The following is a 72,089-nucleotide window of genomic DNA, read 5'->3' on the forward strand; positions in this document are numbered from 1 at the left end:
AGTTTGGTGTGAAGGAACACAAGTGGCCTGCACATAGCCCTGATATCAACCCCGCTAAACACCTTAGGGATGAATTGGAATGCTGATTGCGAGCAATATCTTCTCATCAAACTTTAGTGCCTAACTTCAAACATGCTCTTTTGGCTGAATGGGTGGGCACAAGTTCCCACAGATACACCCCAAAATCTTGTGGAAAACCTTCCTAGAAATTTGACAGCTCCTATAGTTGTAAAGGAGTGGGGGGGGGTTCCATAATAATGTCCATTGTTTTGGAATTAAATGTCCATCAAGTTCATATAGGTGTGATGGTTAGGTTTCCACATACTTTGTAATGGAAAGCTTTGTGCTTTAGAAGAGAAGGTGGTGCATTCTTCTGGGACTCCTCAGCTGAAAGAGGTAACTTTCTACTTACCAGTTGGGGGCTCATGTTCGTCTAAGAGTAATGGGCTTTTACTGGTTACTACCTGGATCAAACTCGAGTCATTTGCCTAAGTTGGAGGAGGGCATTGACTTCCTTTTGGCTTACTATGGATGCACTAAACACCTCCTGGAAGAAATTCAGGACTATCCCTCCTGAGATAATATTTACTTATGGTGATTGAGAAACTGATTAAACTCCTGTTCTAATGTAATAATATACTTACATTCATAACCCATAATGGGCTAGATTACAAGTGGAGCGCTAATTTCATCATTAAATCACATACACACACAAACGGGCACATTTGCCTGTTAAATAACCAGCCTTGGAGCATGTAACTTTAAGATCTGTGAACCTGCAATGGGGTTAAACACATAGTAGAAGTACCGCTGGGGACCTGCAGAACAAATTTCAGCATGTTTTTTTTTTTAACTATAATGACCCTTTAAATGAAAAAGAAAAACTTTGAATAAAAAAAAAAGTGTTCAAAAAAAATAATGAAAGTATAATGCAAAGATGTTTTACTATGCATAATTAAAGGGACACTGTACCCAAATTTTTTCTTTTGTAATTCAGATAGAGCATGCAATTTTAAGCCACTGTCTAATTTATTCCTATTATCAATTATTCTTCGTTCTCTTGCTATAATTATTTGAAAAAGAAGGCATCTAAGCTTTTTTTGGGTTTCAGTACTCTGGACAGCACTTTTTTATTGGTGGATGGATTTATCCACCAATCAGCAAGGACAACCCAGGTTGTTCACCAAAAATGGGCCGGCATCTAAACTTACATCCTTGCATTTCAAATAAAGATACCAAGAGAATGAAGAAAATTTGATAATAGGAGTAAATTAGAAAGTTGCTTAAAATGTCATGCTCAATCTGAATCACGAAAGAAAAATTTTGGGTACAGTGTCCCTTTAAAGGGACACTGTAGCCAAAAAAAATCTTTTGTGATTCAGATAGAGCATGCAATTTTAAGCAACTTTCTAATTTACTCCTATTATCAAATTGTCTTCATTTTCTTGGTATGTTTATTTGAAAAGCAAGAATGTAAGTTTAGATGCCGGCCCATTTTAGGTGAACAACGTGGGTTGTCCTTGCTGATTGGACAGCACCTTTAAACAAGTGCTGTCCATGGTTCTGAACCCACAATTTGCTGGCTCCTTAGCTGAGATGCCTTCTTTTCAAATAAAGATTGCAAGAGAATGAAGAAAAATTGATAATAGGAGTAAATTAGAAAGTTGCTTGAAATGTTATGCTCTATCTGAATCATGAAAGAAAAAATTTGGGTTCAGTGTCCCTTTAAGCATTTTATATTACAATCTAAAAGTGTTAACTGTCTCTTAAAGGGACACTGAACCCAAATTTTTTCTTTCGTGATTCAGATAGAGCATAACATTTCAAGCAACTTTCTAATTTACTCCTATTATCACATTGTCTTCATTCTCTTGATATCTTTATTTGAAATGCAAGAATGTAAGTTTAGATGCCGGCCCATTTTTGGTGAACAACCTGGGTTGTCCTTGCTGATTGGTGGATAAATTCATCCACCAATAAAAAAGTGCTGTCCAGAGTACTGTATATAAAAAAAAAAAAAGCTTAGATGCCTTCTTTTTTAAATAAAGATAGCAAGAGAACGAAGAAAAATTCATAATAGGAGTAAATTAGAAAGTTGCTTAAAATTGCATGCTCTATCTGAATCACAAAATAAAAAATTTGTGTTCAGTGTCCCTTTAAACTCCCATCACTCACAGAACAGTTGTTAAACCCTTCCTGTCATACTGAGCTTATAAACCTGTAGCATGAGCCAATTAACCCTCACGTCACACAAAGAGAAATGCTATAAACTCCTTCCCATCAATAAGAGTAAACCCTTATGTGATATATACTGGGCTTACCACCTCCATGTAACACACAAAAAACAGTAACACATTTTTAAAAATATTCAGTTTAAAAATACTTATGAAGTTTCCAGCTAAAAGTTATTAATTACAAACTCACAGATTATGGCATTGGATGTGTCATTTCCCTACCCAATTAAAAACACATATATCCAAACACAACAAATATTTGCATAAATTAAATATTTTTGTTAACTAAACAATGCAGTGTACTAATCAGGGGTGCAGCATTACCTTGTATAAGAAAATTGGTAATTAAAAAAAAAATGGCTAGAAATTCCCTGGCACCCTTTTCCCACATCCGGGTCGCTTTTGATTGTTACAGGAAGTGACATCACAAGAAGTCAAAATGAGTTCAACATAACAAGATTTATTGTGATAGTAAATAATAACTGAAGGTCTATGTAGCTTCTTCAAATTCTTATCTGAAATGAATACTTGAAAAATTGTGCACACAGGAAGGGAATAGCTAAACAAGAGCTTGCATTACAAATAAATAAAGAGATTGGAACAATAAAATACACTAAATTTAAAACATTAAACTGTTATGATTCAGATAGAGCAGGCAATTTTAAGCAACTTTCTAATTTACTCCTATTATCAATTTTTCTTCGTTCTATTAATATTTTTATTTGAAAAAGCAGGAAGGTAAGTAAGCATAGGAGCCGGCCCATTTTTGGTTCAGCACCTGGGTAGCGATTTTCTGATTGGTGTCTAAATGTAGCCACCAATCAGCAAGCGCTACCCAGGTCCTGAACCAAAAATGTGCCGGCCCTTAAGCGTGCATTCAAATAAAGAAAGCAAGAGAACGTAGAAAAGTTGATAATAGGAGCAAATTAGAAAGTTGCTTAAAATTGCAGGTTCTATCTGAATCATGAAAGTTTAATTTTGACTAGACTATCCCTTTAAATTTGTACTTTTACTTTAGAAACTCCATCTGTAGCATGTTTGTGAGGCGTTACCAGGATGCTCTTAGAGAAGGGAGGAGCCAATGCCTAGACAAACACGCCCTCCCAGCCATTTCAGTGAGAGATGCAAAATGCTGCATGACTTCTACAAACATACACAAGGCATGCGGTCCCTGTGAACAGTTTTTTCATAATGTAGGTTTTATATCTATCTTGGAAATTACTGTCAGCTAGCAGTCGGGAACATTAAAAGTGTGAACTGGACAGATATGTTTGTTTCTGCTGCGTTACCGTGAGCACAAACCGGTATATCTGACCAGTTCACACTTTTAATGTTCCCGGTTGTTGTCTGACAGTAATTTCCAAGACAGGTATAAAAAAAATACAACACAAATAATCTGATTGCAGAGAAGATAAAATAACTGCTTTGGCAACTCCGCGAATATGCCAGACGATGGCGCTAGCTATCAAAAAACTTCTTTACACTAACTCAAGGAAAAACCCCATTAAGAGAATAGGGAAAAGTGTGCTCTTTCTACACAAAGTATATCTTTTTCTACTTAAAATTGAACTTTTACTAGTTATAGTTAAAAAGGCAGCAAAAACAGAAGTTGTATCTAGCGTGCCAGAAAAATAGTTAAAAACAACTCTGTAACTGTGACTTGTATAAAGTACTTAAATGTTGCAGATTTTAGGTTATTTAACACATATGAGGAGGGGAAAAATCAATGATAGGTATATGTAAGAGCCTCTATTTAGGAACGGTGTCCTGTATTGCCCTATATTAGGGTAGATAAGCCACTTTTTTCACTAAATATGCTATAAATCCCTTCCCCATCCTTCCCACAATATGCCCCAAATGTTACAACAAATAAAATATCAATTAGTAGATAGTCTGAAGTTAACAGAGTGCAGTTAAAATAAACACAAAACCCCTAAATATCCATGCAAAAACCATTATGGATATAGTTAGCAGATTTGATACTTAGGAAGTGGAGTTTCACAAAGAGTGTGCTATGTGTAATGATAGTAAAATGAACGGATCCCACAAGGCACCACTAACAGTATGTGAACGACATAAACATCCACATAAAGGGTAAGACGAATTCAGTTTGGTGTACACTAGAAAATGCATGCGGATTGTACAATAACTATCTGCAAAGAATACTCTATCCAAAGGTTTTCTATGGGGTGGAGATCTGGAGACTGGCTAGGCCACTCCAGGACCTTGAAATGCTTCTTACGAAGCGACTCCTTCGTTGCCCGGGCGGTGTGTTTGGGATCATTGTCATGCTGAAAAACCCAGCCACGTTTCATCTTCAATGCCCTTGCTGATGGAAGGAAGTTTGCACTCAAAATCTCACGATACATGGCCCCATTCATTCTTTCATGTACACGGATCAGTCGTCCTGTTCCCTTTGCAGAGAAACAGCCCCAAAGCATGATGTTGCCACCCCCATGCTTCACAGTAGGTATGGTGTTCTTTGGTTGCAACTCAGCATTCTCTTTCCTCCAAACACGACGAGTTGCGTTTCTACCAAACAGTTCTACTTTGGGTTCATCTGACCATATGACATTCTCCCAATCCGCTTCTGCATCATCCAAATGCTCTCTAGCATACTTCAGACGGGCCCGGACATGTACTGGCTTAAGCAGGGGGACACGTATGGCACTGCAGGATCTGAGTCCCTGGCAGCGTAGTGTGTTACTGATGGTAGCCTTTGTTACGTTGGTCCCAGCTCTCTGCAGGTCATTCACTAGGTCCACCCGTGTGGTTCTGGGATGTTTGCTCACCGTTCTTATGATCATTTTGACCCCACGGGGTGAGATCTTGCGTGGAGCCCCAGATCGAGGGAGATTATCATTGGTCTTGTATGTCTTCCATTTTCTAATTATTGCTCCCACAGTGGATTTCTTCACACCAAGCTGCTTGCCTATTGCAGATTCAGTCTTCCCAGCCTGGTGCAGGTCTACAATTTTGTTTCTGGTGTCCTTCAACAGCTCTTTGGTCTTCACCATAGTGGAGTTTGGAGTGTGACTGTTAGAGGTTGTGGACAGGTGTCTTTTATACTGATAACAAATTCAAACAGGTGCCATTAATACAGGTAATGAGTGGAGGACAGAGGTGCCTCTTAAAGAAGAAGATACAGGTCTGTGAGAGCCAGAAATCTTGCTTGTTTGTAGGTGACCAAATACTTATTTTCCACCATAATATGCAAATAAATTCTTTCCAAATCAGACAATGTGATTGTCTGGATTTGTTTACACATTTTGTCTCTCATAGTTGAGGTATACCTATGGTGAAAACTACAGGCCTCTCTCATGTTCTTAAGTGGGAGAACTTGCACAATTGGTGGCTGACTAAATACTTTTTTGCCCCAATATATATATATATATATATATATATATATATATATATATATATATATATATATATATACAGGCAGTCCCCGGGTTACGTACAAGATAGGGACTTTAGGTTTGTTCTTAAGTTGAATTTGTATGTAAGTTGGAACAGGCACTTTTTTTAGGTGAAACTCTAGCCAAACATTTTTGTTTTGTTTTGAATAGCATAGGATAAAGTTTGTTTTGCTATCTGTGCCCCTGTTCAGAAAATTTCACATCACTTTCTGTCCTTGTGACAATTGGATTTTCAGTATTTTGGATTATCCTGGAAAGAAGGATTGTCGATAAAGCTCTATTTTCTCTGTATGTAAGTACGAGTTGTACTTAAGTCGGATGTCTGTAACCCGAGGACTGCCTATATATATATATATATATATATATATATATATATATATATGTTCTAAAGAAGGTGAGAAATGTCCCCGAAACGTTAAAATAAATGTGTTATTCCTTTGAAACCGTTTATTGTGCAATATATATATATATATATATATATATATATATATATATATATATATATATATATATATATATATATATATATATATATATATATATATATATATACACACACACACACACACACACACACACAGTTTCTTTGTTTTATTGCCATCTTAGTGATGTGTTGTAAGCTGTGTGATGTATAAAATTTATTGTGAGGGACTATCAGAAACAGGAACCTGTAATACATGTGTTAAGCCGGTGAGTCTTAAAGGGACATTAAACACTTTGAGATGGTAATATAAAATGGTAAATCATTTATAACAATAAAACTCTGCAATAGACTTTCATTATTATTTTTTCCCCTTTTCCAGTAATTCCTTTCTGATACTGTGAGATTTTTAGTTCCTGTTAGAAATGGAAGTGCAGAACACTGTTATATTCCACACAGCCATTGGCTGCTCACTCTAGTGACCTATTTATAACTGTCCCTAATTGGCCACAGCAGAGAAGGTAACCTAAGTTACAACATGGCAGCCCCCATCATTTTATAGACACTAAAACTTTACACTTATTTTGTTAATATTTAAACAACTAATGAAACTTTAAAAAATACATCTACATGTTATTGTCAGACTAATCTTTTCTTTGAATGCATCATTCTATCTACAATTTATTTAGTGTTCAATGTCCCTTTAAGAAGCCCCTTTTTCTTGGTACCAATTACAGTGATGACAAAGCATATTAATGTTTGGTTTGGTCTGTTCTGGAACAAAAGACGTGTGTGCTGTAGCCTAGTTAAATCATGCAAACAAATGATGTAAATGATAAAACCTATAATAAAAATAAAAAAGCACAAATACACATAAAACACTTTGAGCAATGAAGGCATGTGACCTGTACTTTGTGTGGGGAAAATTGTAAAGATTTGAAAAGCAAAAAATAAATAATTTACAACAATGTGCAGTTGTAAAGTCTTTATTACAAAACGTTTATTATTTACAGTTTCAAAACCAAACAACACAAATTACGTTTGGTTTTCTTAAACAAACCCCTTCAGAAATATGCACTGCACAAAACATATTGTATATTCCACAAGTTGTTATTTTCTTTTATTTCAACGGGCATCAAATACAACCACTGGAATATTAATGGTTAAGGAAACATACAAGAAAAAGAAACTGAATTAAACACTAAAAAGGCTAATTAATTAAAGGGACACTCAAGTCAAAATTAACCTTTCATGATTCAGATAGAGCAGCAATTTTAAACAACTTTCCAATTTACTTCTATTAACAAAATGTGCACAGTCTTTTTATATTTACACTTTTTGAGTTACCAGCTCCTACTGAGCATGGGCAAGAATTTACAGAATATACATATATGCATTTGTGATTGGCTGATGGCTGTCACATGATACAGGGGGAGTGGAAATAGACATAACTGAAATCTGTCAGAACAAAATCTACTACTTATTTTAAGTTCACACAGTGCTATTGCATTGAACACGAACAAGCGAAGAGTTAAAGACCCTTCTCAGAATACACTCATAGCACTCCTAGTAGGCATATGTGACGTAAATTAAACTAGATATAACATGGACAACGAATGGTTAGAGAGATCTCATTGGATTAAATAAAATATAACTTTTAATTGTTAACACATAAAAATAGAGTTAAAATCTAGGGATGTGCAGGTTAAAATTGAAAAACTCGTAGTAGAGTGTTGAGATACTGAAATTAATACCTGATTGTAAGATTGTACCAGAGTAATGCTTTAGGTAACGATACCTGAATGTACATATTTCACATAGTGAATGTAAATGAACACTCTTACAGTGGAGTATTATTAAATGTCACCACAGTTAAAGATAAGGTGTACTCCTCTGATGTGCAATCGTGTGGCCCAATATAAATAGTGGTGTTCTTAGATTCTTGTATATTTCAGAAGTGCTCATATATAGGATCAGAGCCCCTTCTGAATTATAAATGTATTCCTATGATAATATATGTTTATACAATCAGTGTGCTTGGTGCATACTTGGGTATCACGTTATCTGCTGGCAAGTATTAAATCAGATCACAAATGGTATTTATTTATTTGAGTAGATATCTAATACATCCTTTGAATTAGTATATAATCTCAACGTATTGTTTTTAGAGTTATCCTGGGTGAAAAACCTTTTATTAACCACTTTAAGTGTAATATTGTGGTTTGTTACTATTCGTTTATCACTTGAAGAAAACCACCTTTTAATAAGTATTGAAGATTGGTCACTAAATGAGGGTCCACATATGTGGCTATTGGTTTGAAACAAGGATTGGCTTAAATAATTAGATATCAAATATTATAATGAAACATTCTGACTGGTGTGAATATTAGTATTGCTGCTGACTTAAGTGTCTAAGATTAGCAGCTATAGCAACATTGCTTTCCCACACCTGTGATAAGTTCTGATAGTATGCAATGCAATCAGAGCAGTCTAATATAGAATGACATCCAAATCCTTGCTGATATATAATTCAGTTTCGGTTAGCTGAAATTCAGCGCAAACCGTTAGTATCTATATATAGGTAGGTGCAGGCAGAAAGGAGTTAGTGAGTATCAAGTGCATTACGTATCAGCGTTTCTATCTTTCAATATTGATTTCAATTCACTCCATATTTTGTCTGCCTACAGTTGGTGTTATAATTGCCGGCAGTCTTTCTAGATACTTGTGACTGAAAGTTTACCCCTAAATAGTCACCACCTGCGGATACCCTCCTAAGTAGTTGTGGCTCAAAGGCTATACACTGTTATGGCGACCAAACTAATATCGGTGGTTTATCAAGCACCCGGAGGCTCTAAACAGGGTCAAGGCTGAGTACATCATACACAGCTAAGTGTAAGTTAAACGGTTCTGAACCGCCAAAAATAATGAGTATCAGATTAATATTTCTACTACGAGTGAGCCCTAACAAACACAGGAGCTCCCTGACTCCTCACCAGTTCCCTAACATGTTTCGCCGTTCTCACGGCTTTCTCAAAGGGGGGTGTGTGCGCGCGTCGCGCTAACATTGGCTATTTATGTGTTCAGGAGGCTGATTCTCCTCCCACCTCGGTGACGTCACATATGACGTGAGGTTAGCGTGGATACCATATGACTGGTAATCATACTCTCGAGGGGTTCCATCACTGAACTTAGATATTGATAAGCTTGATACGTGATATTAACTTATATTAAAGAGGGAACTTATTGCTTCTTATAATAACTTATATAGTTGTACCTATTCCCAATAAATAAATGACATACCTCTGTGTGACTTTATTTTTATATTGTGCCACCAACCTAAATGTGATTGTTTGTGCATTATGTGTTTGTAGTATGTGATCGATCAACTGTTATTATAGCAATGCCTAATCAACAGACATCCGGGATTATTGTGTTAGTTCTATAAATTGTGGTAATCTTTTATTTTAGTGAATCATCTCTTTGGGGATTCGTGATTTATCGTGAAGAAGTGTATTAGCAGTCGATATTTATATACCATGTAAACATACTCTCCTTAGTATTTAAGTGATATATAAAATTATGATATGCGATTCTTGTATAATTTAGAGACATTAATAGTTTCACAGTATGTTTGAGTATTGTATTATATTCATTTCTTCTATGGAGTATATATTTCTATTACATTGTTGTAGAGACCTCCAGTAGTCTTACTTAATATGATTGCTGTTCTATAATGAATCATAAGTGAACTATCATAATTTAGTCTAAATTATCCACTGCTTGAAGTGATTTAATCTTTAAGTTTAAATGTGATTGCAACAACAAATTTTGCTGCAATTGGACCTTGTGGGGGGACTATTAAGTGATGGAAAAAGAATAAACTGTGAGTGCTAAAACATAACAACCTAAAGTGTTACATCACCTTTTTAACAATAAAAAACGTGAGAAGTGAGTGAATTGTCCTAAATTTATTATTTATATGGGTGTTTGTGTTTTTTCTCTTATTTAAGCTGATATTGCGAATAAGCCTCTTTGGGTATCTACTAATTACTTGTTATAGTGTTTATATCTGAATCTTAGCTTTATTTAACAATATTATATATTTAAGTAAAGATTCTTGATGACACGTATGTAATTAGTTTGTATCTTGTGTCATGATTAATATTCTTATCTGTTTGTGATGGGCTGATATTTCATCTCCCTCCACACATTGGAGATATTATAATTGCTCACTCATCCGAGGTAGTGGGCGAAGTTATTCTGTTCGTTTAACCATTGGGGATTTCACGATAAATCACGAATCCCCAAAGAGATGATTCACTAAAATAAAAGATTACCACAATTAATAGAACTAACACAATAATCCCGGATGTCTGTTGATTAGGCATTGCTATAATAACAGTTGATCGATCACATACTACAAACACATAATGCACAAACAATCACATTTAGGTTGGTGGCACAATATAAAAATAAAGTCACACAGAGGTATGTCATTTATTTATTGGGAATAGGTACAACTATATAAGTTATTATAAGAAGCAATAAGTTCCCTCTTTAATATAAGTTAATATCACGTATCAAGCTTATCAATATCTAAGTTCAGTGATGGAACCCCTCGAGAGTATGATTACCAGTCATATGGTATCCACGCTAACCTCACGTCATATGTGACGTCACCGAGGTGGGAGGAGAATCAGCCTCCTGAACACATAAATAGCCAATGTTAGCGCGACGCACGCACACACCCCCCTTTGAGAAAGCCGTGAGAACGGCGAAACATGTTAGGGAACTGGTGAGGAGTCAGGGAGCTCCTGTGTTTGTTAGGGCTCACTCGTAGTAGAAATATTAATATGATACTCATTATTTTTGGCGGTTCAGAACCGTTTAACTTACACTTAGCTGTGTATGATGTACTCAGCCTTGACCCTGTTTAGAGCCTCCGGGTGCTTGATAAACCACCGATATTAGTTTGGTCGCCATAACAGTGTATAGCCTTTGAGCCACAACTACTTAGGAGGGTATCCGCAGGTGGTGACTATTTAGGGGTAAACTTTCAGTCACAAGTATCTAGAAAGACTGCCGGCAATTATAACACCAACTGTAGGCAGACAAAATATGGAGTGAATTGAAATCAATATTGAAAGATAGAAACGCTGATACGTAATGCACTTGATACTCACTAACTCCTTTCTGCCTGCACCTACCTATATATAGATACTAACGGTTTGCGCTGAATTTCAGCTAACCGAAACTGAATTATATATCAGCAAGGATTTGGATGTCATTCTATATTAGACTGCTCTGATTGCATTGCATACTATCAGAACTTATCACAGGTGTGGGAAAGCAATGTTGCTATAGCTGCTAATCTTAGACACTTAAGTCAGCAGCAATACTAATATTCACACCAGTCAGAATGTTTCATTATAATATTTGATATCTAATTATTTAAGCCAATCCTTGTTTCAAACCAATAGCCACATATGTGGACCCTCATTTAGTGACCAATCTTCAATACTTATTAAAAGGTGGTTTTCTTCAAGTGATAAACGAATAGTAACAAACCACAATATTACACTTAAAGTGGTTAATAAAAGGTTTTTCACCCAGGATAACTCTAAAAACAATACGTTGAGATTATATACTAATTCAAAGGATGTATTAGATATCTACTCAAATAAATAAATACCATTTGTGATCTGATTTAATACTTGCCAGCAGATAACGTGATACCCAAGTATGCACCAAGCACACTGATTGTATAAACATATATTATCATAGGAATACATTTATAATTCAGAAGGGGCTCTGATCCTATATATGAGCACTTCTGAAATATACAAGAATCTAAGAACACCACTATTTATATTGGGCCACACGATTGCACATCAGAGGAGTACACCTTATCTTTAACTGTGGTGACATTTAATAATACTCCACTGTAAGAGTGTTCATTTACATTCACTATGTGAAATATGTACATTCAGGTATCGTTACCTAAAGCATTACTCTGGTACAATCTTACAATCAGGTATTAATTTCAGTATCTCAACACTCTACTATGAGTTTTTCAATTTTAACCTGCACATCCCTAGATTTTAACTCTATTTTTATGTGTTAACAATTAAAAGTTATATTTTATTTAATCCAATGAGATCTCTCTAACCATTCGTTGTCCATGTTATATCTAGTTTAATTTACGTCACATATGCCTACTAGGAGTGCTATGAGTGTATTCTGAGAAGGGTCTTTAACTCTTCGCTTGTTCGTGTTCAGAAAATTAATACACAGCACCACGTACCCCAATTAATAGCCTAGGAGCTACTGAATATAATGAGGGTGGAGGCAGTCTAACTTAATAGGTAGTGCCACTGAACTTTCTCTTTAGTGCTATTGCATTGTCTTTTTATCCTGCATTTATTTATTATGCAAACAAATAAAGTATGCATAGCACCTTGATAGCCATTTGCAATATTCAGTTTCGACATATTTGCTTTTTCTTCATGGAGTAAATACAGTGGATTTGCATAAACAACAAATGAATGATAAAAAGACAATGCAATAGCACTTAGTCTTCTGAACTTCAAATAAGTAGATTTTTTTCTGACAAATTTCAGTTATGTCTTTTTCCGCTCTTCCTGTATCATGTGACAGCCATCAGCCAATCACAAATGTATATACGTATATTCTGTGAATTCTTGCACATGCTCAGTAGGAGCTGGTGACTCAAAAAGTGTAAATATAAAAAGACTGTGCATATTTTGTTAACCCTTTGAGTGCTAATAGACGTCGCTAGCACTCTCCCACCTTGAGGGAGATCTGGGGGCTCCCACTCGCTCCTACCCCGGCAATCGTGTCTGTAGAGTGACAGGCATCGCTGGGGCTTCCCGTTTTGCGTGGTGATGTCACGCGCAATAACGTGATGACGTCACGGCGCAACTTTATTTATACTTAATGTTAATTATAGAAGCAGGGGGCATGCTGCTTATAAGCCTGTATCTCAGGCATCTAAGCAGATACAGATCCCCAAGACGTACCATTTGAAAGGTAATCATCTAACCTTTCCAACAGTTTAAGTCTTGGGGGTCTGGGGGGGAAAAAAGTTCAAAAAATGTTGTGTAAAAAAAAAAAAAAAAAATCTTAGCACCCAGGTGGGAAAGTACTTAGCACTCAAAGGGTTAATAGAAGTAAATTGGAAAGTTTTGCTGCTCTATCTGAATCACAAAAATATAATTTTGACTTGAGTGTCCCTTTAATTTTAACTGTGCTTTAAAAGTATACAGAAGAGCATCTTTGATACTACTCTAATATTAGTTTCCATGTGTGCATATTGCATATCTATTACCTAACTCCTTAAAGGGACACTCAGCAATTTTAAACAACTTTCCAATTTACTCCAATTAACAAAATGTGCACAGTCTTTTTATATTTACACTTTTTGAGTCTCCTGCTCCTACTGAGCATGTGCAAGAATTCACTGCATATACATACAGTATATGCATTTGTGATTGGCTGAGGAGTGGATAAAGAGATAACTTTGAAATTTGTTAGAAAAAAAAAATCTACAACTCATTTGAAATTCAGAGTAAGTGCTATTGCATTGTCTTGTTATCTTGCATTTGTTGTTTATGCAAATCTGCTGTGTTTACTGGTCCTTTGACAGAAACATAGCAGTGAATTAACCTCTTGACTGCTAAAAAGCCCTGGGGAATCAAGGGGTTAAATACACACAGAATAACACAGCAGCAATTATTTAACTCCTAAGATGCCGTACGGTAGCCACAGAGTTCATTGATCTGGGCTCATGTGGCCATTGATATCTCCCTTTCAAGTGTGTCACTATTCCTATCTTACCGCACATATCTGAAAGCACAACACCAGCTGCTGCATGGAGCAAAATATGAGAAGCATGGGCTGACACATTCAGGTGCAATGGATTTGCCTAAACCTGCCACATACTACATATTCATTAAAGGGATCAAACCCAAATGGTTTCTTTCATGATACAGATAGAGCATGCGATTTTAAGCAACTTTCAAAATTAATCCCATTATCAATTTTTCTTTGTTCTATTGATATCTTTATTTGAAAAAGCAGGAATGTAAAGCTTAGGAGCCGGCCCATTTTAGGTTCAGCACCCTGGATAGCGCTTGCTTAATGGTGACTACATTCAGCCAACCAATAAGCAAGCGTAACCCAGACACTGAACCAAAATGAGCCAGGTTTCTAAGCTTTCTGCTTTTTAAATAAAGATAGCTAGAGAATGAAGAAAACATTTTTGAATTTAGTATCCCTTTAAATATACCAGTTATGTTCTTTTAAAGGGACAGTCTAGTCAAAATTAAACTTTTATTATTCAGATAGGACATGTAATTTTAATCAATTTTCCAATTTACTTTTACTGTATCATCTTTTTTCTCTTGGTATTCTTAGTTGAAACTAAACCTAGGCAGACTCATATGCTAATTTCTAAACTCTTGATGGCTGCCTCTTATCACATGCTGTTTAAATTGCTTTTCAACACAAAGAGACTAAGGGCTAGATTTATTAAAGCTGAAGTATACGCGCCCCTGTACGCCTCAGCTCGCCTGTGGCGTGGCGAAATTACCCGCAGGTATTCGCCATTGCACACGAGCGCAATTTTGCGCTCGCGTGCAATCCCGCCCCCGGCCCGCGCACAGCCAATCACGCGCGGGCAGGAGCTGTCAATCTCCTCGGTCTGACTAGACCGAAGAGATTGAATTTCGCCACATTAGAGGTGGCAAAGAGGTTAGGGAAGCGGCGGGTCTGGTGACCACTGCTTGATAAATGACGGCGAGCAAGTTCATGTGAGAACTTGCAGCCTTCGGGCTTTAATAAATCTAGCTCTAAAAGTACACTTGGGTCATATAGATAACACTGTGTTCAGGCACAGGGAGTTATTTAAGATTTAGCCCAACACAATGCTAAATGCAAGACAATAGATAATAAACAGTCAGTCATGTGATCAGGGGGCTGGAATAAGGCTCTTAGACACAAGGTAATCACAGAGGTAAAAAGTATATTAATATAACTGTGTTGGCTGTGCAAAACTGGGGAATGGGTAATAAAGGGATTATCTATCTTTTAAAACAATAACAATTCTATGGTAGACTGTCCCTTTAAGATTGTTTTATCTTTTGATTAGAACCGAGGCTTACAAATGTAGTTTATTTAAGCAGACAACATTCATCAATAACTTTTGAATAAAAAAAGTTTCCCTGCTAATGTCAGGCAACCAGTTGGGTACAATAATGCAATACATAACTATTATGAAACAGAGACATGCAAAGTTAAAATCGGCAATCGGTTTTACAAAGGATACATCTTTTTGTCCTTTTCTTGTACATTATTCTGTAACCACATTCTCTGCATCTGATGGGGTCTCTGGATTTTATTTCATTTTCAGTGTGGCATTCTGTAATGCAAATGAATATCAGCGTTAAACCATTTACAGTCTGCACGTAGAAAGATATCTTATTCAGAAAGTGCAAAGAAATTCTCTCAAATGGTGTATGGGCTATATATTACTTTGGAAATCCTGTTGGCTTTAAATTCCATCCTGATGAGCATAGTCTGGTCAAGATACAGCTCAAGCCCAGCATGTGTATAGTAAGATGTAAACGTTTCATTTTTACATTTCAGACTGCAACTGAAGTTATATAAATATTTTCAAAAAAAGATAATAGTCTATATTTTCACCAAACATAGTATTTTTACTTTGTACTTTGGTTTATAAGATTTCATACTAATCTGGCATTCTGTGTCTATGAGCATAACTGTTTTTTATATAATTACTTGTTGATTTTGTTTATTTTAAATACCAGTGTAAAAACTTTGCAAAAAAACAGCTTCCATGTTGGAAATAAAGATGAGTCACGTGCTGTCAAATATACAATAGACAGGGGATACGCTGCTCTAAAGCAACAGAACAGTGTGATTCCTATAATTACATATATACAGCTAAGCTTAAACTATATTATAAAACACTCAAGTGTGCAAGCTATCATAGGAAATGAAGGCAACATACACATACAGCTGTATGCTAACAGTTCTGAGAGCAGAGGGGATAGGCGTGTTTTACAGTATACATTAAGGGCTAATATACACACACAGCTGTATACAAATAGTTCTGAGAGCAGAGGGGATAGGTATGTTTTACAGTATACATTTAGGGCTAATATACACATACAGCTGTATGCTAACAGTTCTGAGAGCAGAGGGGATAGGTGTGTTTTACAGTATACATTTAGGGCTAATATACACACACAGCTGTATACAAACAGATCTGAGAGCAGAGGAGGATAGGTGAGTTTTACAGTATACATTTAGGGCTAATATACACATACAGCTGTATGCAAACAGTTCTGAGAGCAGAGGGGATAGGTGTGTTTTACAGTATACATTTAGGGCTAACATACACATACAGCTGTATGCAAACAGTTCTGAGAGCAGAGGGGATAGGTATATTTTACAGTATACATTTAGGGCTAAAATACACATACAGCTGTATACAAACAGTTCTGAGAGCAGAGGGGATAGGTATGTTTTACAGTATACATTTAGGGCTAATATACACATACAGATCTGAGAGCAGAGGAGGATAGGTGAGTTTTACAGTATACATTTAGGGCTAATATACACATACAGCTGTAAGCAAACAGTTCTGAGAGCAGAGGGGATAGGTATGTTTTACAGTATACATTTAGGGCTAATATACACATACAGCTGTATACAAACAGATCTGAGAGCAGAGGGGATAGGTATGTTTTACAGTATACATTTAGGGCTAATATACACTTACAGCTGTAAGCAAACAGTTCTGAGAGCAGAGGGGATAGGTATGTTTTACAGTATACATTTAGGGCTAATATACACATACAGCCAGTTCTGAGAGCAGAGGGGATAGGTATGTTTTACAGTATACATTTAGGGCTAATATACACCTACAGCTGTATACAAACAGATCTGAGAGCAGAGGGGATAGGTATGTTTTACAGTATACATTTAGGGCTAATATACACTTACAGCTGTAAGCAAACAGTTCTGAGAGCAGAGGGGATAGGTATGTTTTACAGTATACATTTAGGGCTAATATACACATACAGCAAGTTCTGAGAGCAGAGGGGATAGGTATGTTTCACAGTATACATTTAGGGCTAATATACACATACAGCTGTATACAAACAGTTCTAAGAGCAGAGGGGATAGGCGTGTTTTACAGTATACATTTAGGGCCAATATACACACACAGCTGTATACAAACAGTTCTGAGAGAAGAGGGGATAGGTATGTTTTACAGTATACATTTAGGGCTAATATACACATACAGCTACATGCAAACAGTTCTGAGAGCAGAGGGGATAGGTATGTTTTACAGTATACATTTAGGGATAATATACACTTACAGCCAGTTCTGAGAGCAGAGGGGATAGGTATGTTTTACAGGATACATTTAGGGCTAATATACACATACAGCTGTATGCTAACAGTTCTGAGAGCAGAGCGGATAGGTATGTTTTACAGTATACATTTAGGGCTAATATACACTTACAGCTGTAAGCAAACAGTTCTGAGAGCAGAGGGGATAGGTATGTTTTACAGTATACATTTAGGGCTAATATACACATACAGCTGTAAGCAAACAGTTCTGAGAGCAGAGGGGATAGGTATGTTTTACAGTATACATTTAGGGCTAATATACACATACAGCAAGTTCTGAGAGCAGAGAGGATAGGTATGTTTCACAGTATACATTTAGGGCTAATATACACATACAGCTGTATACAAACAGTTCTAAGAGCAGAGGGGATAGGCGTGTTTTACAGTATACATTTAGGGCCAATATACACACACAGCTGTATACAAACAGTTCTGAGAGAAGAGGGGATAGGTATGTTTTACAGTATACATTTAGGGCTAATATACACATACAGCTACATGCAAACACTTCTGAGAGCAGAGGGGATAGGTATGTTTTACAGTATACATTTAGGGATAATATACACTTACAGCCAGTTCTGAGAGCAGAGGGGATAGGTATGTTTTACAGGATACATTTAGGGCTAATATACACATACAGCTGTATGCTAACAGTTCTGAGAGCAGAGCGGATAGGTATGTTTTACAGTATACATTTAGGGCTAATATACACATACAGCTGTATGCTAACAGTTCTGAGAGCAGAGGGGATAGGCGAGTTTTACAGTATACATTGATGGCTAATATACACATTCAGCATGCTAACAGTTCTGAGAGCAGAGGGGATAGGTGAGTTTTACAGTATACATTGATGGCTAATATACACATACAGCATGCAAACAGTTCTGAGAGCAGAGGGGATAGGTGTGTTTTACAGTATACATTTAGGGCTAATATACACATACAGCTGTATACAAACAGTTCTAAGAGCAGAGGGGATAGGTGAGTTTTACAGTATACATTGATGGCTAATATACACATTCAGCATGCTAACAGTTCTGAGAGCAGAGGGGATAGGTGTGTTTTACAGTATACATTTAGGGCTAATATACACATACAGCCAGTTCTGAGAGCAGAGGGGATAGGTATGTTTCACAGTATACATTTAGGGCTAATATACACATACAGCTGTATACAAACAGTTCTGAGAGCAGAGGGGATAGGTGTGTTTTACAGTATACATTTAGGGATAATATACACTTACAGCCAGTTCTGAGAGCAGAGGGGATAGGTATGTTTTACAGTATACATTTAGGGCTAATATACACATACAGCTGTATGCTAACAGTTCTGAGAGCAGAGGGGATAGGTATGTTTTACAGTATACATTTAGGGCTAATATACACATACAGCTGTATGCTAACAGTTCTGAGAGCAGAGGGGATAGGTGAGTTTTACAGTATACATTGATGGCTAATATACACATTCAGCATGCTAACAGTTCTGAGAGCAGAGGGGATAGGTGAGTTTTACAGTATACATTGATGGCTAATATACACATACAGCATGCAAACAGTTCTGAGAGCAGAGGGGATAGGTGTGTTTTACAGTATACATTTAGAGCTAATATACACATACAGCTGTATGCTAACAGTTCTGAGAGCAGAGGGGATAGGTGTGTTTTACAGTATACATTTAGGGCTAATATACACATACAGCTGTATACAAACAGTTCTGAGAGCAGAGGGGATAGGTATGTTTTACAGTATACATTTAGGGCTAATATACACACACAGCTGTATACAAACAGTTCTGAGAGAAGAGGGGATAGGTAGGTTTTACAGTATACATTTAGGGCTAATATACACATACAGCTGCATGCAAACAGTTCTGAGAGCAGAGGGGATAGGTATGTTTTACAGTATACATTTAGGGCTAATATACACATACAGCCAGTTCTGAGAGCAGAGGGGATAGGTATGTTTTACAGTATACATTTAGGGCTAATATACACATACAGCTGTATGCTAACAGTTCTGAGAGCAGAGGGGATAGGTATGTTTTACAGTATACATTTAGGGCTAATATACACATACAGCTGTATGCTAACAGTTCTGAGAGCAGAGGGGATAGGTGAGTTTTACAGTATACATTGATGGCTAATATACACATTCAGCATGCTAACAGTTCTGAGAGCAGAGGGGATAGGTGAGTTTTACAGTATACATTGATGGCTAATATACACATACAGCTGTATACAAACAGTTCTGAGAGCAGAGGGGATAGGTATGTTTTACAGTATACATCGATGGCTAATATACACATACAGCATGCAAACAGTTCTGAGAGCAGAGGGGATAGGTATGTTTTACAGTATACATCGATGGCTAATATACACATACAGCATGCAAACAGTTCTGAGAGCAGAGGGGATAGGTGTGTTTTACAGTATACATTTAGGGCTAATATACACATACAGCTGTATACAAACAGTTCTGAGAGCAGAGGGGATAGGTATGTTTTACAGTATACATTTAGGGCTAATATACACATACAGCTGTATGCTAACAGTTCTGAGAGCAGAGGGGATAGGTGTGTTTTACAGTATACATTTAGGGCTAATATACACATACAGCTGTATGCAAACAGTTCTGAGAGCAGAGGGGATAGGTGTGTTTTACAGTATACATTTAGGGCTAATATACACATACAGCTGTATACAAACAGTTCTGAGAGCAGAGGGGATAGGTATGTTTTACAGTATACATTTAGGGCTAATATACACACACAGCTGTATACAAACAGTTCTGAGAGCAGAGGGGATAGGTGTGTTTTACAGTATACATTTAGGGCTAATATACACATACAGCTGTATGCTAACAGTTCTGAGAGCAGAGGGGATAGGTGTGTTTTACAGTATACATTTAGGGCTAATATACACATACAGCTGTATGCTAACAGTTCTGAGAGCAGAGGGGATAGGTATGTTTTACAGTATACATTTAGGGCTAATATACACATACAGCCAGTTCTGAGAGCAGAGGGGATAGGTATGTTTTACAGTATACATTTAGGGCTAATATACACATACAGCTGTATGCTAACAGTTCTGAGAGCAGAGGGGATAGGTGAGTTTTACAGTATACATTGATGGCTAATATACACATTCAGCATGCTAACAGTTCTGAGAGCAGAGGGGATAGGTGTGTTTTACAGTATACATTTAGGGCTAATATACACATACAGCTGTATACAAACAGTTCTGAGAGCAGAGGGGATAGGTATATTTTACAGTATACATTTAGGGCTAATATACACACACAGCTGTATACAAACAGATCTGAGAGCAGAGGGGATAGGTATGTTTTACAGTATACATTTAGGGCTAATATACACACACAGCTGTATACAAACAGTTCTGAGAGCAGAGGGGATAGGTATGTTTTACAGTATACATTTAGGTCTAATATACACATACAGCAAGTTCTGAGAGCAGAGGAGGATAGGTGAGTTTTACAGTATACATTTAGGGCTAATATACACACACAGCTGTATACAAACAGTTCTGAGAGCAGAGGGGATAGGTGTGTTTTACAGTATACATTTAGGGCTAATATACACATACAGCTGTATACAAACAGTTCTGAGAGCAGAGGGGATAGGTATGTTTTACAGTATACATTTAGGGCTAATATACACATACAGCTGTATGCTAACAGTTCTGAGAGCAGAGGGGATAGGTATGTTTTACAGTATACATTTAGGGCTAATATACACATACAGCTGTATGCTAACAGTTCTGACAGCAGAGGGGATAGGTATGTTTTACAGTATACATTGATGGCTAATATACACATACAGCTGTATGCTAACAGTTCTGAGAGCAGAGGGGATAGGTATGTTTTACAGTATACATTTAGGGCTAATATACACATACAGCTGTATGCTAACAGTTCTGAGAGCAGAGCGGATAGGTATGTTTTACAGTATACATTTAGGGCTAATATACACATACAGCTGTATGCTAACAGTTCTGAGAGCAGAGGGGATAGGTGAGTTTTACAGTATACATTTAGGGCTAATATACACATACAGCTGTATGCTAACAGTTCTGAGAGCAGAGGGGATAGGTATGTTTTACAGTATACATTTAGGGCTAATATACACATACAGCCAGTTCTGAGAGCAGAGGGGATAGGTATGTTTTACAGTATACATTGCGGGCTAATATACACATACAGCTGTAAGCAAACAGTTCTGAGAGCAGAGGGGATAGGTATGTTTTACAGTATACATTTAGGGCTAATATACACATACAGCTGTATGCTAACAGTTCTGAGAGCAGAGGGGATAGGTATGTTTTACAGTATACATTTAGGGCTAATATACACATACAGCTGTATACAAACAGATCTGAGAGCAGAGGGGATAGGTGTGTTTTACAGTATACATTTAGGGCTAATATACACATACAGCCAGTTCTGAGAGCAGAGGGGATAGGTATGTTTTACAGTATACATTTAGGGCTAATATACACATACAGCTGTATGCTAACAGTTCTGAGAGCAGAGGGGATAGGTATGTTTTACAGTATACATTTAGGGCTAATATACACATACAGCTGTATGCTAACAGTTCTGAGAGCAGAGGGGATAGGTATGTTTTACAGTATACATTTAGGGCTAATATACACATACAGCTGTATGCTAACAGTTCTGAGAGCAGAGGGGATCATATGTGTGTTTTGCAAGCTACATGAGTTGCAGGAGTAAAATGACTCTCTATCAGATCATTTTATGCCTATCACATAATTAGATGTCCCCATACTTTATTAATTAGCTAGTAAACAATAAAGTATTATTTCTCACCTCCACAAATGTAGATCATAGGTTGCTGCTTGGGTGGAGGAGCGTCTTTAGCTGAATCCATATTGCTTTCAGTTTAAAAAAACAATAAATACAAGAAAAAGTTACAAAGGGCAGAATTATTTATAAATCACATAAAACACTTATAGCTTTAAAAAAAAACAGCAGCACAACAACGATCACAAACCTGCGTGTTACATTCGCTGTAATCTGCGCCTGATGATGACGACACCACTATGTTCGACTTTTCTGACAAGTACTTACTGTGCGCATGCGCAATGGCAGCTGCTGGGAAACGCGACAAGTTTTTAGAAAATGTAAGTGACGTAACTAAAGCATGCGCAGTGCGGCGATTGGAAAATCCGATAATTTAGGTAATGTTGTCGGGTGGTATGCGCACTAGACTAGAGCTGATTCGCCTACCGAATTGAAAAAGTCAGCAGTGTGGATTAAAACTGGAGAATTATGTTCGGTACCGGTAACAATATGTGTATTTGTAACCAGGTCTAACAGAAGTACGCCAGGGCTAATTGATAGCAGGGATCTCGTGTGTGTGTTTATTTCCTGTTCGCTCTGGACCCTCAGCAAATCATAAGAGCCACTCTAGCTATCCCTAATGACTTCACTTGTGTGCTGTGAAAAATAATTATGGATGCAAAATAACAAAAGTTTACGTTTTGTAAACACAAATATATAATTATCATAAAGGGCAGTAAAGTCAAATTAAACTTTCATGATCAGAGCATGTAATGTTAGAAACCTCTCAAATATACTTATCAAACTTACTTTGTTCTTTTGTTATCCTTTGAAAAACACACCCAGGTAGGTAGGCTCAGGAGCAACAATGCATATCTGGTATGTACCTGGTGATTGGTGGCAACACACATATGCTCATGTTATTGGCTCACCTCGTGTTTTCAGCTAGGTCCCAGTAGTGCATTGTGGATCCTGAGCCTACCTAGGTTTACTCATCAACAAATGACACCGAAAGAACAAATCACATGTGATAATAGATGTACATTAGAAATGTGTGTGAAGTGCATACTCTATCTGAATAATTAAAGTTTAATTTTTACTTTTAATCCTACTTTTTCTTTCAGCTATGTAATTGGTCAACACTTACTCCTCTGCATTATAGTTTTGTTTAGAAAGACCTTAAATTCAAAATCTAATTCCCATAAATGTTTAATGATATGTTTTAAAATAACTTATGTGCAGTGGCGTCACTAGGGTTGGTGTCACCCGGTGCAGTAAGTTATGGTTTCACCTCCCAGAAAAAAAGACACACAAAAAAACACAGGCACACACACATACAAACACTCAGACACACTTTTAAAAACACACTCAGATGCACACACAAAAACACTGAGACACACACACACAAAAACACTGAGACACACACACACAAAAACACTGAGACACACACACACACACAAAAACACTGAGACACACACACACACACACAAAAACTCAGACACACACACATACAAAATAGACCCCCGCCCGCCCTCCCCTCCTACCTCTTCAGTGTGCACTTAGTGTACCGTGACCATACCGGTCTGGTGGGCATCATACGTGGCTCCTTCACTTTAGAGACAGTGTCAGATAGTCATGCAGTCAGGTGCCAGGCATCCCCCTCACGATTTCCCAGTTCCCGTTTAGAGAGACAGCACAGCAGTGAGTGACTCCACTGCTCCACACGTCACTGAGCACAGATAAGCAGGCAGGTTTAGGCTAGCAGTCCCCAGTCCCACTAATGTTCACAAATGCCGGCCCCTCTAATAAAAAAATATCTATGCATCTCTACATGTATTTCTTTGAATTTCTATAAAACTATTTTTTTTGTGGTGGCATCCCCTGGAGGGTGTCACCCAGGTGCGGCCTGCACCCCCCCTAGTGACGCCACTGGTAATGTGTTGTATCTATGTTGCCTATGATTCCTGTATTTAACTCCGCATTAAATCAAGAAAATAGAGAGACGCACTTACTGAGACAGAACAATAGCTAGAAAAACTTCCATGCTTGTCCACAAGGCCAGTGCCACTCAGGGTGCCTCTTTTTGCACACTATGCCTTTTCACAGAGAAAAAATATCCTGTAACATATCAGTCTGACCCTGCCCAATGACAGTCCAGCACTGAAATACCAGGCAATTCTTCTTTGAACAAGAGAAACAACAAACCCCAGACGTACGTTTCGGCCTCTCTTGGGCCTCGTCAGTGAGGTGCAGTTTCATATCTCTAGGGAATGTGTGCAAGGAGACCATTGGGCAGGATCATCTGATATGCTACAGGATATTTTTTCTCTGTGAAAAGGCATAGTGTGCAAAAAGAGACTGCACCCTGAGTGGCACTGGCCTTGTGGACAAACACAGAAGTTTTTCTAGCTATTGTGCTGTCTCAGTGAGTGCGTCTCTCTATTTTCTTGGATTTTAACTCAGCATTGTCATTTTTCCACTGTCCTAAGAGAGGATGAAATAGATCCTACAGTATGCACCCTAACCTTACAATATTGTATCTAGTAATTGTTTGATTAGTGCAGGAGCTCAGTTATATGTGTCCTGCACTGGCTACAACAAAGAGACTATAAACCTACTCAAAGGTTATAACACAGAATGTAATTTTGGTTAATAAAATAACAGTTTTAAAAATTGTATTTTGGATGCAGAGGTTTTACAATGCTGTACTGAAATGCATATATGTTCTGTACCTGGCAACATGATTTGACAGACACTATCTAAGACGTGGGGGGCTGGTGGTTGAGTTGGTTAGGTCTGGGGGCAGAGTTTCACTGCCTCAGAAGCCAAGTTGGGTCATAAATTGTTATGAAACAATACAATATGGTATTACTGTACCTGAGGAGTTGGAAAACTTTCTGAATACATTAACACCTTGTATGTTGCAGTTTTTAGTGGCCACACTCTCACCACCACTTGACTTATTTGAAGAAACTAACCTGGACTTGTCACTGGAGTATATACATAGCCACTTTTGAAATACCCGTTTCAATTACCACTTCTCTGCTGAGTACTGTAAATATCAGTGAATATTAGCCATGATATATGGAGTGTGAACTTTTAAATCTCACAGCATCCCTGGACTTCATGAAACATTAAAACCCTGGGAAATTTCCTAACAAAACAATCTTTTAAATGTTTATAAAATGGTATATTTTTGCAATGCAGTGTTTATTTGCTATTATGTATTTTGCATATAAAATGCTATTTATATCACTCAGTAAGTGCTGTACATTTGTTTGTTTCTGTTAAATTATAGAATGAACTCATCCGCTAGAGATATTAAGCCTGCAGTGGTTTCTAAGCAAGCAGAAGAGGTGATCAATGGTGTATCCACTCAAGTAGTGTGCTCTGCATTTAGCAATCACATACTGGTGGTGGTGACACAGTATGGGAAGATGGGAACATTGGTATCAGTCACCCCAAACGTGGTGTCTGGTGATATCGGCACGCCCTCCTTGACCACAAAAGTACTCTTAGGACCTGATGAGGTAATTGCTCATGTGTGGGGGGGGTTTATATATGTTGAAAAGTGTTTCTTGAATATATTAAAATAATGTTTCCAAGTTTTTTTTAATAGCTAGACCAGAGCTTTTCATGTTGGCGACACACTTTTTAGACGTACATCATTTCACGACACAGTAATTCAGTTGTACTAGCAAACAGGAGGTTAAACTAACATTTTTAAGAGATACGGACACGTACAATAATACTATAATAACAAAATGTATTTACAAGTAACAGTATTAATGTGCAAGGATTAAAAAAAGTTTAACACCACCAATAGCTACTTATTATTTTAATGGGATGTATGAGGTTGATGGGATGAACACAGTTTCTGAATATTTAGTGGAATATTAGATAAAGACACTCGAATTTCATCATCAAGCATTTTTTAAGCTTCCACTTCCTATCCATATATCAAGAGCAGGAGCAGCAATGCACTACTAGGAGCTAGCTGCAAAAAAACAAACACTTTGGCTTAAGCTCAGCATTTAAGCTGCCGCCCTCTGCGAATCTGACTGACTACTGCGCGCGCTGCAAACACACTGCTGTGCCACTCACTGACTATACATTCAGTCACGAGCCGATTGGGGAGACTACACGTGCAGTCAGGAGCCAATGTGCCGCCAATGGGAATAGTTTCAGTTCCTGCTGAGCTGCACCAATAGGTTAAGAGGATCTATGACCCACTAGGTATCAATCATGTGATATGCATAGCAGGCAGGTGAAAAGTCAGAAACCAAAAAAATTTTTATAAAATTTTAAAATTCAAAAAAACTTTGTGCTAAAGCTGGGACACACCTACACTCTGCTGCCGACACACTGTGTCACGACACACTGTTTGGAAAGCACTGAGCTAGACTGTTTCTTAAGGGCTATACTAGTCAAAAATTACAACCCTGCAAAAGGGTTAAAGTGATTGTAAACTTTAATGAATTAAAGCCCAGTATCAGAAAATAAGCTTTAAAACAGGGGCACTTTAATTCATTACAGTTTACAAAGACGCTTATTTCTCTTGTTAAGTGTATCCAGTCCACGGATCATCCATTACTTATGGGATATTAACTCCTCCCCAACAGGAAGTGCAAGAGGATTCACCCAGCAGAGCTGCTATATAGCTCCTCCCCTAACTGCCATTACCAGTCATTCTCTTGCACCCAACGAATAGATAGGATGTGTGAGAGGACTGTGGTGATTATACTTAGTTTCATACCTTCAATCAAAAGTTTGTTGTTTTATAATAGCACCGGAGTGTGTTATTCCTTCTCTGGTAGAATTTGAAGAAGAATCTACCTGAGTTTTTCTATGATTTTAGCCGGAGTAGTTAAGATCATATTGCTGTTTCTCGGCCATCTGAGGAGAGGTAAACTTCAGATCAGGGGACAGCGGGCAGATTAATCTGCAAAGAGGTATGTAGCAGCTTATTATTTTCTGACAATGGAATTGATGAGAAAATTCTGCCATACCGATATAATGTAAACTCAGCCTTAAATGCAGTAGCAGCAACTGGTATCAGGCTGTCATGTATGTATATTTTACACTTCAGTATTCTGGGGAATGGCACTTCACTGGAATTATACTGTATGCATAAAACTTTAGCCTAATTTGCAGGGACTAGCAACAGGCTTTTTAATAACACTCAATTTATTAATGTTAAACGTTTTTTGCTGGCATGTAAAATCGTTTAATTTTCTGAGGTACTGGGTGAAAAAATGTTTTGGGCACTATTTTTTTCCACTTGGCAGTCGTTTTATTTAATTTATGACAGTTTACTGATCTCTCTCACTGTTATGTGTGAGGGGGAGGGGCCTTTTTTGGCTCTTTTGCTACGCATCAAAAGATTCAGTCAGAAGTTTATTGTCTTCCCTGCATGATCCGGTTCATCTCTACAGAACTCAGGGGTCTTCAAAACTTGTTTTGAGGGAGGTAATCACTCACAGCAGAGCTGTGAAATTGTAGTTGACTGTGATAAAAAAAAAAAAACGTTTATTTCTGTATTTTTTTTTTTTTTCTGCTATCAGGGTTAGTTATCCTTTGCTAATGGGAGCAATCCTTTGCTAAAATTGTGTTTTTTACAAAGATTTGATGCTATAACTTTTCAGTTTATTAATTTTCAACTGTCATAACTTTTTCTGTGCTTCTTATAGGCACAGTACGTTTTCATATTATAGTAAATTACTTGAAAAGTATTTCCAAGTTGCTAGTTTATTTGCTAGTGTGTTAAACATGTCTGATTCAGAGGAAGATATCTGTGCTATATGTGCTAAAGCCAAAGTGGAGCCCAATAGAAATTTATGTACTAACTGTATTGATGCTACTTTAAATAAAAGTCAATCTGTACAAATTGAACATATTTCACCAAACAACGAGGGGAGAGTTATGCCGACTAACTCGCCTCACGTGTCAGTACCTGCATCTCCCGCTCGGGAGGTGCGTGATATTGTAGCGCCGAGTACATCTGGGCGGCCATTACAAATCACATTACAGGATATGGCTACTGTTATGACTGAAGTTTTGGCTAAATTACCAGAACTAAGAGGTAAGCGTGATCACTCTGGGGTGAGAACAGAGTGCGCTGATAATATTAGGGCCATGTCAGACACTGCGTCACAATTTGCAGAACATGAGGACGGAGAGCTTCATTCTGCGGGTGACGGTTCTGATCCAAACAAACTGGATTCAGATATTTCAAATTTTAAATTTAAGCTGGAAAACCTCCGTGTATTACTAGGGGAGGTGTTAGCGGCTCTGAATGATTGTAACACAGTTGCAATACCAGAGAAAATGTGTAGGTTGGATAAATATTTTGCGGTACCGGCGAGTACTGACGTTTTTCCTATACCTAAGAGACTTACTGAAATTGTTACTAAGGAGTGGGATAGACCCGGTGTGCCGTTCTCACCCCCTCCGATATTTAGAAAGATGTTTCCAATAGACGCCACCACACGGGACTTATGGCAAACGGTCCCTAAGGTGGAGGGAGCAGTTTCTACTTTAGCTAAGCGTACCACTATCCCGGTGGAGGATAGCTGTGCCTTTTCAGATCCAATGGATAAAAAGTTAGAGGGTTACCTTAAGAAAATGTTTGTTCAACAAGGTTTTATATTGCAACCTCTTGCATGCATTGCGCCTGTCACGGCTGCAGCAGCATTTTAGTTTGAGTCTCTGGAAGAGACACTTGAATCAGCTCCATTAGATGAGATTACACACAAGCTTAATGCCCTTAAGTTAGCTAACTCATTTATTTCAGATGCCGTAGTACATTTAACTAAACTTACGGCTAAGAATTCCGGATTCGCCATTCAGGCACGCAGAGCACTGTGGCTAAAATCCTGGTCAGCTGACGTTACTTCTAAATCTAAATTGCTTAATATACCTTTCAAAGGGCAGACCTTATTCGGGCCCGGGTTGAAAGAAATTATCGCTGACATTACAGGAGGTAAAGGCCATGCCCTGCCTCAAGACAGAGCCAAACCTAAGGCTAGACAGTCTAATTTTCGTTCCTTTCGTAATTTCAAAGCAGGAGCAGCATCAACTTCCTCTGCACCAAAACAGGAAGGAGCTGTTGCTCGCTACAGACAAGGCTGGAGACCTAAGCAGGCCAGGAAACCTGCTGCTGCCCCTAAGACAGCATGAATCGAGGGCCCCCGATCCGGGAACGGATCTAGTGGGGGGCAGACTTTCTCTCTTCGCCCAGGCTTGGGCAAGAGATGTCCAGGATCCCTGGGCGTTAGAGATCATATCTCAGGGATACCTTCTAGACTTCAAATTCTCTCCCCCAAGAGGGAGATTTCATCTGTCAAGGTTGTCAACAAACCAAATAAAGAAAGAGGCGTTTCTACGCTGCGTACAAGATCTTTTATTAATGGGAGTGATCCATCCGGTTCCGCGGTCGGAACAAGGACAAGGGTTTTACTCAAATCTGTTTGTGGTTCCCAAAAAAGAGGGAACTTTCAGGCCAATCTTGGATTTAAAGATCCTAAACAAATTCCTAAGAGTTCCATCGTTCAAAATGGAAACTATTCGGACAATTTTACCCATGATCCAAAAGGGTCAGTACATGACCACAGTGGATTTAAAGGATGCTTACCTTCACATACCGATTCACAAAGATCATTACCGGTATCTAAGGTTTGCCTTTCTAGACAGGCATTACCAGTTTGTAGCTCTTCCATTCGGATTGGCTACGGCTCCGAGAATCTTCACAAAGGTTCTGGGTGCTCTTCTGGCGGTACTAAGACCGCGAGGAATTGCGGTAGCTCCGTACCTAGACGACATTCTGATACAAGCTTCAAGCTTTCAAACTGCCAAGTCTCATACAGAGTTAGTACTGGCATTTCTAAGGTCGCATGGATGGAAGGTGAACGAAAAGAAGAGTTCTCTCTTTCCACTCACAAGAGTTCCCTTCTTGGGGACTCTTATAGATTCTGTAGAAATGAAGATTTACCTGACAGAAGACAGGTTAACAAAGCTTCAAAATGCATGCCGTGTCCTTCATTCCATTCAACACCCGTCAGTAGCTCAATGCATGGAGGTGATCGGCTTAATGGTAGCAGCAATGGACATAGTACCCTTTGCATGCCTACATCTCAGACCGCTGCAATTGTGCATGCTAAGTCAGTGGAATGGGGATTACTCAGACTTGTCCCCTACTCTGAATCTGGATCAAGAGACCAGAAATTCTCTTCTATGGTGGCTTTCTCGGCCACATCTGTCCAGGGGGATGCCATTCAGCAGGCCGGACTGGACAATTGTAACAACAGACGCCAGCCTACTAGGTTGGGGCGCTGTCTGGAATTCTCTGAAGGCTCAGGGACAATGGAATCAGGAGGAGAGTCTCCTACCAATAAACATTCTGGAATTGAGAGCAGTTCTCAATGCCCTTCTGGCTTGGCCCCAGTTAACAACTCGGGGGTTCATCAGGTTTCAGTCGGACAACATCACGACTGTAGCTTACATCAACCATCAGGGAGGGACAAGAAGCTCCCTAGCAATGATGGAAGTATCAAAGATAATTCGCTGGGCAGAGTCTCACTCTTGCCACCTGTCAGCAATCCACATCCCGGGAGTGGAGAACTGGGAGGCGGATTTCTTAAGTCGTCAGACTTTTCATCTGGGGGAGTGGGAACTTCATCCGGAGGTCTTTGCCCAAATACTTCGACGTTGGGGCAAACCAGAGATAGATCTCATGGCGTCTCGACAGAACGCCAAGCTTCCTCGTTACGGGTCCAGATCCAGGGATCCGGGAGCGGTTCTGATAGATGCTTTGACAGCACCTTGGACCTTCGGGATGGCTTATGTGTTTCCACCCTTCCCGATGCTTCCTCGATTGATTGCCAGAATCAAACAGGAGAGAGCATCAGTGATTCTAATAGCGCCTGCATGGCCACGCAGGACTTGGTATGCAGATCTAGTGGACATGTCATCCTGTCCACCTTGGTCGCTACCTCTGAAACAGGACCTTCTGATCCAGGGTCCCTTCAAACATCAAAATCTAATTTCTCTGAAGCTGACTGCTTGGAAATTGAACGCTTGATTTTATCAAAACGTGTTTTTTCTGAGTCAGTTATTGATACCTTAATACAGGCTAGGAAGCCTGTTACCAGAAAGATTTACCATAAGATATGGCGCAAATACTTATATTGGTGCGAATCCAAGAGTTACTCATGGAGTAAGGTTAGGATTCCGAGGATATTGTCTTTTCTACAAGAAGGTTTAGAAAAGGGTTTATCCGCTAGTTCCTTAAAGGGACAGATTTCAGCTCTGTCCATTCTTTTACACAAACGTCTGTCAGAAGTTCCGGACGTTCAAGCTTTTTGTCAGGCTTTAGCTAGGATCAAGCCTGTGTTTAAAACTGTTGCTCCACCATGGAGTTTGAACTTAGTTCTTAATGTTTTACAGGGGGTTCCGTTTGAACCCCTTCATTCCATTGATATCAAGTTGTTATCTTGGAAAGTTCTGTTTTTAATGGCGATTTCCTCGGCTCGAAGAGTCTCTGAGTTATCTGCCTTACATTGTGATTCTCCTTATCTGATTTTTCATTCAGACAAGGTAGTTCTGCGTACTAAACCTGGGTTCCTACCTAAGGTGGTCACTAACAGGAATATCAATCAAGAGATTGTGGTTCCATCTTTGTGTCCTAATCCTTCTTCGAAAAAGGAACGTCTGCTACACAATCTAGATGTAGTCCGTGCCCTGAAATTTTATCTACAGGCAACTAAGGATTTTCGACAAACGTCTTCCCTGTTTGTCGTTTATTCTGGTCAGAGGAGAGGTCAAAAAGCTTCGGCTACCTCTCTCTCCTTTTGGCTTCGTAGCATAATACGGTTAGCCTATGAGACTGCTGGACAGCAGCCTCCTGAAAGAATTACAGCACATTCTACTAGAGCTGTGGCTTCTACTTGGGCCTTTAAGAATGAGGCTTCTGTTGAACAGATTTGCAAGGCTGCAACTTGGTCTTCTCTTCATACTTTTTCCAAATTTTACAAATTTGACACTTTTGCTTCTTCGGAGGCTGTTTTTGGGAGAAAGGTTCTTCAGGCAGTGGTTCCTTCCGTATAAAGAGCCTGCCTGTCCCTCCCGTCATCCGTGTACTTTAGCTTTGGTATTGGTATCCCATAAGTAATGGATGATCCGTGGACTGGATACACTTAACAAGAGAAAACATAATTTATGCTTACCTGATAAATTTATTTCTCTTGTAGTGTATCCAGTCCACGGCCCGCCCTGTCACTTTAAGGCAGGTAATTTTTCCATTAAACTACAGTCACCACTGCACCCTATGGTTTTCCTTTCTCTGCATGTTTTCGGTCGAATGACTGGTAATGGCAGTTAGGGGAGGAGCTATATAGCAGCTCTGCTGGGTGAATCCTCTTGCACTTCCTGTTGGGGAGGAGTTAATATCCCATAAGTAATGGATGATCCGTGGACTGGATACACTACAAGAGAAATAAATTTATCAGGTAAGCATAAATTATGTTTTTTTAAAATACTTACCTTTGCATTATGGTAAACATAACACAGATCCTCCGCCCGCATCTCCTGCTTTCTTTAGTAGATTGATGACGAATGCGGCTTCCTCCAATCGTTGTGTGCCTCATGAGTTAGACGCCAAAGGGGGTACGCAACGATTGGAGGAAGCCGGATTCATCATCGATCTGCTAAAGAAAGCAGGAGATGCGGGCGGAGGATCTGCGTTATGTTTACTATAACTAAATGGTTAGTGTTTTAAAAAAATTAGCATCTTTGTAAACTTTAATGAATTAAACACTAACCATTTAGTTATGGTAAACATAACGCAGATCCTCCGCCCGCATCTCCTGCTTTCTTTAGCAGATCGATGACGAATGCGGCTTCCTCCAATCGTTGTATGCCCCCTTTGGCGTCTAGCTCGTTAGGCACACAACGATTGGAGGAAGCCGCATTCGTCATCGATCTACTAAAGAAAGCAGGAGATGCAGGCGGAGGATCGGCGTTATGTTTACCATAGCGCAAAGGTAAGTATTTTAAAAAATAAGCGTCTTTGTAAACTTTAATGAATTAAAGTGCCCCTGTTTTTAAGATTATTTTTTGATACTGGGCTTTAATTCTTTAAAGTTTACAATCATTTTAAACGCACAGAAGTACCGCTTGGGATCTGCAGAGAACTGTAGGTCCCGAGCTGAAATCAGCAGCGCTATTTATACATCTGAGTCATGTGACCAGCGCTAGTGATTGGATCAGCAATGGTTTCTGCTCAGGACTTGCAGTGATCTTCTACTGTGTGTTTGAAGGGGCATAAAACCTCAAATTTTTCTTTCATGATTTAGATAGAGTATGCGATTTTTAAACAACTTTCTAAGTTACTTCTATTATCATAATTTCTCTGTTCTCTTGGTATGTTTTGTTGAAAAAGCTCAGGAGTGTGCACGTGTCTGGAGAACTATATAGCAGCAGTTTTGCAAGAATGTTATCCATTTACAAGAGCACTAAATGGCAAAGCAAATTTGATAATAGAAGTAAATTGTATGCTCTGTAAGTATCACAAAATAACATTTTGGGGTTTATATCCCTTTAACACAGTACTGCAGGGTCGTTAGTCTTAAAATAAAATGCACTAACGAATTAGAGCAAAATATAATTTTTGCTTTTAAAAAAAAAATGTAAAATTGTTATGTTATGATACAACCAGCAGAGAGGGCTGTGATCACACAAGATCATCTAATTCATTTCATGCATTGCAGGAAACCTTTCATTGAAGATATTTACACAATCTGATGCATTCCCTTGCTCTGTGATTTATGGGGTTTTTAAATCCTTCAGTTAACCAATGAGATTGATAATCTTGATGCATTATAAAAACAAATAATAATAGTCACATAAAAGAAAGGACAGTTACCATCATACGTAAGCCGGCTTTAGTTTTGCAAGCTTGCGGGGGTTATATACTGTTCAGTTACTGGTAGTAGCTCTGGTATACATGCCGGACATATCATGTGTGTGATTTTAAATTATTTGTTTGTTTCTTAGGCTCTGTAGTGAGAAGTGAGATTCCACTTCTGCTTTTATATTCCCTGTAGTAATAAAGCGCAGTTATTACCATGAGCGCATCCTTGGTCCTTCTTTGACAGAATTACGTATGATGGTAACTGTCCTTTCTTTTTTCTTTTTTTGTGACTATTGATTATTGGGACTGCTAGCACCATAGGTAGCGCATTAGAGGTATCAAGTGCACCTTATTTTTTACTCGTTTTTCAGTACCTCCCAAATAATAATAGGCAACCTAGTAAGTATTCCTGATTTAAAGGTCAAACAGCCCTTTCTGCATCAGAGTTTACTACATTTTCTCATGAAATGAAGCCTCATTGTAGATTTGTCTTATTTTACTATTTTTATGGAATAATGTGTACATGATATATGTCTGTTTAAAGGTACAGTCTACAACAGAATTATTGTTTAAAAAGATAGATAATACCTTTATTACCCATTCTCCAGTAACTAGCACTGTTATATTAATACACTTTTTATCTATGTGATTACCTTGTATCTAAGCCTCTGCAGAATGTCCTCTTCTCTGTGCTATTTACAGATTTTCATTTTAGCTTATTAGTGTTGACTCTTAAATAACTCCATGGGCGTAAGCACAATGTTGTCTATATGGCACACATGAACGATCATCCTCTAGCTGTAAAAAGCAGTCAAAATGCACTAAGATAAGAGGTGGCTTTAATGGCTTAGAAATTAGCATAAGAGCCTACCTAGGTTTAGCTTTCAACTAAGAATACCAAGAGAACAAAGCAAATTTGATGATAAAAGTAAATTGAAAAGTTGTTTAAAATTGCATGCCCTATCTGAATCATGAAAGTTTAGTTTTTACTAGACTGTCCCTTTAATTAAAAAAATAAAATGTAACTTTTTCAAAATGAATTTGTTGATTTAGTGAACATAAAAGAAGTTTTCCACTGATGTCATTTGTTTGTTCTAATCAAATACTTTAAGTGGTTCTCTGTTAATATTAAACGGACATATAACCCCCAAGTTGTGCTTCATGATTCAGATAGAGCGTACAATTTTAAACAACTTTCCAATGTACTTCTCTCTCTTGGTATCCTTTATTGAAAAGCAGGTAGGAAGGTGTCGGAGCGTACACGTGAGTAGAGCAATATATGGCATCAGTTTTTTTAACTGTTATACATCGGCAAGCGCAATAGGTGTTTTCTGTCATGTACTGCTCCTGTGTCAGAAATGTCCCTGCTACCTACCTATTTATTTCTTCAACAAAACATACTATGAGAACAAATTTCATACTAGATGTAAATTGGAAACTTTGTTAAAATTGTATGTTGTGTCAGAATCACAAACAAACTGTCCCTTTAAAGGGACACTGAATCCAAATTTGTTCTTTCGTGATTCAGATAGAGCATGCAATTTTAAGCAACTTTCTAATTTACTCCTATTATCAATTTTTCTTCGTTCTCTTGCTATCTTTTTTTTAAAAGCAGGAATGTAAATCTTGGCAGCCAGCCCATTTTAGGTTCAGCACCATGGATAGCGCTTGCTTATTGAAGGCTGACATTTACCCACCAATAAGCAAGCATAACCTAGGTTCTCAACCAAAAATGGGCCCGGTCCTATGCATCACATTCCTGATTTTTAAATAAAGATAGCAAGAGAACAAAGAAAAATTGATAATAGGAGTACATTTGAAAGTTGCTTATAATTACATGCTCAATCTGAATCATTAAAGAAAAAAAATTGGGTTTAGTGTCCCTTTAATGGCATTGTAATATAAAATGTTTAATTATGTAAAAAAACAACAACTTTGCAATGTACTTTTATTATTTTTGTCCCCTTTTTTCCCTGTAATGTAACTTTCAATATTGTTGGTTTCACTGAGTTTCTATAAAGTAATGGGAGCCGTCATGTTTGCACTTAGGTATTCTATTTCTCTCTCTCTCTCTCCTGCTGAGGATAATTAGGCCCAGACATAAAACCAGTAATTAAAGAGTGTGTGCAAACAAGGCTGTGTGGAATATAGGATTGCTAAAGTTATTTTCTAACAGGGTTTCCACTCACTTTGTTTGTCCGTTCTTTTATTGCCTGCTTTATAACTGTCCATATTTGTCCTCAGCAGAAGAGAGTGGTAAATAGAAAAGTTTAGGAGTAGGGGAAGAATCAGCGCTAGTTATAACCTAAAGCCAAATACAAGTAGGGACCCTCTCAAGAAATCCCTTGGGTGTGTGGCTACAGAAAAGTGGAAGTATTGGCGCTTACAGCTAGGATAGATCTATATTTATATGAAAATACGAATAAATAATACAAAATATATATATATATATATATATATATATATATATATATATATATATATATATATATATATATATATATGAGCAAGAGATAATAAAGATATATTAAGGGGCTTCTAAGAGATTGCTTAAAATGATACAGCACTCAAGAAAAGATATCAAGAATTTAATATTAGTAAATAAATAAATACAATTGATAAAGAACAATGTCTAAAATATCAAGCACAATTACAATATAAAATTTAAAGGGAAGGGGTATGCAGGGCAGTAAAACCTAACTCTAAAGACTAGCTCAAACAAGCAGATTACAATAGAGAGGTACAATGTCAAGCAGAACGATTCCCTATTCCTAAATACACACGTGGATAAGAGATGGCCTCAGTGATGTAAATATAGCACTCGATAATAAAACACTGAATAATAAAACACTGAATAATAAAACATTCAAATATAGAATCTGGACGTCCAGTATTAAAATAATAGGGATAAACGTGCAAAAGAAAATAGTCTAAAAGGGTTAAATATAAACAATGATCAGAATAAAAATGATCAGAGTAAATTGTCCCGTGAGAGCAAATATATATATAGGCTCAGTAAGCAACGATGGTATTGTATATCACCAGTATGTCTATTGGAGCTTAGTCTATTCACTTTATGCTCTCAAATGTAGTTGATCTTGCTCATCGAGTATTGGATCAAACTTACACACATTTGAGAGTGGTACCTTAAGCTTTGTTAAGAAGAGAGAAGGCAGCTGTCTGTAGTAGAGTGGATCGATCTTTTCTGTCTCTATTCAGTAGTCGGTCTGTGTCCGATAACCGCCTCTTCAAAATCACAAGAGCAGTGTATCCAATAGCCAGCTTAGGCTTTGCTGGCGTCTTCTGTTTCTGCACGGCCGGTCACGTGATGTTGTGTCAGCTGTCAGGTAACGTGTAGCCGTATCAGCTGTTTTTACCGGTGTCCGCGCACTCTCTGCTTTCAGTGAAAGCTAAGTCGGTATATTCAGAATTGGTGTGTTGGAAGTTCCTCCTTCCAGGCTTACAGCTGAGGGTGAACTCTTCTTAATGGAAAGTAGCACCACTCCTCTTTTAGATAGAAATAGAGGGTGATGTGAATGTCTCAAGGTGGATGGTAGTAAACAACTTCAACGCGTTTCTCCCCTTCCTGGGGCTTTTTCAAGAAGTGTTCACCTGTCTTCTAGGGCTCCTTAATATACACCTCATAGGTGTCTCATTGGTCAAAAGTCCTGTGGGTGTGTGAATCAATTACCAGGTGATATTTAAGGTGGTAATTTTTCGTTCTATGCAATAGATTATAGTTCAATTTCTTAGGGATATTTAAGGTGGTATCCTTTGGATCTCATCAGTAGTGATTTTACAGACATATACTGCATAGGTTATACAACATTCTCCATATATATATAAATTATAGACATTTGGATAATTATCATAGATTAATATTAGTGTAAGAGATATAGTTAGACTCAGTATATTTTACTCTAAAAAGATGAAATTATTAAAATTAAAAAACAAAGGTTGAAAAGGATAATATTTTTTAAAAAAAAATTTAATTTTTTTTTTAAAATTCTTAAATTTTAATTTTTTTTTTTTTTTTTTTTTTTTTTAAAAACCTTCAAAAAATTTCCAAATTTCTTTAATCATACATAAATGGGCTTAGATCCAGTTCTGAGTTTAAACCCAGGGGGTGTAAAGTTTTCATATTGTATATTAGCTCAGCCTCTCTTTTGAGTAGTTTAGTCTCGTAATTTCCCCCTCTCCAGTCACGTTTAACTTTCATTATTCCCCAAAAAGAGAAATCTTTAAGTTTATTGTTGTGGACATTCCTAAAGTGACTATACAGATGTGTGTCCATCTTTCCCTTTTCTATTATGCACAGGTGTTCCCTTATTCTTTCCCTTAATGTTCTTGAGGTCTCACCTAGGTACTGTTTTTTACAGCTACACTGTATTAAATAGATGATCCCTTTATCAGTGCATCGTATTGTATCCGTAATGGGAAATACTTCACCCGTTTGTGTGGAACAGTACTGTTTTATTTTATTGCTGTAGTTACATGATCTGCAGCAGTGACAGGGGTAGAAACCTTTTAGTGTGTTCCCTAAAAGATCCTGTTCTTTTAGGGGGGGTTTTGTCTTAAATTCACTTGGCGCTAGTAGTGTTTTTAGGTTTCTAGATTTCCTGTATATAAATTTTGGATTTAGGGAGATTTTATCCCCTATGATTGGATCTTCTCTCACATGATGCCAGTGTTTCTTGATTATTTTTTCTATCTTTTTGTGTTCTCCATTAAAATTTGTGATAAATGGAACTGATATTTCATCTATTGGTTGTATTTCAAGATTAGTTTTGTCTTTATATGTAAGTAGTGTTGCTCTATCTATGTGTTTAACTTCTTCATAATTTACCTCTATTAGCTTATCTTCATAGCCTTTTTCCCCAAATTTTTTGCTCAGGATTTGTGCCTGTTCTTCGTAATCTAATATGTTTGAACAATTCTTTCTTATTCTTAAGAACTGTGCTCTAGGGATATTGGTTTTCCATTTGGACAGATGGCAGCTATCCGCATGTATAAAATTATTAGCGTCCACTTTTTTGAAAAATGTTTTAGTGGTAAATTTATCTGTTTCTACTGTTATATCAAGGTCAAGAAATAAGACCCTTTCTTTGCTTATTTCATATGTGAAATGTAACCCTCTATTGTTTGTGTTCATAGCTGAAAAGAATTCAGTTAGTGTAGTATCATTCCCTTTCCACAATATAAGAATATCATCTATGTATCTTTTATAGGACACCAGGTTTTTCGCCAAGCTATTCGAACCTAGGAAATCTGATTCCCAGTCTCCCATAAATAGGTTCGCATAGCTTGGCGCAAACCTGGTGCCCATTGCAGTGCCTTTTATTTGCACATACATTTTTTGATTGAAGGAGAAAGTATTATTCACCAGGATAAATCTAATGCTTTCTAAGATAAACTCTCTTTGTTCTTTATCGATAGTGTCATCTTTTGATAGAAAGTTGGAGACTGCTTTAATGCCTAGATCGTGTGCAATATTGGTGTACAGTGATGTTACATCACACGTAGCCAGTAATATATCACCCTCTATTTTTAGGTTATCTAGTAATTGTAGGACTTGGGTTGAGTCTTTTAGAAAAGATGGTAGTTTTTTGACGTATTTTTGGAGAAATCTGTCTATGTACTGTGATAAATTAGAAGTAAGTGATTGAATACCTGAGATTATTGGGCGACCGGGAGGTTGTTTGAGATCTTTATGTATTTTAGGTAGAAAGTAGAAAATTGGTATTTTGGGGAATTCTGGGTATATATAGTTATATTCTTTCGTGTTCAGAATGCCCTTCTCTTTTGCAGCGTCTAAATGCATTTTCAAAAGAATTTGGTCTACCCTGGTAGGATCTCTTTTAAGTTCTTTGTAGGTTGATATATCTTTTAATAGTCTTTCTGCCTCTTGTACATAGTAGCTCTTATCCATTATCACCACTCCTCCCCCTTTGCTGGTTTTATAATAATATCTTTGTTCTTCTTTAACTTTTGTAGAGTAGCATTTTCAGATTTTGTCAGATTCTGGGATAGGTTTCTATTATTTTTATATTTTTCAAGGTCTTTCTGTACTAGTGTTTCGAATAGTTCTATATTTTTACCCTTGTCTTGTGTGGGGTAGAATTTGGATTTCGGTTTTAGTTCAGTGTGAGTATATTTTGCAGTAGTTATTGCTGGTGGTTTGGGGGTAAATTCTAATGGGTGTTTAAGGAAGTGTCTTTTTAGTGTCAGTTTCCTTACAAATTGTGTTACGTTTATGAGGGTTTCAAATTTATTTAATTGAGACGTGGGTGCAAACGATAGACCACGTCCTAGTACTTTATTTTCCTCATTACTTAGTTCTGTTTTGCTAATATTAAAAATTCCATGATTCTTTGGTTCTACCACATCTCCCTTCTCTCTCTGGGCCTCTTTATTATTTCTCCTCCTTCCTCCTCTCTTTCCTCTAACATTCTTTTTCTTTGACCCATTAGTGGAGCTAGTTGGACTTTTTCTATAATGGTGCCCCTGGCATTTTCTGCCCTTGGGTTGTCCCCTAAAAAATGAGCCCCTTGGGCTATTTCAGTTCTTTCTATTTGATGGTCATTGCCTGGTTTATGTGATAATGGTTGGAATCTGTTTCTCAGAGGTATTCTCCAATTCTTATCATTCTTGTAAATTGAGTTATGTTGCCTATCAGTGTGTGGTCTTTCTTTATTTCTCTCGTTTCTCCAATTTTGGTTAGAGTAACTTTGGTAATGATTATGATACTCTATGTCGAATCTAGGGTTATTCATTGTTTGATTTGCATACTCTCTTTCAGAGTAGTGATACTGTCTTTGTCTATTATTCACGTCATAATCATATCTCCTACGTGGTGCCTCTTGCCATCTATATTCTCCCTCGTAGTGATTATCTCTCCTTTGTATGTTGGGTGTATTATGTGTTGATTTATTTCTATGTCTATAGTCTTCCTGTCTCCTATAGTTATTTGGTGTGTTTTGATTAATGGATATTTCGTTATAAGTTTGTTTTTGCATTCTGTTTTGTGCCAGGTTGCTATTCCTCTGTTGGGGTAGTGTATCTTTATCTATTTCATTTTCTATATTACCCATTGCATAGTCATCTTTATCTCTTTTCAGTTTTTTCTTTTTTATTATTTGTAATTCAGTATTAGTCTTTTTTAGAGATTTTATTATTTCTGTCTGTTTTTCTTTAAATGTGTCAGAGTCTTTTCTACTCTCCAGGCTCTCTTTTATCTCATTTACTCTTCTATCTATTTCTGTTAGGCTTATATTTCTAGCCTTCTTAATAATGTTGATGAGTGTAAATGATGATTTTTCTAGAGAGGTAAACCATTCCTCTTCTAGGATATCGTTGAGTTCAAATGTACATTTTTTCTCTAATCTTAATCCCCTTGGGACTATGTTAAGGGCTATATATTTCTCTAGATAGTTCATCTCTGTTTTTTGTTTTAGTTCTTTAATTAGTAGTTTTTCAAGTTCATTCATTAGCTCTTTTGTACTAATATTTGTATTTTGTGCAGTTTCTATTTCTGTGTTTATGTCTGCGTTATCCAATTCAAGTAAGATACTGTTTCTTGTACTAAAAAGATCCATAGTGATGTGTATCTATAAGATAATAAATATTTCCCTTTAGGAAAATGGTTAATTATACCAATGATCTGTATAAAAAGCATTTATCACAAATTTTAATGGAGAACACAAAAAGATAGAAAAAATAATCAAGAAACACTGGCATCATGTGAGAGAAGATCCAATCATAGGGGATAAAATCTCCCTAAATCCAAAATTTATATACAGGAAATCTAGAAACCTAAAAACACTACTAGCGCCAAGTGAATTTAAGACAAAACCCCCCCTAAAAGAACAGGATCTTTTAGGGAACACACTAAAAGGTTTCTACCCCTGTCACTGCTGCAGATCATGTAACTACAGCAATAAAATAAAACAGTACTCTTCCACACAAACGGGTGAAGTATTTCCCATTACGGATACAATACGATGCACTGATAAAGGGATCATCTATTTAATACAGTGTAGCTGTAAAAAACAGTACCTAGGTGAGACCTCAAGAACATTAAGGGAAAGAATAAGGGAACACCTGTGCATAATAGAAAAGGGAAAGATGGACACACATCTGTATAGTCACTTTAGGAATGTCCACAACAATAAACTTAAAGATTTCTCTTTTTGGGGAATAATGAAAGTTAAACGTGACTGGAGAGGGGGAAATTACGAGACTAAACTACTCAAAAGAGAGGCTGAGCTAATATACAATATGAAAACTTTACACCCCCTGGGTTTAAACTCAGAACTGGATCTAAGCCCATTTATGTATGATTAAAGAAATTTGGAAATTTTTTGAAGGTTTTTAAAAAAAAAAAAAAAATTAAAAAAATTTAAGAATTTTTAAAAAAAAAATTAAATTTTTTTTTAAAAAATATTATCCTTTTCAACCTTTGTTTTTTAATTTTAATAATTTCATCTTTTTAGAGTAAAATATACTGAGTCTAACTATATCTCTTACACTAATATTAATCTATGATAATTATCCAAATGTCTATAATTTATATATATATGGAGAATGTTGTATAACCTATGCAGTATATGTCTGTAAAATCACTACTGATGAGATCCAAAGGATACCACCTTAAATATCCCTAAGAAATTGAACTATAATCTATTGCATAGAACGAAAAATTACCACCTTAAATATCACCTGGTAATTGATTCACACACCCACAGGACTTTTGACCAATGAGACACCTATGAGGTGTATATTAAGGAGCCCTAGAAGACAGGTGAACACTTCTTGAAAAAGCCCCAGGAAGGGGAGAAACGCGTTGAAGTTGTTTACTACCATCCACCTTGAGACATTCACATCACCCTCTATTTCTATCTAAAAGAGGAGTGGTGCTACTTTCCATTAAGAAGAGTTCACCCTCAGCTGTAAGCCTGGAAGGAGGAACTTCCAACACACCAATTCTGAATATACCGACTTAGCTTTCACTGAAAGCAGAGAGTGCGCGGACACCGGTAAAAACAGCTGATACGGCTACACGTTACCTGACAGCTGACACAACATCACGTGACCGGCCGTGCAGAAACAGAAGACGCCAGCAAAGCCTAAGCTGGCTATTGGATACACTGCTCTTGTGATTTTGAAGAGGCGGTTATCGGACACAGACCGACTACTGAATAGAGACAGAAAAGATCGATCCACTCTACTACAGACAGCTGCCTTCTCTCTTCTTAACAAAGCTTAAGGTACCACTCTCAAATGTGTGTAAGTTTGATCCAATACTCGATGAGCAAGATCAACTACATTTGAGAGCATAAAGTGAATAGACTAAGCTCCAATAGACATACTGGTGATATACAATACCATCGTTGCTTACTGAGCCTATATATATATTTGCTCTCACGGGACAATTTACTCTGATCATTTTTATTCTGATCATTGTTTATATTTAACCCTTTTAGACTATTTTCTTTTGCACGTTTATCCCTATTATTTTAATACTGGACGTCCAGATTCTATATTTGAATGTTTTATTATTCAGTGTTTTATTATTCAGTGTTTTATTATCGAGTGCTATATTTACATCACTGAGGCCATCTCTTATCCACGTGTGTATTTAGGAATAGGGAATCGTTCTGCTTGACATTGTACCTCTCTATTGTAATCTGCTTGTTTGAGCTAGTCTTTAGAGTTAGGTTTTACTGCCCTGCATACCCCTTCCCTTTAAATTTTATATTGTAATTGTGCTTGATATTTTGGACATTGTTCTTTATCAATTGTATTTATTTATTTACTAATATTAAATTCTTGATATCTTTTCTTGAGTGCTGTATCATTTTAAGCAATCTCTTAGAAGCCCCTTAATATATCTTTATTATCTCTTGCTCATATATATATATATATATATATATATATATATATATATATATATATATATATATATATATTTTGTATTATTTATTCGTATTTTCATATAAATATAGATCTATCCTAGCTGTAAGCGCAAATAGAAAAGTTTAAACATGACAGTGCCTGTTATTTTATAGAAACTAAAGTACTTTATAGAAATGAAACATTTACACTTGTATATTCAATATTTAAACAACTGATAACATTTTTAATAATCTGGGTAATTCACAAGTTTGAACCAAGTTTCTCCACCCCTTGTACTAAATAAAATGTAATGTGATTCTGCCTAATCAGTCTCTAACCTTATCTATTCTATGATTTTGTTAGCAAATAATATAACTAGTGAATAACTGTGTTCATCTTTAAAGAGACATTTAATACTTTGAGGTGGTAATATAAAATGATAAATCATATATAGTAAAAAAAACTCTACAATATACTTTCGTTATTTATTTTGTCCCCTTTTCCTGTAATTCCATTCTGAAATTGTGAGCTTTTCAGTTCCTGTTAGAAATGGAAGTGCAGAACACTGTTAAATCCAGCACAACCATTGGCTGCACACTCTAGTGACCTATTTATAACTGTCCCTAATTGGCCAAAGTAGAGAAGGTAACCTAAGTTACAACATGGCAGCTCCCATTGTTTTATAGGTACTAAAACTTTACAATTATTTTGCCAATATTTAAACGGCTAATGAAACCTTTAAAAAAAATACATCTACATATTATTCTCAGACTAATCTTTTCTTTGACTGCATCATTCTATCTAGCATTTATTTAGTGTTTAATGTCCCTTTTTAAAATGTTTTTTTTTCAGCCTGTTATTCATGTGTGTGCAAAACATTTGGTGACTTTTGTATCTCAAGAATCTAAGAACAAACCAATTCTCCTGGCACTTGCACTAAAGGACAAAAGTGTGGATACTATTAAACTACTAAAAGATATCATCAAAAGCTGCCAGGTCTGGTAACACAGAGAAAATACTCTTAGCCGCAGTCATGGATGGGTTAGAGGCGTTTCATTCCTATTATGAAAAGAACAATGTGTATTCACGATTATGTGTATTTTCCAAATATAATTTATATTTTTATATGTTTGTGTGTGTGCTTTATTTCCTAAATAGTTGTTAATAACAATATGCTGCAATCAAATTGCCAGTATAATATTGTGAATTTTATATTTTACATTTTGGAAGAATAGTCAAGATTATTTTTGCTTCTAAAGGGACCTAAACGTTTAAAAAGGAAATGCTTTATGTTAAAGAATTTTTATTATTACAATTAAAGGGACATAATACTCATATGCTAAATAACTTGAAACTGATGCTGTATAACTGTAAAAAGCTCTATGTAAAAAAGGAAGATGTTTTACCTCACAATCTCCTCAGCTCAGCAGCGTAAGTTCTGTGTAAAAAGTTATACTCAGCTGTTGCTCAGCTGCAGGTAAAAAAAAAAAAGAAGAAATGAACAGCAGCCAATCAGCATCAACAGTGCTAAGGTCATGAACTCTTTTACTGTGATCTCATGAGATTTCACTTAACTCTCATGAGATTTCATTGTAAACTTCCTTAAACTGAATAGGGAAATAAGATGAGTGTGCACGTAAGCTCGCTCCTTCCGCTGTCCCGGGACAGACATACTAATTTGCTGCTTAGAAGTCCTTTACAATGGGATGTGGCTACTGAGGAACTTTTGAGGTAAATTATCTTTCTTTTTTACATAGAGATGCTCAGGTGATATTTTCTAGTCAGCTTTTTACAGCTATACTGCATCACTTTCAAGTGTTTAAACATTTGGGTATTATGGCCCTTTAAGCTTGCATATAAACTGTGTGCTTAAAATGATACTAAACCCAAATTTTTGCTTTTATGATTCAGATAGAGCATGCAATTCGAAGCAACTACCCAATCAGCAAGCGCTATCCAGGGTGCTGAACCAAAAATGGCCAGGCTCCTTAGCTTAGATTTTTGCTTTTTAAAATAAAGATAGCAAGAGAATGAAGAAAAATTGATAATAGGACTAAATTAGAAAGTTGCCTAAAATTGCATGTTTTATCCGAATCATGAAAAAAAAAAATCCCTGCAATAGAATTAAGCACATATTTAAAGTCCTCTCTAGAGCAGCAATGTATTACTGGGACCTAGCATCCAAGAGAATTAATTCAATTTGATTTCATTACTTTATCACATTGTGTACATATACATGCTTCTTTATCTTATATCTGTTCGTAAACCAAAGACCAATACTTGGAGAGAACAATGGAAAATTAACACTTTATTACCTTATCTTTTCTATACCCCACTGGGAGTGTAATTTCTTCTGCTGGCTGTGTTTATGCAGCTTATCTATAGCTTGGACCTAAGGCCAGAAACTTTCAGGATGGGCGGGGATGACACAGGCTAAATCAACTATTTAGAATGCCAATATAAGGGTAAAGGAAATACTAGTAAACAATTTAATACACTCAAGCAGGTAAAGTGAATCATTGGGAACAAATTAAAGGGGACATTTTTTTTTGTAAACTTTAAAGGGATATGAAACCCACATTTTTTTTCTTTCATGATTCAGATATCGCATGCAATTTTAAACAACGTTCTAATTAACTTCTATTATAATTTTTTCTTCATTCTCTTGGTACCTTTTGTTTAAAAGCATGGATGTATGCTTAGGAGCTGGCCCACTTCTGGATCACTATGTGGCAGCAGTTTTGCAAGAATGTTATCCATTTGCAAGAGCACTAGACGGCAGCACTATAGTGCTCCAGATGCCTACCTAGGTATCTCTTCAACACAGAATATCATGGGAACAAAGCGAATTTGATAATAGAAGTACATTTTACATTTTTTTTTTAAACTCTTATGTTCTGTCTGAATCACAAAAGAACATTTTTGGGTTTCATATCCCTTTAAGTGTAAAATGTACCCAGGATCAATGCTACTGATGACATAATGTCATTTTAACACCTATCTGGCAGTTAGAATCTGTTTGGTTTCAGGTTAAAGGGACATAAAGTCAAAATAAAGTTTTATGATTCAGATAGAGCAGCAGTTTTAAGATACTTTCCAGTTTACTTCCATTATCACATTTTTTATATTCACACTTTCTGAGGAACAAGATTCTACTGAGCATGTGCACAAGCGTACAGGTTATATGTATACTAGTCTGTGATTGGCTGATGTTTGTCACATGATGCAGGGAGCTGGAAAATGGGAGAAAAAATAAATTTGTCAGAAACAAATCTACTGTTTGAAATTCAGAGTAAGTGCTATTGCATTGTCTTTTTATTATGTACTTGTTAATTATGTCATTCTACTGCATTGAGTGGTCCTTTTCTAGAGCAGGGTCATACATAGTGGACACTATAGCATGTAGAAAAAAGCATTGGGGTCCCATACAATACTTTTAGCCACTCCTCTCCCCTTTGTGACCTGCACCTACCTAACTTCTGATCTAAGACAGCCAGGCTCAATGCACTGCAGCATATGTGACACTGACTGCTAGATTTAGTATCACACGTGCGATTGCACAGCCCAAATACATGCTAAAGTGAGAGATCAGACATAAGTTTAAAGCGGTCCTGCATGTTGGCATTCAAGGTGGTAAATCACTGGTGTATTTATATTTTGGATAATCATGGGGATTACTTCTTAACATGGGGTTAAACGGCAATGAAGTGTTAATAATCCAGCAGTTTATAAAAATTCCTATTACTGGCATTTGCATGCAGTGTTGATTTGTGACACCCTGAATGGTCTGTATGCATAAAAGTAAAATTCCCCTAAAAACTTCTGGCTCTCAGACCTTAAATACATTTTGTTGAGCCCTGGCATTGTACACCACAGGGTTATTTTCAAGTCATATGTGTAAATTGTGTTCCTATATTAACCCCTTAACGACCAAGGACGTGCAGGGTACGTCCTCTAAAAAAAATACCCTTAACGACCAAGGACGTACCCTGCACGTCCTCGGTGTGGAAAGCAGCTGGAAGCGATCCTGCTCGCTTCCAGCTGCTTTCCGGTTATTGCAGTGATGCCTCGATATCGAGGCATCCTGCAATAACCCTTAGTAGCCATCTGTGGCCCTCTCTGCACCGGATATCTATGGCTTCCATCGTTGGTAGGTGGGAGCGTGTGTAGGAGGTGGGTGGCGGCCATCGATGGCCCAGATGATGTGGAGGGGGGCGGGGATGCCCGGACGCGCGCACGTGCACGGGGAGGCGGGCGCGTGCACGGGGAGGGAGCGGGAGGGAACCGCTACACTACAGAAAATAACATAAGTAAAAATTTACAAAAAAGGAAAAATAAAGGTCATCAGCGAATGTTGGGTGCTCTGTGGAGGGAGGGAAGCTACACTACAGAAAAAAACGGGTGGAAAAAAAAAAATAAAACCATTTTTTTGCTGCAAACTGGTACTGGCAGACAGCTGCCAGTACCCAACATGGCCCCCAGTAAGGTAGAGGGGGAGGGTTAGAGAGCTGTTTGGGGGGGATCAGTGAGGTTGGGGGCTATGGGGAGATTCTACAAAGCAGCATATGTAAATATGCCCCAAAAAAAGAAGAAAAAAAATACCTTTTATTTTAGTACTGGCAGACTTTCTGCCAGTACTTAAGATGGCGGGGACAATTGTGGGGTGGGGGAGGGAAGGAAGCTGTTTGGGAGGGATCAGGGGGTGTGATGTGTCAGGTGGGAGGCTGATCTCTACTCTAAAGCTAAAATTAACCCTGCAAGCTCCCTACAAACTACCTAATTAACCCCTTCACTGCTAGCCATAATACATGTGTGATGCGCAGCAGCATTTAGCGGCCTTCTAATTACCAAAAAGCAACGCCAAAGTCATATATGTCTGCTATTTCTGAACAAAGGGGATCCCAGAGAAGCATTTACAACCATTTGTGCCATAATTGCACAAGCTGTTTGTAAATAATTTCAGTGAGAAACCTAAAATTGTGAAAAAATTAAAGTTTTTTTTTATTTGATCGCATTTGCCGGTGAAATGGTGGCATGAAATATACCAAAATGGGCCTAGATCAATACTTAGGGTTCTCTACTACACTACACTAAAGCTAAAATTAACCCTAAAAGCTCCCTACATGCTCCCTAATTAACCCCTTCACTGCTGGGCATAATACACGTGTGGTGCACAGTGGCATTTAGCAGTCTTCTAATTACCAAAAAGCAAAGCCAAAGCCATATATCTCTGCTATTTATGAACAAAGGGGATCCAAGAGAAGTATTTACAACCATTTATTTCATAATTGCATAAGTTGTTTGTAAATAATTTCAGTGAGAAACCTAAAGTTTGTGAAAAAAATTGTGAGAAAGTGAACAATTTTTTTTTATTTGATCGCATTTGGCGGTGAAATGGTGGCATGAAATATACTAAAATGGGCCTAGATCAATACTTTGGGATGTCTACTAAAAAAAAATATATACATGTCAATGGATATTCAGAGATTCCTGAAAGATATCAGTGTTCCAATGTAACTAGCGCTAATTTTGAAAGAAAAGTGGTTTGGAAATAGCAAAGTGCTACTTGTATTTATGGCCCTATAACTTGCAAAAAAAGCAAAGAACATGTAACCATTGGGTATTTCTAAACTCAGGACAAAATTTAGAAACTATTTAGCATGGGTGTTTTTTGGTGGTTGTAGATGTGTAACAGATTTTGGGGGTCAAAGTTAGAAAAAGTGTGTTTTTTTCCATTTTTTCCTCATATTTTATAAAAAATTTTATAGTAAATTATAAGATATAAAAATAATGGTATCTTTAGAAAGTCTATTTAATGGTGAGAAAAACGGTATATAATATGTGTGGGTACAGTAAATGAGTAAGAGGAAAATTACAGCTAAACACAAACACCGCAAAAATGTAAAAATAGCCTTGGTCCCAAACGGACAGAAAATGGAAAAGTGCTGTGGTCATTAAGGGGTTAAAGACTGGTAATCCCCTTGGCATAGATGTATATGAATTGGTCATATAATGAAATCAAGCAATCATTTTATGTACAGGTGCATATTCTCAAATCCACAATTATTCCAAAATCCAGACTTTTCCATTAAAGTGATTGTCAATCCTAGCGTTTGTGAAACGATAGGATTTACAATTGAAACAAATAAAGGGGACTTTCATTCATGAAGTAATAAAATACTTCTTGCTGAAAGCTCCTTTATTTGTTTCAAGCGTTCGCCGCACTGAGCTTCTCAGGCAGCCCATGGCAGAACATTGTTTTCTAATGGACAATCCTAGCGTTTCACAAACGCTAGGATTGACAATCACTTTAATCTTTTTTTTTATTTTTAATTATTATTACACAATCTTCCCTGCCTGAATCTTTGGTTTAATTTTTGTGTTCTGAAATGCCTTTATTTAAAACAACATTTCTGATTACAGAACTATCTTTCTGATGGTGCTATATATACAAGGGTATTAAAATGATGTTAAACTACCTTTAGGTTGCATGTATAGCTGTATCATGACATATAAAGATTGCGTAAATAAGATATTATTGTTTTCACTTCCATCCTGTCCTTTTTCCAAGCTGTACCATTTTACAGATGCAAATATACAAATATTCCAAAATCCAAATCTTTTCTGATCCCAAGCAGTTTGGATAAAGCGTTTTCTTTTATCTGTATTATTAAAAATAACTCAAATACCTGACATAAGCATTGAGAGGTGGTTACAGAAAACAACAATGGGCAATGTCTGAACCCCCTAGTTTACCCTGCTCAGTTTAAACAATAGTAAAAGGGAAAACTTTCATTAAATAGTGCCCTGTTTTTAAAAATATTATTAAAAACAGGGGCACTTTCATTCATGAAAGTTTACTTTGCTGCGTATTTTGAAAAATACCTTTCTCTTTAGCAAAGCCGGATTGGCGATCCCACGCCCGCAGGTCCTCTGTACATACATCACCAATGACGAAACCGAGTTCCTCCAATCATGGCTTCCCCCAAAACCTCCATCTTGTGAGGCCACGCCGTAATTGGAGGAAGCCGGTTTCGTCATTGCTGTGCAAGTATTAATTATTATGCGTAATTAATAAGTGCATAATAAAAATACAACAATTTAACACCTACTCTGAATTTTATATAAGCAGTATATTTTTTCTGGCTAATTTTTTTTCCCCGCCCCCTGTATCATGTGACAGACATAAGCCAATCACAGACTAGTATACGTATACCCTATGATAATGAAAGTAAACTGAAAATGTAAGTAATGGTATACGTATACCCTATGATAATGGAAGTAATGGTATACGAATACCCTATGATAATGGAAGTAAAATCCATGCTCTGAATCATAAAAGTTTATTTTGTCTTGTGTCCCTTAATACAGATAGCCCTCGGTTTATGCCTGGGGTTTTTTTTCTGTAGGAATAGTTGTAAAAAAAGTTGGTGTAAAATGAGCCCATTGTCCCAGTTATATAATGTAAATCAATAGAAGTACGAGGAGTTAGGTTCCAGGCCATTCTCAGAATTGGCATTAGTAATGTAATATATTATTTATAACAATATATATTTTATGTGTTATAATATACTGTACTATTATATTATATTTAAAGACCTGAAATTTATTCTGTAAATGTAAAAACAGCAATATAAAATGTGTTTTTATGCTTGTGAGGATTGTCGCTATCCATCAGACAGTGGGGAGTTCTGTGTATCAGTCAGTGGGCAATCATTTTGTTTCTTTGTTGCATATAAAAAGGACATTTTTAATAGTTTTGCTTTTTTTTAAAACATGCAAACAGAAATGCACTTGCTGTTAGCTTCAATATTCTTAATATGTTACTGCTCTTTTATATCCCTGATAGCAATTATTTTACAGTTCACTGTACTTGCCCTTTTATAAAAAGCAAACAAATTATTATCAGTTATTTGTAGAGCGCCAACAGATTCCGCAGCGCTATAAACATAGTCGGAATACAAGGAAACATTTATAGGGATCAGACGGGTAGAGGGCCCTGCCAAGACTCGCACTGTTGTAGTCAGCTCTAAAGAAGGTGATCTACAAACAGCTGGGCTCTTAGGCTTACATGCTAAGAGGGTTCAAGGGAATAGCAATGGAGGAGAGGAAATGGTATAAAGAAAGGTTAGTGTAGGTTGTATGCATCTCTGAACAATAGAGTCTTTAGGGAGCGCTTAAAGTTTTTAAAACTAGGGGAGAGTCTTGTGGAGCGAGGCAGAGAGTTCCACAAGATGGGAGCCAGTCTGGAGAAGTCCGGTAAACGGGAGTGTGATGAGGTAACAAGAGAGGAGCAGAGTAGGTGGTCATGAGCAGAGCGAAGGGGACGAGAGGGAGAGTATCTGGAGACAAGGTCTGAGATATAGGGTGGGGGGGCAGTGCAGTTAGTTGAGGGCTTTGCATATCAGAGTGAGAATTTTGTGTTTAATCCTGGAGGCAAGAGGAAGCCATTGAAGGTATTGGCAGAGAGGTGCAGCAGATGAAGAGCGATGTGTAAGGAAGATGAGCCTGGCAGAGGCATTCATTATAGATTGTAAAGGAGCTAGGCGGCAGCTGGGGAGACCAGAGAGGACAGAGTTGCAGTAATCGAGGCGGGAAAGGATGAGAGAGTGGATTTAAATCTTAGTTGTGTCTTGTGTAAGGAAATGTCTAATTTTAGAGATCGTTTTAAGGTTGAAGAGGCAGGATTTAGTCAAGGACTGAATGTGAGGAGTGAAATAAAGATCTGAGTTAGGTGTAACCCCAAGACATTGGGCATGCGGGGTAGGGATAATGATGGAGTTGTCGACAGTTTATAGAGAGATTGGGGGTGGAGATTTTGGAAGAAGGGGGGGATAAGGAGCTCAGTTTTGGAGAGATTTAGCTTGAGTTAGTGAGAGGACATCCAGGAAGAAATGTGAGAAAGACAGTTAGTGACACGGGATAGCACGGAAGGAGATAGGTCTGGTGCAGAGAAGTAGATTTGTGTGTCGTTGGCATACAAATTATATTGGAACCCGTGGGACTTTATTAGGGAACCTAATGATGACGTGTAGTTTGAGAAGAGAAGGGGACCGAGGACAGAGCTTTGCGGTACCCCAACAGAAAGTGGTGACGGGGCAGAGGAGGCCCCAGAGAGGCTACACTAAAGGTACGGTTTGACAGGTAGGAAGAGAACCACTTGAGGGCTATGTCACAAATGCCGAAGGATTGGAGGGTTTGGAGCAAAAGAGGGTGGTCAACAGTATCAAAGGCTGCGGACAGATCAAGGAGGATAAGCAGAGAGAAGTGGCCTTTTGATTTTGCTGTATGTAGGTCGTTGGTAACCTTAATGATTGCTGTCTCTGTGGAGTGATGGGGACGAACTCCAGATTTCAGTGGGTCGAGGAGGGAGTTTAATGTAAGGAAATTGGATAGGCGTGCATATACTAGCTTTTCAAGAAGCTTTGAGGCAAGAGGGAGTAGGGAAATAGGGTGGTAGTTGGATGGGGAGGTTGGATCAAGAGAAGGTTTTTAGAGTATAGCTGTGATTAGTGCATGTCTCAGAGATGAGGGAAATATACCGGTGCTGAGGGAGAGGTTGAAAATGTGTGTGAGTATAGGGGTAAGGGTAGAAGAGAGGGAGGGGAGCAGCTGTGAGGATATAGGGTCAAGGGGACAGGTAGTGAGGTGAGAGCTCAGTATAAGTGCCGAAACTTCTTCCTCAGTAAGGGGAGAAAGAGCTAAGTTTATGGCTATGTGGGTTGTGGTTGATTGCGAGCGTTTGAGGGGGTGAGAGAATGGAAGTATGTTGAGAACTGATTTAGTTTCTGATGGAATTGATTTTGTTATTGAAGTGGCTGGCAATGTCTTGAGCTGACAGAGAAGTTGTATTAGGGGGTGGGCAGAGAAGAGTATTGAAAGATTGTCAAGGACCGATGTAAGGGTGGAATTATAGTGGCAGATAGATTGGGCAGGGCAGGAGATGGAGGAGAGGTTCAAAGGAATTAGCAAGTTGTTGCTGATCTAATGACATGCTTCTGTGAAGTTTGGTGTGAGGAGTAGAAGGAGGGAGAGTTGTAGGGAGTGAGGAGATGGTGGTCAGAATGAGGAAGAAGAGAGTTTGTGAAGTTTGAAATAGTGCATTGGTAGCTAAAGATCAGGTCAAGGGAGTGACCGTCTTTGTGAGTGGGAGATTCAGTCCATTGTGACAAACCGAAAGAGGAAGTGAGTTGCAGAAGTTGTTTTGCAGAGGAGGTAGTGGGTTTGCCAAGAGGGATTTTAAAATTGCCAGGGGTGTCTGAGGAATGGCAATAAGGTAGCCAGACAGCCAAGTGTTCTAGAAATTAAGTTGAAGAGCCAGGGGGTCGGTATATGACTGCAACACGTAAAGAGAGGGGAGAGAATAAGCGAATCGTGGGTTTTGAATGAGGAAAATGTGAGGGAAGAGATGGGATATATTTGTTGGAAGGTGCAACAAGAGGAAAGTAAAATACCTACACCACCTCCTTGTCTATTACCAGACCTAGGAGTGTGGCTAAAGTGGAGACCCCCATGTGACAGAGCAGCAGTGGATGCTGTGTCTAGGGGAGAGAGACAGGTTTCTGTTAGAGCCAGAAGGTTGAGGGAGCAGGAGATAAAGAGGTCATGTATAGAAGGGAGCTTGTTGCAAACAGAGCGAGAGTTCCAGAGTGCACAAGTGAAAGGGGTAGTGGCTTTAGATGCAAGCGGAATGTGAGTAAGGTTACCATAGTTTTGTTTTCTGAGTCTATGGAACGGTACACATGGATGTGCATGGCTAGGAAGTTGTTGGGGACCAGGATTAGGGGAGATGTTACCAGCAGCTAGTATAAGCAGGAGGGGGAGTGACATGAGATACAGATTTGCAGTAATGAGACTGTTTTTGAGATGAGGTGCAGGGGGGGGGGGTGTTTAGGAATAGATAAAGTTCATAAGTACAAAAGTAAGGTGAGTTTAAGAGAGATGGGCTAATGAACAGTGTAGGTGGTGAAGGGGATGGAGTAATTGAATAAAGTAGTTTGTTATAGAGACAAGAGGTAGAAAAAAGGAATATAAAGATATTGAGCATTTTTACAAAATTGGGAACCAATTAAACCCATAAGACACAGTATTACAGCTGCACTTGCATAAGGAAACAATTAGATACATAAAACACAATATTACAAGAGTACTTGCCTTATGTCTTGCCCCTTGTCCAACACTTGTTCAATTCTTGTACAATTCTTATTTTAGTGCCTCACTTATAAAATGTTAACTTTAGAAATGTGAACATATGCTATTGCAACAATGCATACTGCCCAGGTAATGCACCCCTAGTGCAATGCACAGCCCAAGCTAGTGTTAAAGGACACTGAACCCAATTTTTTTCTATCGTGATTCAGATAGAGTATGCCATTTTAAGAAACTTTCTAATTTACTCCTATTATCAAATTATTTTCATTCTCTTGGTATCTTTATTTGAAATGCAAGAATGTAAGTTTAGATGCCGGCCCATTTTTGGTGAACATACTGTGTTGTTCTTGCTGATTGGTGGGTAAATTCACCTACCAATAAACAAGTGCTTTCCATAGTCTGAACCAAAAAAATAGCTTAGATGCCTTCTTTTTCAAATAAAGAAAGCAAGAGAATGAAGAAAAATTGATAATAGGAGTAAATTAGAAAGTTGTTTAAAATTGCATGCTCTGGAGGTGTGTTCCGGAGGAGGAGCTTAGCACAGGTGGCTGAGTGCTGAACTCCAGTCCCACTGCAGCTGTTGGGGGTTCTACGCGCCAAGCCCTGGAAATTGGGGTAGCTGCCTGGATAGCAAGATACAACGCTACCGGAACAAATACAGTGGAACTTCATCCCACTGCTCTGATATTCCTTAACCTGGAAAGACCTGCAACCTTATTTTACAAAGCAGACAGACAAACTGCCATAAAGATCTCTTTTTGCCTTTTCCCCTTCTCCAGTGGGCCCGGTGCAAGAAGGGACAAGTTGCATGTAAAGTCTTGCTATATTAACCTGCGAGGGACTTGGCTTTTTCTTACTTCCCCTTAGACTTAAACAACCGCTCACTCACCCTCCCTCACCAGTGCGAAGAAAAGGACACTGCTTATTGCGGTTGGCGAGGATCTCCGGCTCATTCCCTTAGCCTCCTAGGAGACCGGTACAGGATCAAGCGATTGGTTGCCCTCCTCCCCCACCAGTGTTGCGCGGGAGGAGGTAAGCCGAGTGCAGGCTTTGTTGAAGGGCTGGAGGGGCCCCTGGCCCCTACGTCACTACTGGGAAGCTCCGGGCGAAGAATTGGCAGCCGTTGTCCTCCTCTCCCATCGGTGCTGCGTGAGAGGAGGCCGGCTCATTGAGGACCACGCTGTGGGACCAGAGAACCCTGATAGCGCCGCAAGGGAGGGGGTGAGTGAAACAGAGACCTTATTCTGGGATCCTTATTCTTTGTTTTGGTGGTTTAGGGGAAGTCTCTTATAGTCATTAAAACACCTAAAATAAAGGAGGAAATTGAAACATATGACAGAATATCTAGGGAACAGTATTTAAGGTTACATTTTTCCCTTAATATAAACATAAATTAAAAATTCACAAAGTTTACATTTTGGAAAGTTAGATATGGACATAAAAAAGTTACAATTTAAAACTGATACAGATTATACCCCCACTAGTCTTTATCTGATGGGTTTGTAGGTGGTTAAACACAAGCGAAGATAGAGTTTTTCTTTTTTTTCTTTCTTTTTTCTGCTTAAAAATTGCATATATATCTTTTTGCTTGAACAGAACCTTGCTATAGGGGTTCATATAAAATTATTTCTCCGACTGCTACAAATATTATGTGAGAATTTCTTAATAGGTTGCAATTCTCGCTTAAATGTCAATATTACAATGAGATGCTAGCTGGATTTAAATTATATTACTAGTAATAGCTTCTCCCTGCCCTTTTTTACGTAACTTACTCCTAGTAGGACCCGAGTAGAGCTTCAGATAGACAGGGACAAATCTGCAGCTAAATTGTAGGATTGAAGTATATAAAGCTGGCGGTATAACTTCCCTCTTCCTATAAGGTTAAGAGGATAGATTACAGTGCAAGTAGGAAGTAGAACTGAGGGCCTCAAATGGTTGACAGGGGAACTTGATAACCCTGGAGAAAATCCCTTTATTGGTAAGCATCGCTAGAGCTTGGTAGAACAGTCTCTGAATAAGATTTCCACTTTTTTTTTTTTTCTTTTTCACAGGTTACACATAAACACTCAATTAATGATAAATTGCCCTACCACCTTCCCTTCCCTCTCTTTTCCGGGTTCACCCCTTAACTCACTTTAACTCTTTATTCACGTACTCAACACATGGACAGATTTCTAAACACGTCATCCAAGACTTCTTCTCCAAGCATGGCGGGCAGACACAAAGAAAAAAAATCCAAAAGCACTCTAGATAATGCAACAGATACGCATCCTACAATATTAAACACAAACCCTACAAACGAGGTTGTGAATATTCAAAATTTGGTTTCCAATATCTCAGAGGCATTGACTCCTAAATTTGATACCTTGAAATCTGAAATAAAACATGATATTGTTTTGCTTACTCAGGAAATTAGACAATTCACAAGCAGAATACAAGAGGTAGAACAAAGGGTCTCAGATCTTGAGGACCTTCCTGTTTCACATAGCTCTAGTATAGAAGATACAAATATGAAGATTCAAAAAATGCAGTTAAAACTGGAAGACCTGGAGAACCGGTCCAGAAGAAATAATATCAGGATTATTAGTATACCTGAAGGCAAACAGTATGAAAATTTAACCCTGTTTATAACAGAAACACTCCCCCAACTTCTTGACCTGCCTAGTACACAGGTAATAATTGAAAGAGTGCACAGAATAGGGCCACCCCCGACAGATAATAAAACTAATAAAAAATTGCATGCTCTATTAGAATCATGAAAGAAAAAAATTGGGTTCAGTGTCCCTTTTATATATAGGCAGGGCAGTCAGCTGGGTCCACTAAATTACTTAATTGCTAAGTCAAAAGACAATTTAAAAGGTCAATTGAAAGTTAGATTCTGGTCAGATCAGGGTGAGATAAGTTAAGATAAACAAGACCGTAAAATGTTGAGGATGTGGGAGCTATGGCATATAACAGCTATAAATTTAAGAATAATAGCAGGTATTGATAAGGATTGGACATCACATGGCAATTAACAAAACATTAGAAGTAAGAAATTGGGATAACATTACAATAAATGCAGGACTAAATTAAAACCTAAAATCATTTGCTCAATATACATATACACGTACCAAAATAGAGTTACAGGAGAGGAGAGAGCAATAGAATGCAGTGAATAGGTTGCAGATGAGCAGGAATATTATTCACATACCAAAAGAGAGTTACCGGAAAGGAGAGAGCACTAAAATGCAGTGAATAGGTTGCAGATGAGCAAGAATACTATTCACATACCAAAAGAGAGTTACCAGAGAGGAGAGAGCACTAGAATGCAGTGAAAAGGTTGCAGTTGAGCAGTGATACTATTCACGTACCAAAATAGAGTTACAGGAGAGGAGAGAGCACTAGAATGCAGTGAATAGGTTGCAGATGAGCAGGGATCCTATTCACATACCAAAAGAGAGTTACAGGGGAGGAAAGAGCACTAGAATGCAGTTAATAGGTTGCAGATGAGCAGGGATACTATTCACGGCAACCTACTCTCATGTGCTGTACACAGTATTAAAGTGCTGTACTATAAACGCAGGGGGCTAAAACTCTTCTGCAAATCTTTTCTTTTCAGCTAAGAAGCCTGTGAAATAATTTTGAATAGTGATCATGTGATCACTTGAAACAGGTTATATTGTGAAACACTGCAAATTGAACCGGCACAAAACAAGAACTACCTGTATTTAAAGGGACACTAAACCCAAATGTTTCTTTAATCATTCAGACAGAGAATACAGTTTCCTTCCTAAGATAGGGAGAGTCCACGGCTTAATTTCTTACTGTTGAGAAATAAAACACCTGGCCACCAGGAGGTCGCAAAGATACCCCAGCCAAAGGCTTAAATATCCCTCCCACTTCCTCATTACCCCAGTCATTCTTTGCCTTTCGTCACGTTAGGAGGTGGCAAAGAACAGTCAAATGCGAACATGCAAATGATTTGCCTAAATGCAAAGGCCTCTGGCTTTGCGGTCCTAGCCCACTGGGCACTCTGGTTAAAGTCTTGGTCTGCGGAAATGACTTCTAAATCCAGACTCCTTTCTCTTCCCTTTAAGGGAAAGATTTTATTTGGTCCAGGCATGGACTCCATTATTTCTACGGGTACCGGAGGCAAGAGTGCCTTCCTACTGCAAGATAAGAACAAGTCTAAGGGACGACAATCTTCTCATTTTCATTCTGACAAATACCAACGACTACAATCCTCCAAGTCTGAGCAACCCAAGAGTACTTGGAAGCCGGCTCAGTCCTGGAATAAATCCAAGTAGAATAAGAAGCCCGCCGAAAACAAATCGACATGAAGAGGGGGCACCCGATCCGGGATCGTTTCGTGTAGGGGGCAGAATGTTTTTTTTTTCAGATACCTGGTTCAAGGACTTACTAGATCCGTGGGTCCTGGAGGTGGTATCTCAGGGATACAAGATAGGATTCAAATATCATCCGCCAAGGGGCAGATTCCTTCTCTTGAATCTGTCTAGCAGACCAGAAAAGAGGGATGCCTTTCTAGGGTGCGTTTGGGATCTATCCTCCTTAGGAGTTGTTGTCCTGGTGCCCATAGAAGAGGTTTGGGGGTTTATTCAAACCTTTTTGTGGTCCCAAAGAAGGAGGGAACTTTCCGCTCAATTCTGGACCCAAAGTGCTTAAACAAATTTCTCAGTGTCCCTTCCTTCAAGATGGAGACAATAAGGTCCATCCTTCCTTTGATTCAGGATGGCCAGTTTATGACCACAATAGATCTGAAGGGCGCTAACCTTCATGTTCCAATCCAGGGGGAACACTTTTAGTTCCTGAGGTTTGCATTCCTGGACAAGCACTTCCAGTTCATTGCCCTTCCGTTTGGCCTAGCTACTGCTCCAAGAATCTTTACGAAGGTTCTGGGGGCTCTTCTAGCTGTTGCCAGAACTCAGGGTATTGCAGTAGCCCCATACTTGAACAATATTCTGGTGCAAGCACCATCCTTTTGTCTTGTGGAAGAATTCTCTGAGTCCCTTCTCAGTCTTCTTTGAGCACATGGATGGAAGATAAACTTGGAAAATAGTTCTCTTATCCCAAGTACAAGGGTGGAATTCCTGGGTACTATAATAGACTCCATATCCATGAGGATATTTCTAACAGCCCAGAGACAATGCAAGCTAACTTCGGCATGTCTTGCCCTCCAGACCTCCTTGAGTCCCTCTGTGGCTCAGTGTACGGAGGTGATTGGTCTTGTGGTGTCCTGCATGGACATCATTCCTTTTGCCAGGTTCCGTCTCAGACCTTTACAACTGTGCATGCTGAGGCAGTGGAAAGGCGATCATTCAGATCTGTCTCAACAGATTGTATTAGACAGCCGGTCAAGAGAATCGCTCTCTTGGTGGCTCTGTCCAGATCATCTGTTCCGAGGGGCATACTTCTTAATACCATCCTGGGAGATTGTGACTACGGATGCAAGCCTATCCAGATGGGGAGCTGTTTGGAGTGCCAGTAAGGCACAGGGGTTGTGGACTCAGGAGGAGTCCTCCCTCCCGATCAATATTTTGGAACTACAGCAATTCTTAAGGCCTTGAAGGCTTGGCCACTTCTAGGTTCGTCCCAGTTTATCAGATTCCAATCAGACAATATAACCTTGGTGGCTTACATCAACCATCACAGGGGAACGAGAAGTTCCTTGGCGATGAGGGAAGTATCTCAGATTCTGGAGTGGGCGGAGGCTTCCTCGAGTGGTGGCCCGCATCAAGCAGGAGTGGGTATCAGTAATCCTGATTGCTCCATCGTGACCACGAAGGACGTGGTTCACGGATCTAGTGGGGATGTCCTCATCTCCTCCGTGGAAGTTACCTTGTCGCAGAGACCTGCTGATACAAGGTCCATTTGTTCATCAAAATCTATATTCTCTGAAGCTGACTGCGTGGAGATTGAACACTTAGTCTTAGCCAAGAGCAGTTTTTCTGAGAGTGCCATTTATACTCTTATTCAAGCTTGTAAACCAGTTACTCGGCGTGTCTATCACAAGGTGTGGAGCACCTACTTATTCTGGTGTGAAGAGCGTGTTTTTTCCTGGCACAGAGTTAAGGTTGCCATGATCTTATCTTTTCTCCAGGATGGGCTGGAGAAGGGCCTTTCTGCTAGTTCCCAGAGGGGACAGATTTCAGCCCTGACGGTTTTATTGCAGAAGAGACTAGCTGAGCTTCCAGACGTACAGTCCTTTGTTAAGGCTCTGATTATTATCAGACCTGTGTTTAGATCTAGGGCTCCTCCTTGGAGCCTAAATCTGGTTCTTCAGGTTTTGCAACAGGTTCCGTTTGAGCCTCTGCATTCCGTTGACATTAAATTGTTATCTTGGAAGGTTCTCTTTTCATTGGCTATTGCCTCTGCGAGTTTTTGAGATCTCTGCTTTTGCAAAGGTTTTCTTCTTAAGGTTGTGTCAGATCGCAACATCAATCAGGAGATTGTGGTTCCTTCCTTGTGTCCTAATCCTTCTTCATCGAAGGAACGCTTACTTCACAATTTGGATGATGTTCGCGCCTTGAAGTTCTATCTTCAGGCTACTAAAGAGTTTAGACAATCTTCCTATTTGTTTGTTGTCTATTCGGGGAAGCGTAAGGGGCAGAAGGCTACTTCGACTTCCCTATCTTTTTGGTTAAAGAGTGTCATCCGCTTAGCTTACGAGACAGCGGGACATCGTCCTCCTGAGAGGATAACGGCTCATTCCACTAGAGCAGTGGCTTCCTCTTGGGCCTTTAAAGGGATAGTAAACACCAAAAATTGTATTATTTAAAAAGATGGATAATCCCTTTATTTACCATTCCCCAGTTTTGCATAACCAACACTGTTATAGAAATATACTTTTTACCTCTGTAATTACCTTGTATCTAAGCTTCTGCTGATTGCCTCCTTATCTCAGATCTTTTGACAGACTTGCATTTCAGGCAATTAGTGCTGACTCTTAAATAACTTCACGTGCATGAGCACAATATTATCTATATAACACATGAACTAACGCCCTCTAACTGTGAAAAACTGTCAAATGCAGAGGCGGCCTTCAAGGGCTTAGAAATTAGCATATGAGCCTACCTAGGTTTAGCTTTCAACTAAGAATAACAAGAGGACAAAGCAAATGTGATGATAAAAGTAAATTAGAAAGTTGTTTAAAATGACATGCCCTATCTGAATCATAAAGTTTAATTTGAACTTTACTATCCCTTTAAGAACGAGGCCTCTATGGATCAGATTTGTAAGGCGGCTACCTGGTCCTCCTTACATACTTTTTCAAAATTTTATAAGTTTGATGTTTTTGCTTCGGTTGAAGCAGCTTTCGGGAGAAAAGTTTTGCAAGCTGTGGTGCTCTCAGAATAAGGTCAGCCTCTTCCTATTTGTTCCCTTCCGTTACTCATTCAGTGTCCTCTGGAGCTTGGGTATAGTTTTCCCAACAGTAAGGAATGAAGCCATGGACTCTCCCTATCTTAGGAAGGAAAACATAATTTATCCTTGCCAGATAAATTCCTTTCCTTCTGGATAGGGAGAGTCCATGGCCCCCGCCTGCTTTTTCTTGTCTATGGGTGGTCCCCTATTATTTATTTTATTTTTCTGGCACCACTTATACCCTAATGTTTCTCCTACTTTTCATTGTTCCCTCGGCAGAATGACTGGGGTAATGAGGAAGTGGGAGGGATATTTAAGCCTTTGGCTGTGGTGTCTTTGGCTCCTTCTGGTTGCCAGGTGTTGTATTTCCAAACAGTAAGGAATAAATCCGTGGACTCTCCCTATCCGGAAAGAAAAGGAATTTATCTGATAAGCATAAATTATGTTTTTAAACAACTTTCCAATTTACTTTTATTATTTAATTTGCTTCCTTCTCTTGTTATCCTTTGCTGAAAAGTTTATCTAGGCAAGCTCAGGAGCAGCAGAGAACCTAGGTTTTAGCTGTTGATTGGTGACTGCATATTGATTGCATTGCTGCTCCTTCAACAAATGATACCAAGAGAATGAAGCAAATTAGATAATAGAAGTAAATAAAAAGTTGTTTAAAATTGTATTCTCTATCTGAATCATGAAAGAAACATTTTTGGTTTCATGTCCCTTTAACCCCTTAATGGCCGAGGACGTACGCCATAAAATACAGTTAACGCCTGAGGACGTATGGCGTACGTCCTCGGTTTGGAAAGCAGCTGGAAGCGATCCTGATCGCTTCCAGCTGCTTTCCGGTTATTGCAGGATGCCTCAATATCGAGGCATCCTGCAATAACAATTTTTGCCCCTCCGGTGCAGAGAGAGCCACTCTGTGGCCCTCTCTACACTGGACATCGATGGCCGCATTCGTTGGTGGGTGGGAGCTGCAGTGGGAGGCGGGTGGGCGGCCATCAATGGTTTCTGAGACACAGAGGGGGGCGGGATCGGGGGCGGGACAGTCAGGGGCGCGCACAGACACGCGCGCATGCACGGGGGCGGCGGGCGGGTGCACGGGGAGGGAGCGGGTGGGAACCGCTTACACTACAGAAATGATCCTGTATAAGTGGGAGGAACGGGGGGAATAAATGCCCCAAACAAGTAATCTAAGGGATCTGAGAGGGGTGGGGGTTGGTCATGGGGAAGCTACACTACAGAAAAAAAGAAAAGAAAAAAGAGAAAAAATATTGTAAACTGGGTACTGGCAGACAGCTGCCAGTACCCAAGATGGCTGCCAAGAAGGTAGAGGGGGAGGTTAGAGAGCTGTTGGGGGGGGGGCAGGGAGGTTGGGGGCTAAGGGGGGATCCTACACAGCAGCATATGTAAATATGCACAGGAAAAAAAAAGAAAGAAAAAAAGGATGCCTTAATTTTAGTACTGGCAGACTTTCTGCCAGTACTTAAGATGGCGGGAACAATTGTGGGGTGGGGGAGGTAAGAGAGCTGTTTGGGAGAGATCAGGGGGGTTGATGTGTACACTAAAGCTAAAATTAACCCCTTCACTGCTAGCCATAATACACATGTGATGCGCAGCGGTATTTAGCGGCCTTCTAAATACCAAAAAACAATGCCAAAGCCATATATGTCTGCTATTTCTGAACAAAGGGGATCCCAGAGAAGCATTTACAACCATTTGTGCCATAATAACACAAGCTGTTTGTAAATGATTAAAGTGAGAAACCTAAAATTTTGAAAAATGTAACGTTTTTTTTTTTATTTTATCGCATTTGGCGGTGAAATGGTGGTATGAAATATACCAAAATGGGCCTAGATCAATACTTTGGGTTGTCTACTACACTACACTAAAGCTAAAATTACCCCAAAAAGCTCCCTACATGCTCCCTAATTAACCCCTTCACTGCTGGGCATAATACATGTGTGGTGCGCAATGGCATTTAGCGGCCTTCTAATTACTAAAAAGCAACTCCAAAGCCTGCTATTTTATCATTTTTTTTATAGTAAATTATAAGATATGATGATATATAGTAAATTATAAGATATAGTGTAGTGTAGTAGACAACTTTGGGTTGTCTACTACACTACACTAAAGCTAAAATTACCCCAAAAAGCTCCCTACATGCTCCCTAATTAACCCCTTCACTGCTGGGCATAATACATGTGTGGTGCGCAATGGCATTTAGCGGCCTTCTAATTACTAAAAAGCAACTCCAAAGCCTGCTATTTTATCATTTTTTTATAGTAAATTATAAGATATGATGAAAATAATGGTATCTTTAGAAAGTCCATTTAATGGCGAGAAAAACGATATACAATTTGTGTGGGTACAGTAAACGAGTAAGAGGAAAATTACAGCTAAACACAAACACCTCAAAAATGTAAAAATAGCCTTGGTCCCAAACGAACAGAAAATGGAAAAGTGCTGTGGTCCTTAAGGGGTTAAACAACTAAATACTGTATATTTAAGGAACATGAAAGTCAAAATTACAACTTTTCTGGTTCAGATAGAGCATTTGATTTTTAGAAACTCTCATTTACATCTAGTTTTAAATGTACATTTTCTCTTGGTACCCTTTACTAAAAAGCATAGGTAAGTAGGCAAAGGATCTGCAATGCACTACTGGGAGCTAGCTCCTGGGTGGTGACAGTGTTGTACTTTAATTTATTATAAAATGTTGAGCTATTTAGAAATGCTATTTCAAGGGACACTGAACCCAAAAAAATTCTTTCATGATTCAGATAGAGCATGCAATTTTAAGCAACTTTCTAATTTACTCCTATTAGCAATTTATCTTCATTCTCTTGCTATCTTTATTTGAAAAAGAAGGCATCTAAGCTAAGGAGCTATCCAATTTTAGATTCGGAACCATGGACAGCACTTGTTTATTGGTGGGTGAATTTATCCACCAATCAGCAAGAACAACCCAGGCTGTTCACCAAAAATGGGCCGGCATCTAAACTTACATTCTTGCTTTTTAAATAAAGATACCAAGAGAATGAAGAAAATTTGATAATAGGAGTAAATTAGAAAGTTGCTTAATATTGCATGCTCTATCTGAATCACGAAAGAAAAAATGTGGGTTCAGTGTCCCTTTAAGCTAATTAATTGCATAAATTGATTCTGTTTTTATGCCGCTTTATAGATCATTAGTTAGGTCTCATCTTGAGTATTGTGTGCAGTTCTGGAGGCCATATCTTCAGAAGGATATAACAGACTGGAATATGTGCAAAGGAGGGCTACCAAAATGGTACATGGTCTAAAAAATAAAAGGTTCCAGGAAAGACTCAATGACCTAAATATGTATAGCTTAGAGGAGAGAAGGGAAAGAGGTGATATGATAGTTTAGTAAAGCTGAGGCTGTGAATATTTTTCATAAAAAGAAAAATTCAAGAACAAGGGGTCATGATCTCAAGCTGAGGATATTATATTCAGTAGTAATTTGAGGAAGCTCTTCTTTACAGAAAGGGTGATTGATTCATGGAATAAACTTCCACAAGAGGTGGTAATGACAAACACTGTGGGGGACTTTAACAGGACAGTATACACACATTTTCATATAACTGCGTGTAATAGGCACTACTATAAAGAATAAGATGCACAGATACTGATATAAAAATCCAGTATAAAACTGTTTAAAAACTTACTTAGAAGCTCTCAGTTAAGCTCTGTTGTAAAGGTAGCTGGAAAGCCCACTGCAAGTGGGAAATAAGACACTCCCCCCTCCCCCTTCTTTTGCATATGAAAAGACCCTTTACACAAACATGAGCAAGCTGGAGAAGGTAGCTGACAGTATTCAAATAAAATTTGGGGCTTGGTTAGGAGTCTGAAAACCAGAACAATGTTATTTAAAAATAAGCAAAACTATACATTTTTTAAAAAAAAACTTTATGGGCTTTATAAATAGATCATCTACAAAACATTTATGCAAAGAAAAAATTAGTATATAATGTCCCTTTAAGAATTCCTGGGATAAGCATAAGGCTATCCTACAAACTAGATACATTTATACTTTTAGGAAATATTGGGCAAACTTGCTGGGCCTATAGCTCTTATCTGCCGTCAAAATCTGTGTTTCTATTTAAAGTGAATGTAAACTTTCATCAATTAATGATGAAACTGGCATCCTCCAATTACATCAGAGCCTCACGAGATGGACGCTCTGGGGGGAAGCCGTGATTGGAGGAAGCCAGTTTCATCATTGGTGATGTATTTACAGAAGACCTGCAGGCGGGGGATGGCAATCCGACTTTGAAGAAGTAAAAATACGGTGCAATGTAAACTTTCATCAATGAAAGTGCCCCTGTTTTTTATAGTATTTTTAAAAACCGGGCACTAATTGATGAAAGTTTACAAAAAAAAAAAATTTTCTTTTTTTTTTTTTTTGGGGGGGGTGTATATATATATATATATATATATATATATATATATATGTATATATATATATAATTACACACATACAATTAAAGTTGGGTTTGTATTTCACTGCTACGAGACCTAGAAAATATCCAGTCACATCAATCTAAATTTCGGGTGCAGCTGTTGGTGACTGGCAGGGGTAAGGGGGGCGCATCCTTGGGTATCTTGTACACTCCAAGCCAGGGCTTTCTGGTTGCTGGTTTTGTTGAGTCCTGTCCTAACACATTATAATATTTTCTTGATGCACATTTATGTTTGTTTAAAACATCTGCATGTTATGCTCAGTCTAATCTCTGATTTTATTACATCATCTTAATTAACATTTATTTAGTTTTTAATATCACATAAATGCTCCCCAAATTCTTAACATGAAACAAAATTAAAAGTTTGATTACAATATATCTCTAATTCTACAGAGTGTTGCTGTTCAGTTTAAAGGGACTTGAAACCCAAATATTTGTTCACGATTTAGAGCATACAATTTAAAATTAAAAAAAAGTTTCTTTACTTCTGTTAAATATTTTGCTTTGGTATTCTCTGTTGAAGAGCATATCTAGATAGGTAGTATTTAAGTGTCTGGTGCACTAGTTGGCAGCAATCACTGCTGTCATCTAGTACTCTTCCAAACGTAAAACATTGTTAAAGGGACAGTCTACACCAGAATTGTTATTGTTTAAAAAGATAGATAATCCCTTTATTACCCATTCCCCAGTTTTGCATAACCAACACAGTTATATTAATATACTTTATGAAATACATGAACTAACATCCTCTAGTGCTGAAAAAATGTTAAAATGCATTCTGAAAAGAGGCGGCCTTCAAGGTCTAAGAAATTAGCATATGAACCTCTTAGGTTAAGCTTTCAACTAAGAATACCAAGAGAACAAAGCAAAATTGGTGATAAAAGTAAATTGGAAAATTGTTTAAAATTACATGCCCTATCTGAATCATAAAAGTTTATTTTGGCCTAGACTGTCCCTTTAAAAGTATTCTTGCAAAACTGCTGCCATATAGTGCTCTAGACAGGTGCATACTCCTGAGCTTACCTACCTGGTTTTCAACAAAGGAAACCAAGAGAACGAATTAATTTGGTAATAGAAGTAAATTGGAAAGTTTTTAAATATTGTTAATTAAATATTGTATCATTTCAACTAATCTGTAAACTGCAGGAGATTTACCTATGCCAGTTTACTGAATTAGACATATTTTACTATTCTGCTATTGTAATATAAAGTACAGGTGACTCTAATGACACAATATGCACCATACATGAGAACAATAAAGAATGTATGTGTTATTCCTACAGTCTCCGACATCCATGCCAAGCCCACACTTCAGGACAGATTCTTACATGGTGGGAGAGACTCTTAGAACAAATATACCACGGAACAGGAAGCCAAAAACCAGGACTGTCCCAAACTATGACATAAGATTTTTGTGTCCCATTTGCTGGTTGGAAATTCAAAAGCGTATGTGTAATGTAATTTATAAAAAAAAATCAGCCTGCCTGGACTCTTACTGGGAGACGTGGTCTGACTGGTTTGAGCTCCGATGAGTGAGACCCTTCAGTAGCGCGATCTATCCCTGAAATAGGAGGAGAGAGTTCATGCTGTCTCCTCCCCCATTCCGTTCCCTTTCCTTCTTCCCCTCCCCCCCCCCCCTTTTTTTTTTTTTCTCTCTCTATCTCTCTTTCTCTTCCTCTGCCTCCTTCTTTCTTCTTTGTATCTCTTTCTTCACTCCCTATCTGGGGGAGATGTGTATAATCCCTATTTATTCAGTTGTCTGACAAATTTGTACGTGGGCCCTGTTGGCTCACTTTCTATTCACCCCTCTTCTAGGGCCAAATAATGCCCGATACCTGTTTTTTTTTTTTCCTTTGTTTCAATATTGACTACTATGAGAATGTACACTTATGACACACCTATTTTACTATTTCTGATTATTCCAATATGTGCAATGTATACTTCTGTAAACCAATCATACTGTTATACTATGTTATATGATATGTTCTGATGTAATGCTACTCTAATATTACTGTACGGTGCATTTCTATTCAATAAAGAAAAAAAAAAAGAAAAAATCAGCCTGTTCCCTTGACATTCCTGCTAAAGAGAGAGATGTTGCAAATAAAACGTGTCACTTCAACACTTTCTGGGTCAAAGGAAAGAACAAATACCACTTTGTCATCAGTAAGACAAGAAGAAAAACTGTGTTTAATAACCTAGGAACTGGGGTTGATTTGGTTCTGTTTACTAATGATTTTCTTAAGACACTGTTTACAAAAAATACATATTTAAATATCTGGATTCTTTATTTCTGATGTGTGCCGTTTTAAAGGGATATAAAACCCTTTTTTTCTTTCTTTCATGATTCAGATAGAGCATACAGCTTTAAAAAACTTTCCAATATACTTCTATTATTTATTTTATTTTTTTCTTAGTATCCTTTGTTGAAAAGCAGGAAGGTAAGTCTTAAATGTTATGTCACTCCTTTTAACAGATACCGTCTGCAGCACTTTTGCAAAAATCTTATACATTAGCAAGAGCACTAGATTGCAGTACTATTTCCTGTCATGTTGTGCTCCAGACGTGCACTCTACCTATCTAGATATCTTGTCAACAAAGAATTACATGAGAACAGAGCAGATTTAATGACAAGTTTAATGTAAACTTTTTTTAAATTACATATTCTATCTATATCATAAAAGGGAATTTTGGGTTTTGTGTCCTTTTAAAGGGGACATTGTGACAATATCTATCGTGACCGTCTGATATTAGAAGTTATAGGTTGCGCTTGAGCAAAAGCCGAAATTGTGCTAGAATATTTATGTACTGGCTACATTTATGTACTGTGTGAAACAATACATAAATGTAGCCACCAATCCGCAAGCGCTACCCAGCTGCTGAACCAAAAATGGGCCGGCTCCAATGCTTACATTCAAGCTTTTTCAAATAAAGATAACAAGAGAATGAAGAAAAAGTAATAATCAGAGCCAATTAGAAAGTTGCTTAAAATTGCATGCTCTGTCTGAATCGTGAAAGAAAAAATTGGCCACTAGACCTGCTCCATGATGAACCTACGCGTTTCGTGCACACACAACCAGGACTAATTCAGAATTAGTGCTGAAAGTGTGCAAAAGCTACAGATATCAGAACATATATAGGACTGAAACAGATGTTTTTTTATAACTGAACTATACAACAAAGTTTTTATACTGGGACCAAATAAACCCATTTGTATTTTGCATTGTATGCCCTTTATTGAAACCCTGATAGTTCTTTAAGAAAAAAAATTGGAGTCTAGGATATGGAATAGTTTATAGTTTTGACAGCTACACACACTTTTACAATACATGGGACCCTTAAAATTCTAACAGTTTGCCTGCAACTAAATCAGTTACTCAAGTTTTATTATCTTATTTTTTTATTTTATTTTTAAATGCAACTGAGAATGTTTTCTGAATCTCTCTATATATAAATATATATTTGTATCTTGTTCATATCCTGGGGAAATAGGAAACTGTTTTCTGCCATACAATTAATGGCACAAACAATTCATGTGATAGGTTAATCAATGAAAATGATATCAGTGTAAAAACTAGAAATGCCCTGAAAATAAAAATATTGATATAAATAACATAAAATGCAATTTCATGATTTAAAAGTGTTCACACAAAGAAATGATACATTGGTCTAATCTAGTGCAGATGGGTTTTTACTAAGAAAAAAAATGTATGGTTGATCTTATAAAATAACTTTTTTTCTCATAAAATTGAATGGAGAAGCTTTCTAATAGAAGAGTCGTTTCAACATTCTAAAACTGTATTGTATGAAAATGGTTTTCGTTTTTAAATGGATTACTAATTAAAGGGGAATCCAATTTCATATGGATGACAAAAAAAAGAAAGCACTGTCCCTTTAATTAAATGACAAGAGACTCAAAAGAGACCCCTAAATTTAACTTTTTATCTTTTTTGAAACTGAAAAAGTTACTGCATTTTGGTTTTATTAGGTGCTTTTGTAATGGGCATAATATCAAATGCAAATATATCTTTAACGTGCTGCAAGCTCACCATTTCTGCAATGTTAAAGCTCTCAAGATGAGATGAGTGATGAAATTGTTATTACTGTTAGTAATAGCATAATGGTTTGGGTTATTATTTTGCAAGTCTGTGCTAGAACCCATTGCAATGCGCTGAAGCTCTCTCTGGTACTCAAAGGGTTAATGAGCGTTTGTACATCTTGTGTGTCAAATTGGTTTCCAGGTCACATTTGGTCCAACCACAATTTGTCCATTGCAACCTAGTGGTCATTACAATATCCCAGCTTCAATATTGTGGCATCCGCAACACAGTAGAGAAGGCAAAAATACAGTATAGAACAGCTTTCTGGAAGAAATTGCAAGAAATACACTAGAAAGATATTCACAAACCTTTTACTGTTTGTTAAAGGGATACTAACCCCAATTTTTTTATTTCATGATTCAGATAGAGCATGCAATTTGAAGCAACTTTCTAATTTACTTCTATTACCAATTTTTCTTTGTTCTCATGTTATCTTGATTTGAAAAAGCAGTAATGAAAGGTTAGGAGCCGGCCCATTTTTAGTTCAACACCTGGGTAGCGCTTGCTAATTGGTTTGCTACATTTAGCCACAAATCGGCAAGTGCTACCCATGTGCTGAACAAAAAATGGTCTGGCTCTAAAGCTTACAGTACTGCTTTTTCAAATCAAGATAGCATGAGAACAAAGAAAAATTGATAATAGGAGTACATTAGAAAGTTGCTTAAAATCGCATGCTCTATCTGAAACATGAAAGAAAAAAAATTGGGTTTAGTATTCCTTTAAAGGGACAGTCAACACCAGACTTTTTGTTGTTTAAAAAGAAAGATAATCCTTGTATTACCCATTTACCAGTTTTGCATAACCAACACTGTTATAGAAATACACTTTTTACCTCT

At 37.9% G+C, this 72,089-nt stretch overlaps 2 protein-coding genes across 4 annotated transcripts; one reads left to right on the top strand and one right to left on the bottom strand.

The window, feature by feature from the left end:
• Positions 1 to 7,044: 7,044 nt before the first annotated feature.
• POLR2K (RNA polymerase II, I and III subunit K) lies at positions 7,045 to 22,651 on the bottom strand. The gene is made up of 4 exons (XM_053695107.1): positions 22,569 to 22,651; positions 22,385 to 22,449; positions 15,421 to 15,513; positions 7,045 to 7,222 (listed from the first exon to the last, which is right to left on the bottom strand). Exons 2-4 carry the CDS (start codon positions 22,443 to 22,445, stop codon positions 7,200 to 7,202), a joined length of 177 nt encoding a protein of 58 aa, XP_053551082.1. The 5' UTR covers positions 22,446 to 22,449; positions 22,569 to 22,651; the 3' UTR covers positions 7,045 to 7,199.
• Positions 22,652 to 22,711: 60 nt separating this feature from the next.
• Positions 22,712 to 45,284, top strand: PSMG3 (proteasome assembly chaperone 3). Of its 3 annotated transcripts, none has more exons than XM_053694375.1 (3): positions 22,712 to 22,755; positions 25,656 to 25,887; positions 45,012 to 45,284. In XM_053694375.1, exons 2-3 carry the CDS (start codon positions 25,657 to 25,659, stop codon positions 45,162 to 45,164), a joined length of 384 nt encoding a protein of 127 aa, XP_053550350.1. In that variant the 5' UTR covers positions 22,712 to 22,755; position 25,656; the 3' UTR covers positions 45,165 to 45,284. The 3 variants fall into 3 exon arrangements, with proteins under 3 accessions (XP_053550350.1, XP_053550352.1, XP_053550351.1); XM_053694377.1 differs by having other exon boundaries at positions 22,737 to 22,816; XM_053694376.1 differs by lacking the exon at positions 22,712 to 22,755 and adding an exon at positions 22,764 to 22,853.
• Positions 45,285 to 72,089: the final 26,805 nt, after the last annotated feature.

The sequence above is a fragment of the Bombina bombina genome, chromosome 11 (assembly GCF_027579735.1).
Source record: "Bombina bombina isolate aBomBom1 chromosome 11, aBomBom1.pri, whole genome shotgun sequence".
In the NCBI taxonomy this organism is placed as follows: Eukaryota; Metazoa; Chordata; class Amphibia; order Anura; family Bombinatoridae; genus Bombina; species Bombina bombina.

Bases quoted from the DNA above. Each gene is read 5' to 3' on its own strand.
- POLR2K (XM_053695107.1), bottom strand. From the start codon at position 22,445: ATGGATTCAGCTAAAGACGCTCCTCCACCCAAGCAGCAACCTATGATC. The intron at 15,514-22,384 runs GTGAGAAATAAT...TTTGCATTACAG, and splicing joins TATGATCTACATTTGTGGAG to AATGCCACACTGAAAATGAA. The intron at 7,223-15,420 runs GTATCCTTTGTA...TTAATATTCCAG, and splicing joins CAAGAAAAGGACAAAAAGAT to TGGTTGTATTTGATGCCCGT.
- PSMG3 (XM_053694375.1), top strand. From the start codon at position 25,657: ATGAACTCATCCGCTAGAGATATTAAGCCTGCAGTGGTTTCTAAGCAA. The intron at 25,888-45,011 runs GTAATTGCTCAT...TTTTTTTTTCAG, and splicing joins TACTCTTAGGACCTGATGAG to CCTGTTATTCATGTGTGTGC.